The sequence below is a fragment of the Trichogramma pretiosum genome, unplaced genomic scaffold (assembly GCF_000599845.2).
Source record: "Trichogramma pretiosum strain Unisexual culture from Peru unplaced genomic scaffold, Tpre_2.0 scaffold6, whole genome shotgun sequence".
NCBI classification, from domain to species: domain Eukaryota; kingdom Metazoa; phylum Arthropoda; class Insecta; order Hymenoptera; family Trichogrammatidae; genus Trichogramma; species Trichogramma pretiosum.
The window spans coordinates 1,541,576-1,602,523 of NW_019641678.1; the positions used below are offsets into that span (position 1 = coordinate 1,541,576).

Sequence of the window (60,948 nt, forward strand, 5' to 3'; positions counted from 1 at the left end):
GGGGGATGATGCGGAGGTTGAGGATGACTTCGCCACTTGTGTCCAATTAAGCATTAAGAAAAGACAAAAGGGGCTTTCTCGTGCAAGCTCGAACCGACGCATACGACGATCGAGCTGTGTGAGTCGAGGCTCTCCACTAGCGAGAGAAAGAGAAAAAGCCGCAAAGCGAGCCCAGCACTGAAAATCAATAATATGGAGCCGGAACGTATGTATAGCGGAGCAGTGCATCCTTCTGCAGAGACGCTTTTATCTCTCGCACTTGCAACTCTGGGTCAGCGTGTCCTTCCCTATCGACCCACCAAGCCAAGCCAAAAACATTTCCGATGCTCTTTCGTGCGAACCGGCAGCGGAGATTCGATTTTTGAGGGCTACCCCAACGAGTCCTGCTTTGAAAACACAATCGCGAGAACCACAATCTCGAGCCTCGTAGTGACTTGAAAATTTTTAACAAATACATAAGCAGTAACAAATATCAAGATGTATTTCTCGCAATAAGCTCCTTTTTGCCTAAACATTCGCCCTTTTGGTTGCATAAGATATTTAACTGTAGCGCTCAAGCAAGCAAAGTTTCCATCTACATGAAATACATGTATACCCGTTTTCAAACTGTAAAGTTTTCCGACAAGGGGCACTCCAATAAAACGGGATGCTAAAGTAACTTTTGGAGGAGACCTGAAAAATTGACCGCACAAAACTTTGAAAAACAACAACTCTTGATTTTTGATACACCTGTAAAACTACCTATCATGACATTACAAAAATCACCTAAAATCTGATATAGACAAGTGTATAGAGGAAATTTTATTTTTCCTATAATAAAATGTAGGTTTTTTATTCCTAACGCCATTAGATGGCTAATAATCGATACTTTGCCAAGCTCAAAAGTCCTAGACTACTGGAAAATGACAGTTATTTTTCAAAAAATACCTGCATTTTTTAAATAAAAAACAATTTGGAAGGTTAAAAAACTTATTAAGTTTTATAAAACACTTTTTGTATTTGAATATTGATTCGCAATAAATGCAAAAATTTCGTATAAGAATATTATGGAAAAAAAGTTAGAGCCGTATCGCGAGATACTATTAAAAAATAAATCGAGTACAATTTATCCGTTATATACTTCTCAATCTCGAGAATTGAGCATAAAGTTTTCTATTTCATCTTTTTGAAAATAGTTAACTAGCAAAACTATAAATAAAATTTATGATAAAGTTAATTTTATTTACTCTAAGAATGGAGAAAATGACGCAAGTCTCACTAAAAAAAGATAAATTATAATAAAACATTATAATTCAGCACTTATGCACACTATCAATTTTACCCGTACATGCTTGCAGTTGAAACCTCCGTCAACAATTTAAAAAAAGCCTCGAATCATGGGACTTGCGTCGTTGCGTCTTTTCAGCACAGATAAATACACTACTTCTTTATAGTCACTACCTAGGGACGCAAAGGAAGCTTAATACGCATGAGACGCGACCCGAACGAAAGCGAACTAGTCTCATTAAAGTTGGGCAGCAGTTCAAATATATCAGAGGAGTGAGGATGAAGATGAAGAAACGTCAATTGCGTTACTGCTACATAAAAACTTGCCTTGTCTTCCGTAACTGGGTTAAAATTCAATGACGTTTTACAGATCATAAGACTTTTAACGCATTTTGACTTATTCAACGCACTGTAGAGAAATAGGTGGCTTGGTGGGCAAGCATCAATAATTGAAATTATATAGCAATAGAAAATTAGATCAATTTTGATGTTTATTTTACGTGACAATATTATGTAGTCTAGTCCAAGGGCGTTGAATTGCCACACTTGTGTTACGTAGAAAAAGTATGCCTCACCACGCGACAAAAATTAATTATAAAATATTCAAGCTCTGCGGCTTGGTATAATGCATAATTATCATATACGCAACTGAGTGCAGCTAAGTACATTTTTTGTTGATATAAAGTTCAAAAAATATTTTATAACAACCAAGAACAAAATAAGTTTAAAAACCCGCTCAAAAATCAAACGCAGCAACTTTCATATATTTGCAACAAAACAATGAAATACCAAAAAACTCTGTGTGAAACGTCCCTTTTTTTTACTAACACAGTTTGTTCAAGCACGTAAAACGTATTTATATAATCATCGATTTTTATTATTTTTTCCGTAAGCGACATAATACAACAAATACGCAACGACAAAGACAAGCGTATCAATTATTTATCAGAATAAATTTTTAAAAAATAGAAAAAACGAAAAGTATCCACTGAAACGTGATTCTCAATTTTAGAATTTTTGCCAGCAAATTTTTGAATAAAAATTCAAAAGATGTTATTGAATATTATCGAGTTGTGACTTGTTAAGGTGACTTGAACTTTTGAAAATTAATCTTCAAATACAATAATTTTTCTTTTCCCTAAAATTTATTCAATTTTTAACACATTCGACACTTGTTTAGCTGAAATTTTAAATGCTTATAATTTTAATTTTTATGTAAATGCATTATGAAGAATAAGTACATTTATTCTGCTTGAAAATTAAATGATTCAGATTCTTTTATGTCGATACATTCGAAAATTACATCTCTCTCGTTCTGAAAATATTATTATTAAATTTGTTTAGCGATCTTAATGTTATTGAAATAAAGTTATTGAAACTGCAATAATATCTTTTCGTACTTTGCGTATTCTTGTAAAATCAAACCGGCAATTGAAAATTGAAACTTGAAGATTTATTAGAATTCACAGCGACGCATTAAATATGCGACAATTAAATATGCGGTAATAAAATTTAATAATAATTAGTGAATTAGTCTTACGGCAGAATTTGACTTTAACCAAAGGTGCACGAATCGTTTTGAACATTGAAAAAGCTCAACTGCCTGCATAAATAATTAAGCGACATTTCTCGATCGCTTCAAACGCCCGAGCCCTAACCTAGTTCGCTCTTTACTTTAGAAGAAGCTGTGTAAACATATGTGTTTCATGGCATGCGCATTGCCGATCTTATACATTTTCAACAAAGAAAATTGAACTAAAAAATTACATTATCAAGGGAAGCAAGCCAGAATAAAACGAGCTGTGGCAAAAAAAGACTGAAAAACGCAGCACGAAATTCGCCCTTCTAGCTCTTGTAGTTGGCTGTGTGGTAGCGGCACAGCAGTAGTATAAGTAGCAGTAGTATAGCGCGGCGCGTGGTGAGAGCGAACAAATACATGTATACACATATAAGGCAGAGTGAGTAGCCGCCGTTATTGATCTAGCCACACTCACACACGTAAACGGCTAGGCGGCCGAGGGGTGAGGAGGAGAGCGGCCAGAGATGGAGCGCCATTGCCCCCTCTGGCTTTTCATGCACACACATAGACTCTCTGCCATACCTGCGTAACTCTTTCTTTTTCACTTTTACGCCTCCAGCCGATGCACATGTAGCTACGTGCATACGTGCGTGTCATAGCACTCGCACGCAATATAGAATAAACCGCGAGCCCAGCTCGAAAATACTAGGCTTCTATGTATAGCTGCATGCAGATCTACGAGCGCATGTGTGCATGGTTTTGTATGACGATCGCGACACGATGGGTGTGGTGTGTGTGTGTGGGTGAGCGAGCACAAGCACACGGATCCACACGAGGATTTTTCACGGTTTTCAATTTTCTGGCGAATAATTTTTCCACTGATATTCCCTGCCAATATCTGATTGGAAAGTAAGAAAAATGGAATTTTGAGTTTTTTTGTGATTGCTTCAGTGTTATAAGTGACAACGGCAAAAGCCCTCGCGACCAGAACAGCAAAACGGATCCATAAAATCAATTACAGAGATTTTACTGCACGACAAAAGATAAAACACAAAGTTGCGTAACTTTTGGCCCTTGGCTTGTCACAAAAAATTTTAATTTGTTTTGTGCCATCGATGCTTTTTAGAGAATTTTAATGTAGAACCCTAACGTTATATCGGAAGCACGAACGACGAACATTTTGAGAATACACCAACTTATCAACCAATTAAAAAGCCATAAACACAAAGCTTTCAGCTAGTTTAACCTGTATCGATCTTGCTTTTTACTAGACGCAAAGAAAAATAAATATCAAAGTAACTGTATTGCAAAAGCCTCGAGGAAGAAGCTTTGCTAACGTTGGAATAAAAGAAAATTAATTAAAAAAAAGAAAATCATAAAGGGGGAGAGCTTGAGAGGTCCGATCACCTGTTTCCAGCGTGGTGGAATGCTCCATGCCAACGGCAACAGCAGAAGCAGAACGCGCACGTCAAAAGCTCGCTAGGCAGCAATAAAACAGAGTTCTACTTTAACATTGTGGGAGATTCATGAAATTTTCCCTCATTGCAAAAATAAAAAGAAGGAAAAAAAGGCTCGATGGAAAGAGTACCTTTTAAATGTTCCAGGCAACCGACATAATGAGAGTAACTTACCTGATTTACGAATCACGACTGATTGCTCATGATCATTAGCTTGCAGATCTTCTGCTTCGCATGTCGCTGAGACTGCTCGCAATCTTCTTTCTCTTTCTCTCTCTCTCTCTATCTCTTGCTGTCACCAATTTTGCACTGTACTCGATCCAATTCTTTTTTATCCCTCTTGCCCGTCGCCGTATTTCACTTAGAACACCAGAGCTTGCGATGATCTATATGCATGCGCACTGATTGATTTTTCTGCTATACGCACGCAAGATGTATATAAGTATAAACTAATGCTGGCCGCTCGCAGGAGCCCGTGTCTACACACTAAGTTAGAAAAAAAAAAGATTGAAAAAAATGAATGTCGCGCTCCAGCCTCGTTCACAACAATAATAACATCAACGGTTCACACAAACAATCTCTAGGTGACTGCTGCAAGCGAACTGTCGCAAGACTCCGAGATGGAGTGAACGAAAAGAAGAGAGACTAAGGGAGAGAAAGAGACAGACAAAGTCACCCTTTCGCTTGAGCTTACTGATGCCAACTGAAAGCTCTATACGTGGCTGATGCGCTTATAAGTGTATCTTTTCGCATGTCGTATATATACAGGAGTTTGCGTGAGCAGCGAATTTGTGTGTGTGTGTGCGAGTGTGTGGCTGTTCGCAAGGGCAATAACAGCAGTAGCAACTGGCAGCATAAGACAGAAAGAGTAAAAGAGAGAGAGAGAGAGAGAGAGACTGGCTCGCACACATGCATGCACACGTAGACTCGGGCCGCCACCTGCAACAGCACTACAGGAACTACGGGCACCAGCAGCAGTAGAGTAGAGCAGGAGCGATCGCGCAAACTCGCAGCGGCTGCGCGTTGGAGCGCCCTTACTTGCGCTCGCTGCTGCCTGCCCGACTGCGATTTCGCTGCTACCACTTGGCTGCCTCTATATGCACCTACATACCTTATCCTACGTATATAATACAGCGTTTTTGTCCGTGTACAAGGTGTGTATATCCCGCGCACCCGCCACCTTCTTTCGCGCTACTGCTACTGCTGCTGCTGCTGCTCCATCAACGTACCTGCATGACTATATTTATAGGATTACGCGCGTCTACGCGTGCTGGTCTTTTAAACATTATATATTGTGTAATTTACTCACTTGGCAACCTCGAGCGTCGAATGACGATCCTGCTACGCATAAGCGAGCTTCTATGCCATGTCATATTTTTGCGATCGAGAGGGAAAGTCTCCAGTGTCCGAAGTAAGCGGCGAAAGTAAGCGGCGCGCACAAAAAACACGTACATCGGTGCTCTGCGATAAATTTTATAGCACTTTTCAAACTCCATAGCACGTAGTGCAGCTTTTTTGTGGATCGAGCTACGTCCGAGAAACACTGAGCTTTTTAGCTGAAAGCTTCCCAGATGCACGCTCGAGATATGATATTGGACAAAGTGATGAGCTTTGGCCAGGGCATTAAGATAACAACAGAAAAGAAATCATATCTTATTGGTCGCCGATTGGCCTACTTTCTTTCCGCGAGCCAGTGCAATTATCTCCGTAGGACATGATTCATCTCGAGCTTAATTTTATGTGCGCTCGTGCATGAAACGAAGTCAAAATTAAAAAGACAAAACGGGCAAATAATCACATCCAATCGATCTCGTAAACAATAAGGACAATGGCGAAGGTATTATTTTTTCGACGTCTCGGTCACGTCTGCCATGTCACTTACATATGGGTAAGGCTCAGAATTTTTTAAATAAACCTGCGCTCGTATGTCACCGATCTTGACGCGCTTTTGGTATGTTATAGTACATGATAAAAAAGACCCAAAACCAAAATTTTAGACCCCCTTCCCCCTCCTACTCCCCACTTCCGGTATAAACTTCCATTTTCTATCTATATTTTTTTTGACGGCCTGAAGCAATTAAAAAATCTGAAAAAATTCACAAAAATACTTTTCAACAATCCAAACAATCTTGAATTTTTTCAGATTTTTTGAGTGCTTCAGGCCTTCAGAAAAAATTATTGAAAATTTTGAAAATTCATATACGGCGCTACGATGCAATACAAAGCCCGATCTTTTTTTCCACTTATTTTTGACATCAAAATACATAACCTCAAATTTTTTCAGATTTTTTCAGACAGAGCGCTGGCGGTTTTTAGCCGAAAAACGCCCTTTTTTTACGAAAATAATTTTTTTAGGGCGATATGAAGCTTTAAAAAATCTGGAAAAATTTTTTTCTTGTTTTTCAGGTCAAAATACATAACCTTGAATTTTTTCAAATTTTTTAATTGAAGGCGATAGCATCTATGGCTAAAAAACGCTATTTTTATGAAAAACGGTTCCTGGAACCCAGAGGTTCCGGTAAAAAAATTTGAAAAAATTTTTTTCGAATTCCTTGTCAAATTTTAATAAATTTTGACCGTCGCAAAATTTCGATTGGAGCTTCCTAGCTCATTCTAGAGCATAACAAAGATTCGAGCGAAATTCTGAAGACATTCATCACAATTACATTATTTTTCAAATTTCTTCAGAATTTCGCTCGAATCTTTGTTATGCTCTAGAATGAGCTAGGAAGCTCCAATCGAAATTTTGCGACGGTCAAAATTTATTAAAATTTGACAAGGAATTCGAAAAAAATTTTTTCAAATTTTTTTACCGGAACCTCTGGGTTCCAGGAACCGTTTTTCATAAAAATAGCGTTTTTTAGCCATAGATGCTATCGCCTTCAATTAAAAAATTTGAAAAAATTCAAGGTTATGTATTTTGACCTGAAAAACAAGAAAAAAATTTTTCCAGATTTTTTAAAGCTTCATATCGCCCTAAAAAAATTATTTTCGTAAAAAAAGGGCGTTTTTCGGCTAAAAACCGCCAGCGCTCTGTCTGAAAAAATCTGAAAAAATTTGAGGTTATGTATTTTGATGTCAAAAATAAGTGGAAAAAAAGATCGGGCTTTGTATTGCATCGTAGCGCCGTATATGAATTTTCAAAATTTTCAATAATTTTTTCTGAAGGCCTGAAGCACTCAAAAAATCTGAAAAAATTCAAGGTTGTTTGGATTGTTGAAAAGTATTTTTGTGAATTTTTTCAGATTTTTTAATTGCTTCAGGCCTTCAGAAAAAATATAGATAGAAAATGGACGTTTATACCGGAAGTGGGGGGTAGGAGGGGGGAGGGGGTCTAAAATTTTGGTTTTGGGTCTTTTTTACCATGTACTATAACATACCAAAAGCGCGTCAAGATCGGTGACATACGAGCGCAGGTTTATTTAAAAAATTCTGAGCCTTACCCATATACATAAAGCAGTCACGTCATCATAGTTGCGTATATAGACAGGTAATCCCTTCGAGCAGGCAGCCGTCGTCGAGATCGAAAATTGACCGGATCCCAAGCCAATATATCTTGATATACGCGCGGGCTGCATATAATACGCGCGGCAAAGTACATCATAGCTTGGCGCTCGTAACTTTTGCATTACCAATATTACATAAAACATAAGAGGAAGAAGTAGCAAAAGAAAAAGAAGAAGAGGCTAGACGTATAGGCGACGTTATACACTCGGCTGGGTGAGCAATCCTCTTGGCTGCCTCTAAGCAAGACCGAATAGCGAGTCATGCGACGAATGCAGTATGAAGTACGCGCGATGAATAAGTAGCGTAATACAGTGGCATAGCCCGAGCGGCGGCGAATGAAAGATGCTCCATACGCGCACGACGAGGGTGTCGGCTGACAACTGCAGCTCCGAGACAAATCGCTGAAAAGTCACTTTTCTCGGCACTCGGCCGACAAACCAAATGCACTCTTTCGCTTCGGGCCCGGCTCGTGTGATGTACGAGAAGGCGCGAATACATCTCGCATGCCGCGCATCGCGCGATTCCCTCACCCGCGGATACAGTCTACGACAGGCTTGCGAGCAAAGATTTGCGTACTTTTCCGATACGCGTGTCGAAATACGTGAGCGGGGGGCAGCCACGCAATTGCCTCTGGGCTCTTGGCGAAAATAAGTGCGTGTGTAACTGAGGCAATTCGATTTGCGATGAAAATTGAAAGAAAACTCCTGCCAACTCGACGCCGAGACGCCGTTCTTCGAGGAATAAGTAGATAAATTAAGCAAGTCCCTCGAGCCTCGGTATATCAACTCGAAATAATTCGATGCACACACCTCGCTGAGACTTAATGAAATTTAGCCCCGTAGGCAGCGAGTAATTTATCACGACGGATACGCGTTGAGCTGTACGATACTGTCTTTGTCGAGGACGCATCGCGAAAGAGGCATCGACACGCCCTCAGCCGCAATTACCAACGAAACTATCTGACTTTTGTACTTTATTCCATTGAATTTATTTTGACGGGCTTAATTCGCAATCGAGACATTTTAGAAAAACATTTTTTCTCGAAATTTCCACCAACTTTTATGTTGCCCACGGTGCACCAAAGAGTAAAAAAGGATCTACACAAAACGGATCTCTATGACTGCTGCACTCTCTTTCTCTCTTAAATTTTTTCTCGTTCCGCTTGAAAAAATCTCGATACTTTACTCGCTTACGCATGAAAAAGCAATAAACTTTTTTTTTGCCTGTCTCGGCTATTAGAATATCGGAAGGCTTTACAATTGTTACGCTGTATCGTGTGTGGGCGAAATCGATTCTCTGTATACCTCGCGCGCACGTTTATTGTTCAAAATTTTTTTTTAGAGATCGATACACGAGTTTTCATCATTGTCACCGTCGCGATCACAAGCTCATTTTTCTTCTCTCTAGCTGGAGAAAATCCCCAGTAAGTTTTTCCACCCACGCATACGGGAGAATAATAAAAAAAAACGGCTTGAGCGCAAAAAGTGAATCAAAAGGAAATCTTAAATTCGAGAGCTTTTATGCGTGTATTTGTCATTTTTTACGGATAAGATGAAGGCGGATAAAGGTATAAATATTCCCGCGTGGCCGAGCTTCTGCGCACGACTGCGTGTCTGTATAAAGGTAAAAAATAAGAGAGAATTCCTCTATGAGTAGAAAAGAAAAATGACTGCGTGTGCAACGAACTTTTCGCTTTATGAGAATAATAAGTAACGAAGCTCGAACTTTTCCAAATACTTTCTCAGTCTCGCATATAATATACACTTCCTACGCGCTGCGTATAATAATTCGCTTTTCCATATATATATATATTTTTTTTTAAGTGCACAAGCGGGATGTATTGGTTGTAAAAATTTCATGCGATTTTCTCTCTCTTGCTCACGTGGAAAAAGCTAACTTTCTTCAAGTATGCATAGATACACACTGAAACTTGTATCTTTTACGTCAAACTACTTCGACTTGGCATTTTTTCCACCTTATTTTCCCTCTCAATTTTTCATCCGCTCATGAGTAAATTTCATTCGCTAGCTGCAAAAGTCTTGTTCTGTATGCGCTCCGGCTTTCCGACGCTCTCAGCTTCTTTGATACATGTAAAGCTATTTATTTATGTGCTCAAGTCAAACTACTCGCGATACGAAGAGAATTCGCCGCGTCACATATTTCAATGGTGGCTTTAATTTACAAGGAAAATTGAGTATGTCCTCCAGCTTACTTGAATACCGTTGAACGGAATTCAGAATGCTAGAGCAAAACTTTCTGGATGATCTTAGATTAACGTTTGTTCGATTCATTTAGTTTTTCAGTGCTTGAACATAAAACGATAGATGCATAGCAAAAAATTCTTTTTAACCACTACAAATTATATAAAAATCATTCCAAAAAATTGTATATTTTTTGTGATGAAATTTCTTGTTCATAAGTGAAAATATAATTAGAAAGCTCATTAAAGGGACATTCGCATTGCAAATTGTAAAAAAAATCACTTTTTAAATTTTTTTTTTTTTTAACTATAATTTTTATTCATTCCGGACCTTTTGGGTATTGTTCCTTACATATTAAACTACAAAAAAAAATTTTTTATAGGACTTAAGACCCATTCCGTTGCTCAGCTCTTGCCAGCGATTGAGAAAAAACTACTGGTCCGATCTTTACGTTTAATATCTCGTTTCAATCGTTAAAAATTTCTCTAGAAGACAAACCTCTTTTTCGTAGTTTAATATGTAAGGAACAATACCCAAAAGGTCCAGAATGAATAAAAATTATAGTTTTCAAAAAACAAAAATATTTAAAAAGTGATTTCTTTACAATTTGCAATGGGAATGTCCCCTTAAAGTTGTTCGAAAATTTCAATACTAAAAACATTTAATCATACCGAGGGCGGACCTTTAAAAGCTAAGAGTTAAAAAAGGTTTTAAAGGATTCAGCCATTCACTTGAAAGTTAAAAAATGTCTACCAGTCAACCGAATCTAACGAAGCAAACTTTTTGCAAACGCTCGATTCTTAATTATAGTTTACGTTCGCACAAATCTGGTGTTTTCACTTACTATTTGGAATAATAACATTCTGTAACGAGACGGTTTTGAATAACTTTTTCGAAAGGTTTTTATTAATTTCTTTGCTGAAATTATGATTATTTATCTCTTCAAAATTTTAAAGAGGTAACGACGAAAAAAACACGAGCAACCTCGTAAAACTCCACAAAATATAATACTATGAAAAATTACTTTAATCATCAATTAACTATTATCTCTATCAAGCCATTTCAAAATCGGCAAGTTCGCATTTTATCAAAAAATCCGATGCACCACGAGAAAGCTGAGAACAAAACGCATAAAAATCGTATTTTTATTTATTTTTCTAGTTGAATTACATTGTCATTTGTGCGAGTTGCGATTACAGCGAGCCGCGATTCGCGCATCCGGAGGGCCGGACGGCCGAGCGCCTACCATGTTTGCTCGTATCTCTCATAGAAATTAGGAATAATACACTTTGAAAACAACTGTTTTTCATGTAAAAAGACCTCAGCTTTCCATTGAAATAATAAAAAAAGGAAAAAAATGACGCATTTTGAGATATTCGAGTTTGAAAGTTTACTTACATTTTCCGAGGTGAAAATGGAAAACTCCGGAAAATCGGACCTCACCGGCAAACAACTGAGAAAATTTCCTATCGAAATCAATGGTTGGTTATTTTTATCAGGTTCGTTTAGGTACTTTTTGAGCAAGTTAGAAATTGAGCAATTTCGCTCAAAAACGCTGTTGCGCGAGGCGCTAGGAGTTTTGAGAAATTTCGCCCCATAAATATGCTCTAATATGCCGAAAATATTTAAAAATGTAAATATCTTGTTTACAAGCCGTACGCAATAAGACTGCAAATTGACAAAGTATCGCTTTGGCGAAAATCGTTGACGTGTATTGAAGTTTTTATCAATATTACGTGTAAGCTAGTTTGTTTGTGTGCATGTTCTAACCTTAGCATGATAGTCGATAAATGCATTGAAAAGGCCCAGCGTGACTATTATAATAATGTCGGACTCGCAGCGAATAGAAACCTTGAAACGTGACGTAAATCTCTTCATGGGGATTGTCAAAGTTGCGGCTTTTCAGCGATCTACACATTGAATTACTTTATGACGTTGACTATGAAAGGATTTTGAAGCGCGTGCACGTGCGACAATTTACACGTGGATCGATGGATGAATTTTATTCCGCATCGTGTCTGGAATTTAATGAAGTTTTCGTTGCACAAGAATTAAAACCTTTTAGGCGAATCAAAAAGTTGATAAAACCACAAAAATAGTGTAGCTAAAAGTATATTTATACCCGTGCAAGTGAGTTGCAGAGATGGTGTAGCACGCGGCAATGTTTTAAATTACCTTTAAAACTCAAACAAATCAAATATTAGCCGAGCTTGCAGGAAAGAAAAAGTCGAAGGAAACATCGTTTAACTTTTTTGCTGTACTCGATCGATCTCCGAGCGAATCGTTTACCGAAGAAGTAAGAATAAGAATCTTGTCGGATCGCAGCACTCGATATGAATCGCAACAAACCCAAGATATTTCTCCTTTCAGCTTGTGTACGTCGAGAAATGAAAAAGAGAAAAGAAATAAAGGCAGCAGCTTGTAATACGTGTGTACAAAGTAAGTGTTGTAGGCTTTTTCTCTTTTAACACTTGGATCTATAACCGCACAAACAGACGTAAAAAGTAGAGCAAACAGTTAATCAGGCTTTGCTCTTAAATCTTAAAAGCTCCTTTTCGTCGGGCACGACGATACATACATGCCAAAGCAATATAATAGACATTATGAATCGAGGCAAAGATTTTTCCATTACCAGCAACGTGGCAGCGTCAATCAATAGTGAATAGAAAAAAATTACGCACAATAGGATAAGATCACAAATGTAAATATTTATGATATTTTTGACTCGTTCAGTCGATTGTAACGTAGACATCGTTGAAAATGTTCCTTTTCTTGGTACACTTTTAAAATTGCACCAATTTTGGATACTCATGCCGGCGCACTAGACATTAATTAAACTTGCGGTAATGAAAAGCCTATATATATTTTCCTTGATATACTTGATTGAGACGCGCTATGAATAGCTGAGACGACAAATTGAAACTGCACATGTATGAAATGCTTATGGCCAAGATTCGCGAGTAGCGCGTCATGAATTGACCATTGAAAAAGTGCGTACAGCGCGTAACGTACAAAATTGAAATAGATCGGTCGGTTCGCTTATCTGCATTACGAGTGGACGATAAAAGGAGCCTATAATAGAAGTATAATCGATGGCCCCATCCTCCTTCTCCCACTGCCGAAAAAGCGTAAAGCAACGGACTGTATATGTGTACATTACATGCATGGGCTGTACGGCTGGATACGACGAAATGGCGTGGTTATACATATGGGTCAGCAGGAACTGCGTGTGATATACATGTATATACTCATAGTACGTGTTCCCGTATACAGCACGAGCTCGTGGCACACATAGCCGAGAGAGTCGGTAATACGAATGGGGTTGTAAATGTAGGCGCGAAACAGCCTAGGCAGTCCGGTACAGGCTGCTATATGGAGCAGCGCGCACACAGGCCTCCTGGCGGAATATCGATCCGCGACGCACTAGAGCAGTCGCAGCTGAGAGAGCAACTGCTGCTGCCACTGTTGCTACTGTTTCTTCCTTCGTTTCTCTCGGGAAAGAGAGAAAAAATTAACCCTACGTGTTTAACCCAGCGTGTATCGAATTTCTTTTTCATCTCTTGTTTTTTTTCTTTTTTTTTTTTTTTACAAGCTACGAACATATCCATTTTTTGTCCCTTTCTCTACGTAGCTCATACCTGTCTGTTCCGCTTTAAATTATGACTAATTGCTTACTTCTAATTGGGGCATTCAATTATATGAAGCTAGTTTTGAGCTTGTAACACGTTTGTTGTCCTTTGTAAAAATGTGTGAAGCTCAATCAACGTTCGACGGAAAACGACTTACTCACGACGACGTAACTGCGCTATATACTCGGACGTCAGCTGATGAGTTTGCATCATCTTGCTGTACGTCGTCATTTGCCGCTGCGCGCATTATAACGCCGCCGCCGCCGCATCGTGGCGTGGGGTAGGAATAGAAAGAAGGAGCTGGCTGCTACTCGCATCGCCGAGGGATGGGGAAAAGGTCAAGAATGCACGCCAGTCGTACACGCGTATCGCACAATTTTCAGGCTCGAAGCGTATTTACGCACACGCATCATTCTGAGCGCTGCTTCATAATATATATGCTGTATAATAGAGGCGTCTGTTGCTGCTACTGCTGCTGATCGTGACGTAAGCCACTTGCGTATTTTACGCAGCTACGCGTGTGTATATATGGGGGTCGGAGCGTCGACGCCTACTCTCGTCGATTGTACGCCTGCACAAAGCCAGCTTTTCCCTCCTTTTCCTCGTAGAGTACGTAATCATGGCAAGATCTCTTTACGACCATCATAATAATGCACGTATATCGCGCAAACTGAGCTGAAAAATCGTTTCAGCTGCAAAGCCAATGTTCATTAGCGCAAATACAGACCTTGTGCATACGCGCAATGACGAATGCCTAAACGTCCGAGTCGTGATTTCCATTTGAAAATCCGATGAACAGCGTAGGATGTGGCAAACTCGACCTATGTGTTTTCACGCGTTTTGCGGTTCGGCAGATTCAATTTCGTGCATGCGCGTATATTTCGGTGTATGGGTGTGTGTGTGTGTGTATGTGCACTGTGCGCCATATAAATGTGACTGGGTCAAGCGGTGCGACCAGGTTCATTGCGTAAAAAGCTGTTTGCCCGATTCGGAAGTACTCATGAGACTCGATACACTGTTATGTTTGTTCAACATTGTCAAACGCATTTGAAATATCAAATTATAAATCTGCGCATAAATCGGGAAAATGTAACTTTATTTTTTAATAATCGTCTATACCAATAGGTATAATATATCTCATCGTTCTACTGACCGAACAATCTAATTTTTCGAAAAATGTTGTATTTCTTTGTCTGCTAATCCCAGCCGCAACGAGAATACGATTGTCCAAAGTTCCAAGTGCGCATTGATTTTATTTTGACTTTAGAATATGCTCAAGAGGAATTTACAAATACTTGTCACATTCTCTCATTTAGTTTTTCATTTTCTTCTTTTTCGCAATCGAGCGCGTATTCTTTTCTAAATAAGCGTCATCTTGCCCAGATAACAAGTATACAGACATAAAGAGTAAGTAGAATTTGCACGTGCATGCATTATTTTTGACCGAGAGGTTTACAAGAAGAGAGCCCAATCGATCGATTGACCCAGAGTCGTCATCACTTCGATATGTCTCCTCTTCAGCTATTGTTCGTTATTGGATCCAATGTGTCACAGCTCGAGCTCTTTTCTCGGCTCGCTTTTTTGTGTTCGCGATTCTACTCAAGTACCTTACAAGCTAGAAACATTTTCAATTGCTTATCTAGCTCTGAAATATCCGAGCATTACTTTGTGTACAAAAAAAAGGGGCAAAGTAAAACATTTTTTATAACGTTGACTCATAAAACTAGATCAAAAGGTACATTCTATTATTTTATTTATTTATTTTATTCAAATTTTTGTTTCTTAATGACATTGGAAACAGAGTTCATTCGTTTATATTAAGGGGACCTCAATGGGGAAGGTCAATAAAGTATGTATGAAAAGTTTCATTAAAATATGTCGTTTTATTCTATTACAAATAAATCTTTGAAAAAATATTTTTTCTTTTTAATTGGGAGGAGGGAGGTCCCCTTAAGATTATCTTAGACAAAACTTGAATATCTTTTACTCTAACCACTGAGAGGCTATAGCCACCGTCATACCAGTTCATATTTATTGGCGCCGCATTGTTCAAAACACCAAAACATATAGTATTAGATACCTAAACCCAAAAAAAAGTCACATTGCACGTATGATAAGCTTAATACATCAAATCTGACCTTGGATTCAAATGTAAAAAGTACATTATATTGAACAAGATCTGATTATTTATTGCAATTCATTTTGAGTTGTCATCAACTGCTTCCAGGGTGAATTAATTACTCTTTTTGACTATTAATGAGTGATAGACACATTGTAAGCGAAAAAGTCAATGAGAAAATATAATTGATGAAATGAAAGAAAAATACAAGAGGGTAAAAACATGTACAGCTAAAGTTGCTGGGGAGAAAATGATATATTACATTAAACGAAAAATATGTTTTTATTACGACTTGCCCAAGAAAATCTCGAAAAGCATTTTCACTTATGTTACAGTGAAAGAAAGAAAAATTGCTCAAATAATGGACAACAGGAGTCCTTATGTAAGGTAAGTTTTGTATATAGGCGATGATAAATCAAGTGACGAGTCCAGCTGATGTTTTTTGCACGGAGCGCTTGTACTGCACATAGAAAAAGAACTTATCGATCAAGCTTTGAGACTTTCAAAGTTAATATCATTGACACTCTGCTAGGTTATTGCATTAGAGAAAATTATTACTTGAGAAAATTAGATTTATGGATATTTTAGCAAAGCCATTGGATGACTGCACGTGCATAATGAGTTTAGGGCTTTAACAGGACGAAATCATTCGACTAAAATTCAAACTTATAATTATATTAATGGCGAGCTTTAAAAAAATAGAAAACTACATTAAAAATTCTTTATTATGCGTGATTGAATTTCTTGATAAATCAAGTGTGACCTATTTTCGACGTATATGATGTAAAAATGATGGCCTAATGTATACCAAGAACAATTCGAAAACTTAAAAATTGACAAATTAATTTTTGGATTTTAAAGCTTATCAAAGCTGAGTATACCTTATATGCTTCAATAATTAAGCTCTTTTCGCCCGTGTCATCTAATTCTTGATATAACTTTATGCTTTGATTTATGTACGTAATAATTTATCTAGAGCACAGTAATGACTTATTCGTCAAATATGAGTGATCAAGTAGAATGAGCATAACATTTTATTACTTTTTCAACGATCGAAGACATCGATCTACAATACTAATATCTAAAATAGTAAAAATAAATTTTATCGTTGCCACCGGAAGTAATAAAGTCGTGGTAAAATATTACTAGACTTGTCAATCTTGTACGCAGCCTACGAAACTCATTATATTACAGTTTTTTACTAATAAAACGTTTCTGTTTGCAAGAATTACGAATTTCTAGTTGTTTTCAGGAATCTTACGAACTTCATACAATGATTTTTAAATTCTTTCCTTCCTGTAGATGTGATATTAGATGAGATCGAAGAAAAAAATGGAAATTGAAAAAAAATATGACGAAAGTAGGTCATCGTCGCCTGGTTTCTGCTAACTGTTAATAATCTTTAACTTTTTTTCACCCTTGCTATATTTGAAATGCTTGATCTTATTCATCCAAGAAAAATATTTTTTAATAATTTAACAATTTATTTTCAGTTCCGATATCTAAAACACTTTTCATTAAATAAGCCTTTACTTGGCTCAAATATGATTATATCTCCCACTACATTATGAATGTCACACCATAAATACAAGAGAAAACGCATTTAGGGGCAAATAACACCAGAAAATCCGATGAGAAACAAGATTACGTTTACAGAAAAGCATGGGAAAAAATGTTTCCCGCAGTTCAAGTTTTTGCTTTATTTGGCAGAATGAATTTTCGTTTTTATGCGAAGACAAAGCATGAACGGAAATATTATATATTTATCTGACAACGCAATTGAATCAAAATGGGATGCGAATTAATGAACAAAGAGTCATTATCAAAACAAAAAACGTAAGCATCTTTGTCGGGATTATCAGGGTATTACATAATTTTTCAACTCTGACATTTTTTATACATTGAAATATACCAAATCTACGCATATCTTTTAATTTTCTTCCATTCAAATCTTGTCAAATTAACATGATCAATTTTTAACATCTCTTTCTTATATTTCATTGTGAATCACTCACTACTGGAATCCTATAGGACTCCTGTAGGAATTTTGCGGGATCCTGTAAGAAATTTTTGCAAGGGCAATAACACTGTTGCGTGAATTTTGTATTAATTGCCAGAATACATACGCGTAAATAGACGTGTAAAATAAAGCACTACTGCCACCTGTACCTACTTTACGAAAGTGTAGAGTCATTCGCTTTTACCGATTCAGTAACGCATACCTGTTGGGAAAACGTGTTAACAATGTATCTGATATATATACGAAAAGTAGCGCAGAATTATCGGGAACACGTGTATTTAGTATGTTGATTTATTTTAAACATGATTTTCGACAATAGTATAAAAATGTTGTTATATTTTAACGTAGCCGCAGTAAATGAGTAAATGGTAAGGCAGACATCGACTGGTTGCTAATGCTCAGTATAGGAAGGAGTGGCGCCACTGCAGCTTGAAACCCTTTAATTAATTTGCCGCTCGCTTGCAAGTTCAAAGAAACGCTTGCGTGTCTTAAGCACTTAATTCACAGCTGGACTTTCTTGAGGGGAATATCTTAAAGTCGAGTTAATTAATAATTTGTGTGCTCAGTCGGAGTCAAAATAGTAATTTAGAGAACGGAAAAAACGTAAGAGTTTCTGCTTTATCTCAAAGTTGCGACGTCATTTCTTTTTCGCGATACAGTGTTTATTTTCAGTAATCGGAAATCAATAGAAAAAAGTAATCATTTTCGCGGTGTAGGCGATGACGCTTTGCGATTAGTCGTTAAGGAAGAAAAAAAATCATTTTCTCAGAGAACACGTGTTTCTTTTTGTATAAACAGCATCCAAGCAATAAATAGTTGTAAAAGGTGCAAAGAAAATGTTTAAACGTATCCAAAGCGTGGAGAGGCGCGCGCGTGCACTGTCAAGTTTCGTAATAGCGCGAAGCTCTCACGTACGAAGGCGCGCTAACACACGGTCAACTTGTCTCTCTAAATTTATTTATAAACTCGTTGTCCACCTTATGAGCGAGGTATTTAGGTATCGGTGCGCTAACGCGTGTAAACAGAGGCACCGAGACACGGCTATAAAGGCTCATCGATCGAAAGCTACAAAAAAACTCGACGAATGCGCCGCGCTCTCTACGCGATGCCTAGCCGAGGTTGGCCGCGTGCATTCAAAACTGTTTATCGCTCGATGATTACACGCTTATAAAAGGATATAAGAACAGGTGGATGACTAAGTATCGCTACGCGCTTGGAATGAAAAATAAAACTGATCGCATCATCGCGTAGCCGTTGTCAGCCTCTCGCCAGCGAGTCGTTCTCGTTGTTTATTATAGCTGCAGCTAATAAGATGAAAAAAAAGGCACTACTGATAGCGGCCAAAGTAGCTGGCGTGGATGCGGATTACGGACTTTGGGTATAGCGCGATGAAAATGCTCTCAACCTGATGGAATCGTTTATTTTTCTGCACTAACGTCGCTATAAATATTTATATGGATAAGACGCCAGATTAGAGAGAAAACGTGAACGCGAACGATGCGGCGCCAGAGCAGCGAGTGTAAAGAATGGCATAGCAACGTAACAAGGGAATTCCAACAGACATGACTAGGCCGCGGCTCTCCCGTTGCAGCTCGAGATTTTCCGTGAAATGTCGTTCATGTTATCGCGCCGAGCGAATCGAATTAAATATATCATCCATCCGTATAATGACTGGCGCGCAACCTGTATAATAGCAACGCGTATTATACGGCATCGTAAATATAAGTGAAAAATCTCGGCGTTACGCTGACAGCAGCTGCTGTGTTTGTATTTAACATCAGGCTCGTATCAGTGTCCGATGTGGCTATAGTTTCGTAATTACTAGTATATATACCAATCGGGAAACTCTATTGACTTACGAAGGTATCGTATGAATCGGTATTCGATGGCGAACCGGCTCGACGTTATAATCGCTGCGTCAATTTCTCTCAAACACGGATATGAGAGATCATGTAGCAGGTAGTAGGTATACACACGGATGAATAGAAAATCAAACGGAAAACATGACTCCGTACAATAGGTAAGGACGTTACAAGTATGGCATGGATACACAAAGACACCTGCCGCACTCTGCTCTCCGCGAGCCTCGGCCAATGATAATGATAACGATGACGGCATTAGGCCCCAAAGAAAAACACGCGGACGGACTCGAATCTCGCGAGTTACGAAGTTTGCTTTCTCGCTTCTTGCGGAGCGTGCAGTCGTGCAGCAGTGGTGTGTGTAAACGTCCCTACCCGCTCTTCGTCCGTTGCCCCTTCTCTTTTCTTCACAATCATCCATTTCTCTTTCTCCCTGTATTCTCTCTCTCTCTCTCCGCAAGCGTTTGAAAATACACAATTCGTTGAACGAGCAAACGCGCGCGCACGCTCAGGCAGGCCGAGCTATAGCGAGGCACTGGCAGCCAAGCAGCAGCAGCAGCAGTCGAGTGTGTGTATAAGTTTATACACTCGCCCACGGTCCGCTTCAGTACATGCGCGGCGGGCGCCTCGAAAGGTGACGTCGCCCGAGCCGACACAGAACAGTCGTGTAAGCGCATACAGAAAACGCTTCGTCGTTTTCATTGAGCCACATTTTCCCTCGTCAGCTGCTTTCCTATACACGTTACAAGTGCGCAAGTGATACATGTACGACGAGTGCGCGAGTGTATGTGTGTAATATATCATATACGTGTGTATAGCAGCATTCGGGAGTTTGTTCATCCCTCAGTTGCTGCTGCTACTGCTGCTGCTCTCGTGCAGTCCGCTCGCACACACACACACGTACAGTGACTCGACGGATGATGCGCGAAAGCAGAAAATATTGATAAAACGTAAAAGCGAGATATCCGAGAGTCCACTCGATGGAAGATGGCTCGCACGCGAGTGTCGAAACTTGTGCATCACCAAAAGTACTACAGTGTCGGTGACGATGGGTAATCGTCGTCGTCGTCGTCGTTCTCGAAAGTGGCGCATTAAAAACACACATGTTGTTTCCAATTTAGTGCAGTTTATTGTTTAGTTATTATTTTTTGTTGTTTTATTCTTTTTTTACTTTTTTTTTGTAAAAAAAAAAATAATAATAAAATTAAAGAAAAAGAAGGAGAAAAAACACCCCCAACCAGTTATCAACGACCAAGATCGAAGGAATCATTTTGTTGAAGCCAGGAGCTGCTGTTGCATATAAGTAAATATAATCGCTGCATAAAAATGGGCATCCTGAGCCTGCGCAGCCGCGTCGTGCAGAGCCTGGTGCTTTGCCTCGTCGGCTTGACCTTCTACACGTATTATCGGACCACCGCCGGCGAAATGCAACGAGAGTTCGGTTACATCCGAACCGTGCCCGACAACAGTAAGTCTCGTAACTTGCAGCATTACTTTAGTTATACTCCCTCGCGTTCTCTCATTCTTTCTGCAATCGTTGTCACTTCTGGCGGGTTCTCTGGGACGAAGCTGTTGATATAGGTGGTGCGGCTATATGCATGGCTAGAAGCGCGCATGCATGCGTGTGTTCTAAAAAATACTCAATTGCTCGGCGACGATTCCGCTAACGTAACACGTAGGATACGGTGAAAGTCGCATGGGTGCACGTTGTGTCCGAGTACGCTTATTGATAAATCGTTGACCGGAGAAGCTAGTAATATAGCTTTACATAGTCGCTTATCGCCAGCCTCGGAAACGCGTCCCTGCATAGCTCTATATATATTGTGTGTAATGTATCCTATATGGTAGCGTGCATGTGTGCGTGCAGAACGCGGGACGGAAAAACGACGTGTCTCGCCTCGGCTTTACTTTCCGAGGGCTTTCTAACCTCCTTTTTAAATTGCGCGAGAAAGCCGTTCGATTCACACGCGTATATATCATATGCATGTGGGCCACATCGAAGAAGAAATTTGTCTCTGTCTAATTCTCCTTCTTTCTCGCAATCACGTGGATTTTTTGCTTACTTTTTTTTTGACGTTACATTGATTCATTTCACACATACACGAATACAGTCATATGTACGCACATGAGTCAGTATAGTCACTAGTATACATACAAAGCACGCTCCAAGTGCTTATTACACACAAACTCGAGTGTCATTTGGCTTCGAGCAGAGTTAAAGTCCAGCAAGTGAGCTTTCGTTGTTTATACGCACTTTTTTCCAACATTTTTTCCCTGCGTATCCGCTGCGCCGCCTGCATTTTGCTCGTATTTCATACGCTTTTTGCGGGCGCTGCTGTAAACGTCGCACGTGCATAGACCGGCCAAAACTAGATTGATCTCGTTTTTGAAATTTTGCTCAACAAAACTATTATGTAGGCGCTATTTTTGCGACACTGCGCGATGCTCTCGGACTATGCCGTTGCCGTGGCAACGTTGCGGCCTGTTCGATTTAACGAATCGTTTCCTTCTTTTTTTCTCTCCTCTCATTTTTTCAATGCTGTATAAAACGTTCAACCTTCTGGTAGATTTCGAAAAGTGTGCCACTATGCGCATACCAAATGGAAACTGTAACGATCGGATCTGCTCCGCCCACGCGGCCACACACACTTTACACTCGACAGAGATTTTTCTATGAGAAATTATGTCTTACGGTGCCTCTCTCGATAAAGCAAGTGCATCGACGCTCCACTTTACACATACACAGATAATGAGTTTCTAAATAATCTTTTCAAAAAGAACTCAACTCTTAAATGATATATCTGCTACGATGGGATGACATGCTGGATATCGCTCGCTTATCGCTTATATTTATATGTGTTGACGTACATTACGGAACTAATGAAAATTTGAGAGCAGATATCAAAACTTTCGCTTCCCATATCCCAAAACGAATGCGTTCGCTCGTGCACACGTGTTTCTGTGTATGTGTGCGCGCGCATGTCTGTGTATGTGTGTAATCCTGTAACATTTTTTGTTCTCGATTCGAATTCACAATAAAGTATGCCGAAGCATCTCGAATCACTCGTTCCTAGTAAACAAACGATGGGCCTTTCGTTTCCGATTATCGTAACGTCGCGTGAGATAGACGTTTCTGCGCGCTACGACGACCGTCCGTTTTTCTCTTATCGCAGAAGAAAAAAATCTATCGTTACTGCTTCCCAACATGTATTCGCATTTCCTCGAAACTTCATGTGCCGCACAACGCACAGCTAACAACGCACCAAGAGACCATAAGAAATAATGTCCAGTCATTCGCGAATCTTATCATTTTTTTACTCACCCTCCCACTCTTTTGCTACGCTTTTTAATAGTCTGGAAAACGTCCCATGCGAGTCTCGGCGCTGCACAATCTTCTAATGCTTTTATAACGATAATGATCCGAGCGCTCGCATCTATATATCGTTTGTGTATTTGTACTACCTTGCTTTAATAGTATCGATATTACACCGTCATTAAATCATTACACCTGTGCGGCCATCACAAGCTCGCCGCATGGATCTCGTTCATCCAACTTTTCTTGAGAGCGCGTCGTAAAATTTTCGATAAATCAAACCAAAAGAAATACGTACAATTGCCTATTTGTATTGTTTTGTTGCGCCGATAAATCACTGATTAGTTTTCTGTTACGTTTTATTTTTCTCATTCTTACGCTGGCGCGAGCACTTATTGCACAGATGAAGCAAAAAAAAACTATATCGCTTGCGAGAAAATGTCGAAGCTGAAAATGCAAATGCATAATCCTCGGCTCAGCGCGCTCTATTATTATGCTTCGGAGCTCGTCCGGGATGTTATTGCACGTACACAAGTATAGCGTCGCCGCCGCCGATCGATCCTCAGAGCGGCAGAGATGAAAATCAAAAGGCAATTTCATCTCCTGTGTTACACAGCGCTACCTAGTTTAGTTAAACATTCGGAATATACATATTTTTTATGAAACCATCGACTAACCTAAGGTCATTCGAACTTCCAAGGACGTGCAAATACTTTTTACCGTAAAAATTACGAGAATTCCGGTATATATTTGACGTATAACGTAATTCGTCGACAAGGCCGATTTCACGCAGTCGCGTCCGCTTTATCATTGGTATAATTCTTTTTTCTTTAACATTTTTAACATCGATTCCTTGGCAACGCACCGGATATATTATGCAAATTGTTCCCTAAGACATTAGAAAGTTCGGAGCACGCAGGTGAATTGCAGCGGCAGCAGCACGCGATGCTTTGTTCTGGCACGCACACTAAGCACACACACACACACACACACGCACAGTCGCTCAAGCACATGGAGCGGCTAGTCTATCAATGCGTCTTTAGGCTCTCTGTCACAGCGTCGATTGATTTTTCACAAACAGTTAACGCCGTTATAATAAGTATTCGCTGCGTGACAAATGGCGATCGCTAAATTTTATATAATCCTACACGACTGACGTAATTATGAATGGAAATCAATTAATAACCGCTTCTCGAGCTTGTCTCTGCCTATGCTACTTGTTTCAGTAATTGTTGTAGTAGACTTGACAAGATCTTCTCAAACACTCAGGCACTTATGAACTCGGATGTAGAGGAACAAATCACTTGATCCGTAATCGATAGAGTCGAGTCATGGCGTTTTGCCTACCTACATTATATCGAAAGGAAAAAAACGTCCATCGAGAACTTTGTACAGTTAATGTATTAATTTCGAAGGCCCAATAAACTCTCTAAGCGGCACGTGTTTGTGTGTGTGGTGTACATGCATCGTTTCACGCTCAAAGAAATACCAGCGACTCGCGAGCAGCAAGAAAGCGCAACGCTCAAAAAGACACATGAAACACACATGCCATGTGTGGCATACAAGGACGGAGACGATAGGGTTTCACTCGCGAAGATATCAAAAACGTGGAACGGTGAAAACGTTCTTTTTTCGCTCATTGTATCGTTGCGTAAGTATATAAAGTTCGCCTCACCTCGAGCACGAGTAAAGAGAGGCGCAGTGAAAGCAAGCGATGTACCAAAAGCAGCCAGAGACAGAGACAAAAACGTGCCAAACCGATCGTTAATCATCGAACGATGATGTACTTGCATGCGTCGCGATTTTGTTTTTGCGCGTGATTCTCTCTATTCATGATTATTTCATTGTCGTTACTCAATAGGCACACAGAATGATGATTGTTCTTTGTGAAGCGGCACGCACGCGTGTGTACATAAAATGATGGCTTTTGTGTAAGCTTTCGATTTTTTGCGGAATCTCTTGGGCTTATTATCCAATTTTCGGACTACCGGCAGTTGCGCGGGAAAATCGTTCGAGTTGTACGGACCGACTGACGTATGATTGATGCGTCGCAGTGCGCGCGCTTTTTTCCCTTCTCTTTCAATGCCGACACAATCATAATTGTCATAAAAAAAGTGCCGAGTAAAAAAATGAATGTTTATAGCGCGCTCGGGATCAGAGACAAAGCCTCGATTTTTCAAATAAAGTTGGAAACGCGCAATTAATGGCAATCGTCGTGCAGCGCGTTACGCGCGAAAATAAAAGTTTTTGATTGAAAAAGTTTTTTAACGAGATCCTTATTGCGAAACCGAAAGCACCAAATAGGCAGAAGCTGCGTAGGATGAATGAGAATTTAATTCGCGCAATTTTGCAAGTGCTTATACCTCGACAGTCCCTCCAAAAGTGGCAATATATATTCAGAGATTTCATCTTACGCAAAGCACATAGCGCATATATATTTAGCCAAGCAAACGACAACTCATCTCTACTGTTTCGTTTTTTGTTTCTTTATTTGCAGATCGAACGCCGTACTACAACGAGTTGGCGTCTCCGCCGGTGCAGCAACCGCACGCGAGTCACTTGAACGGTGGCAACAGCAGCAGTCCGGAGATCCCGTCTACGCCCATGCTGGCCGTCCGTAGCCCGGCCAATGTCACCGACAGCTCCTCGACGATATTCGTTCCGAACAACGTCACGTCGGTCATCACGGTCATATCCATGTCGTCGTCGCAGTCGTCCTCGTCTTCCGTGGGATCGATGGTGCGGCTACTGCCCAGCAACAATACGCAAACGGGTATGGTGAGCTCGAGCACGACGACGTCAACGACCAGCACGACGTCGACCACAACGACGACCACGACGACTCCGGAGCCGCCGGTGCCAACTACGCCAGCCGTGAAGAAAGACGCCGCGCGACTCTCCTACCCGAGCGGACACACCGTCTCGGTGCCCGACAGATGCCCCGATTTCGGCAAATTCATGGAGCTCATGATCATCATCATGTCGGCGCCGACGCACTTCGAGGCGAGGACGGCCATTAGGCAGACCTGGGCGCACTTCGCCGCGCGACGAGACATCGGCATTGTCTTTTTGCTCGGCGCAACGAGCGACGCCAAATTCGAGGCCCATCTGGACAAGGAGCAAGACATGTACGGCGACATAATTCGCGGTCGCTTCTTCGACTCCTACAACAACCTCACTCTCAAGACCATCTCGATGCTCGAGTGGGTGGACAACTACTGCTCGGAGGTGAGGTACATCCTCAAGACCGACGACGACATGTTCATCAACGTGCCGCGCCTCATGTCCTTCATTGGCAAGCACAGGCGCGACAGGAACGTCATTTTCGGCAAGGTGGCCAAGAAATGGAAGCCTGTGCGCAACAAGTCCAGCAAGTACTACGTGTCGCCGCAAAAGTACCGCAGCCCCTTCTATCCGGACTTTTGCACGGGTCCGGCCTATCTCATGTCCAACGACGTCATCAACAAGCTCTACGAGGGTGCGCTCAACGAGACTTTCCTCAAGCTCGAGGACGTCTTCGTGACGGGCATAGTGGCCAGCAAACTCGGAGTGCGACGAGTGCACGCCAACGAATTTCTCAATCGCAAGATTTCCTACAGCCCGTGCAACGTGCAACGAGGCATCAGCATACACATGGTCAAATACGGCGAGCAGTTCGACCTCTGGAAGAAGTTACTCGACGGCAAGACCAAGTGCAAGTAGTGATTTTACCTGACCCCCGATCGCGTCTTGATCCTCTTTTAACGAGGATCGCGCGAATCGCGAGAACTATTATCTTTTAAAAATATTCGCCGACCGTTCCACTTTTTTGCGCAACGCGGTGGATTCATATACATATTATATATAAGCATGTAATGTTTAAAAATCGAGATATTCTCGGTTTATATTTATCTGTGAGTCTGCGTGTGCGTGAGTATGTGCGTCTGAATATGTAACTTTAAGAATTCAGCGAGTTAAGGCGGGACACATGATGACACTTATGAAGATGCCGCGAGTAGTCAGCGGCAATAACTATAGTGATCGGAATTTCCAGCCTGGTGCAATTCGTATTATAAATTGTAAGTTTTTAAATCAATTGAAAGCGAGACTCCGTTCGAGTTTGATGTTATCGGTGTAGATAGTTATCTCCCCTCTTATTTTTACTTTTCTATGTATTATAATTTGGTACTTTTGATGTAAAATAGCTCGACTAATGATTTCGTTGTTATTGTTGGTAACGGCTTTACACACGAAAATTAAAAGAATACTTACGATACGTTTTGTAAATATATATTATGTATGTGCGTAAGATAAAGAACGCACTTGAACCGAGTCTCGCTCTGTGTAACAGGGCACAAAAAAAAAGAAAATGCATCGTGTATTGTTGCGGCATAAGCAGCGACGGCTAATTCATTGAAATCGACTTGTGGAAAGGAAAAAACGAGGCGCTGCAGCAAAGAGAGATTATGGTAAATAATGATGGTTAATTAATGACGGACGCGACATCATTGCTAATCACAGACGCAATGATCGAAGTATTAGACCCTGATCTCCTTCGCCTTTGTTTCATGACTGACGTTAAAAATGAAATAGAAAAAAAAATATTCTCGGCAAGATTTACAGAAAATGGCCCTTGTTCCAAGCTCTTAAGTCCATTATAATCGAACTCTTATTTAATACGAGTTGAAAGCCATTTCAGTGCTTAAATGTTTGGAGTATCTCATATGCCGCAAGCCTAAGTCGATTCGTTTTTATCTCGTGCATGTTACGAGCAACGTCTGTGTGACATTTTTTTTACTATTAATTATATTATAAAACGATGGCGAGTGCTGTGAACTTGCGAAATGTGATGAAAAGACATGTGTGGTATTTTGCCTATGATAAAGAAATCATGCTCAAGCATCACTGACGATGATGAGATATACTGGGTTTTTTATTGTGTGGACGAATGAGAAAAAACAACTTAATTATAAGATTATTAAATTTTGTATATTTTTGACGAGACTTACACAGGTTATAAATTTATTATATTGTACTTAAATGATACGTATGTATGAGTGTACGATGCTCGAATTTTTTTAAAACTTCAAACATGTGTTATTGCTCATTTTATTTTTTATTGTTCCTGTGCGTATCATATACATGAAACACGATATTATAAACATCACGCTTTTAACTATTTTTATTTTAGAAATTTTATTGACCTTGTCTCAATTTTTCATTCGTATGATTTAATCATTATTATCTAGTCATTTTCTAGATAAATAATCATAAAAAAAAAACATAATTTGGTGGCTAAAATACTCGCACATTAAAAAAAGATATGGTAAGAAGGCAAGTGGATTTTCTTTTTCGCCAAATTTTGAAGCGATTGCCTCAAGTGAAAATGTAGTATCTTAAGTGCCATATACGAAATTCTTTTATCGAGAAAAAAAATGAACGGATAATCGAGTAACAGTTTTTGACCACGTAATTGGCATCAACTGCCTTCCTACATTCGTACTATTTATAAAACGAAAGATAAAGATTTTCTATTCTCTAATATCGTATAGTCGCCGCCTTAAAAATATTAGTTCGCATAGTTTAGTCTTTAAGTATCATATATATTTTTTTTTAACAATCGAAACATTCCATCGTCACAGATTTCGTCTCTCGTACTATTCAGCACATGAACATGTGTTGATTATGTTATATCATGATAACTTGTCTTCAAGACATTTTAAACTTGAATTTCTCTCGAAGATGTTTTTATTTTAAATGAACAATAAATAAATTTTTCTTTTTTTCCTACAAAAGTGAAACATTGATTTATTTTATTACACTTGCTTATTAATCCTATTTCCATCCCTTTACACTTTTGTTTAGTAGAAACAAAGACAAATTACGACATATCAGTAAAGTAATAAAAGCACAAAGATGTAAAGAAAAATGTAAAAGTTCAATTTTTGTACAAATATTATTGAGATGTATACAGTATGGGACCAAGGACCCTATGTTAATCAAGTTAAATTCGATCTTATATAGAAAAAAATATGAACACTCACACCGTTGGTGATAAATTGTAGAGGTGATTATTGTGACACGTGCTGTATTTATAAATGTTCGTGAATTAAATCAAGGAATTTACTGCCCGTGGCAATTTTCGCAAACTTTCAAATAGTTGAATGTATTTCAAACTAAATAATGCATATTACAACGTTCGAGTAAATCTATAAATACAAGCTTAGAGATGTACAAGATGTAATAAATCATGGATTTTCCAATAAAACTGATAATTGCACACATATATTATTGAGTGTTAGTTCTAAATGTCCCAACGACCTGACGCAGCTGTAAGATAATAGAGCTAAACTTTTTGATTTGCATGTTTGCGTTTGTCAACTAGTTAATATTGGCCAGTTTGCACTCGAAACAATGGCTTTCGAAAAAGAGATTCGCAACGAGTTGATTATTATTTGGTCGTTTTCACGCCTGCTGCTAATTAAGACATCAAAAGCGGCCTCGCGAGCTCGCTAATAACTAGCCAATCGACCTTTCACTCGTCTTTGTACTTTCTTGCATAGCAATTGGCGATGTAAAAAAATCCACCTCAAAAAGTACAAGCTCGAATGACATTGATAATAAGAAAAAAAGAAGGGAAAGAAGAGAGGAGGCGGTTGCGGCATAGGCGTCCGCTCACGCTATGCTTTTTCAATTCGAGCGATAAAAAAGACCGAGTCAGGCCGAGATTAATGTGGCTGTTTACAGAAAACATTTAGCCGAGTATCACTGGAAGCAGCTCGGTAACGAGTACAAAAAAATATTTTCATAGTTACACATAGACTACTCGATTACGCGCGTAGTGCGTTTATAAAACCACGCGAAACGAGAGTACATTTTCACTTTCGTTTACGCGGTAAGTGTACTTTCTTTGCATGTGTATCATAAATGATCGTAATTGCTTTACGGACCGACGCACCGATTAATTGCGGTACTTGCGAGTAATCGAATATGTCATCTTTGCTGATTGATTTATAAACATATCGCGAGCTTTGCATACAGAGCACTCGAATGACGACAAAAAAAATGTTGAGAGGAAAACTCACGATTCGCGATTTAAAAGGCTGCTGTTTAGTAATAAATTCCTGGCGATGTCTGTGCTTGTAAAAAAATCGAGCTTGAATCAAACAAGCTGATACGTTATAGTAGGCATTCCGAGCGCCAAAAAAACCAACTTGAAAAAATAATTCGAAATTAAAATTTTTTCAAAATATAAATCAGGTCTTTTGAAGTTGGATCTTTGGCGTTGGACTTGGGCGACTCAAAACTAAAACGACTCATCAGTCTTATACATGGTCCAAGCCTTGACTGCTCAAGTTGTATGCACATACATGGCATTGGCAAGGAAACGCGTGACATAATCGAACGTGTAAGGATAGCCGAGTATTTTTTTAGTAGTAGGTTGCATCGAAAGCCATTGCCAGGCAGTATTAAGTTAAAAATGGCCAGAAAAAGAGACTTGGGTATCTGGCAGAGTCCCGAAACACCTGCTACCGATCTCACAGTGTCCCTGCCGCCTGCAGACTGTAGACTGCAAACGCGTGCGAGCGAGAAAGTATCTTTTTATTATTCACATATAATATCACTTTCGCTAGCTCGGCTGATATATATCTTATATATGAGCGCGTACACATATGGGATCGTTGTAACAGCAGCAGCAGCAACCATGAAAACAGGGTCGATTCGAGAGTGTAATTTTATATCTGTATAGGCGTTCGCGAGTGCACTGCGTGTTTGTGCGCGTCGACGCAGACTTGGGCGACTGCGAAAAAGAAAACTGGTTTATCGGGCCTCTCTTTTGCGAGCTGCATACCGTACGAAATCATGTGCATATGTATGCGTGTGCAACTCCAACTCGAGGGAACTTTTTTCCTTCGACTTGGGGATTTTCGATGAAATATTGAGAAATTTTATCCATCGCTACTCCACGCGTACCCATACAGGAGTGTTATTTTAATCAACACAGACGACTGGCTTCGATTCTACTACTCAATATATGTGCGTGAGGTACAGTTTCGAGCGCGACTACTGAACTATATAAGATCCGCTCTCCAGATCAAACAGTAAATTTCATAATGTGTCAGCTAACTCGTTGGCAAAAATTCCGTTAAGCAAATTCCTTCAAATGTTAGTGAAACCGAGTGCGCGCAGCTGTCTCAATGGAAATTTGTCGCTCGAGAGGCTCCCCGAGAGACACACGAGATATTTCATTATATAATTATAATCTACCGTTTTACAATGGTTTTCGCGACTCGGTACAAAGGAGCGTTGGAAAATGTACGCGCCATCTCTTTTTGCGCAAGTCGTCGTTGAGCATACGATTTTTACTACATTCTCATCGATGATTATGAAAAAAAATTGTTCGCATTATTATTTATTTGTGCAACTTCATTGCCCGCGACGAGTGGTGTAATTGCGCGTATAATGTACAAAATATCTATTGTCCGATCGCGCCTCATCGCAAACACTTTCCGGCCTTGTGCGATTTTTCAGCAGCAGCAGCAGCAGCAGCAGCAGAAGAGGAAAGAATTAATTATTATGTAAGAGTCGAACGGTAAAACACCTACTTACAGAGCCCGAATATATTATTCTCAAGTTGGACAGTTAGTCGGCGATGCTGCTGCGAGCATATATTTCCGTCCTATCATCTTGTATCTTGTGTGGCTACGTAAATATATGTATGGTACACGGCCAGCCAGGCTTACAAGTATACGTTTGTCCACATTGCGACATTTTTTGTATCGATCGGGTCCTCCTCGTTTTTGCGCACGTGCCGATTACTCGCAAGCCCCTCGCCTAACTATGTAATACATGCGGGCAAGGCAAGAGGTAATTTCTCCCTGGTCGCAACTCGTACTCGACGAATTTCGGCGACGGACAAAAAATGATGCGGCCAGTCGCCGTTAAGTTGACTCGCAATTTCATTCGGTAATAACGAGTGCGCTCCTGTCGCTTGGATTCGATCGGCACAACGAAGGCGGCAAACGAAACGTCAGACGGATGCGAAATAATTCGTCGCAGAGAGCAGGATCGATCTTTACGAGGCTCTTTCCCCGTTACGTATAGGTGCAAGTGCGCGCCACGTCGTCGTTCGCGCCTCCTCTAACAATGCGCGCGAGTTCAACCTCGTCTCTCAGCTGCGGCGCGATGCAATTCATATACGACTATATAATACATTCGCGTAAATGAAAAATGTCAACGTCTCGCCGATGACGAGGCGCGATTTTACCGTTCTCCTCGTGTATCTGCGTCTGTTTGCCAGCATACTTGCTACAGACACACGCGCGCGTTCTACAGCTCGCGGATAGTTCTTTAAAGCTCGTGGCTGCGGATAAATAATGCCCTCTCGTGCTGTAGGTGGTACATTGCGAGTCAAGCGCGTTTATTTCTTCATAATGCACATATATATATTGCGAGTGTGTGCAGTGACGAATGCCCGTACAATATATACATAAGGCGACATCGTTCGTCGTTATTCAAACGATCGCGAGTCTTAACTTTCCGTTGCAGTTTTTGGCACTACCCTGCAGTTTCTGGCTTACCCACTCGAGCTTTTGTTGCGCTTCACAAGCAGCGCGTCGAGACATATGTTGCGTGTATTCGCCAGCTAAAAGTTACTTGCCAAAATACACATCAGATCTCTGTGGCTGTCTCCATTGTACGGATAACAATCATTTTTGTGATTATTCATTGACTCGCTTGGTGTTTATTCGATAACACAATTATACTGGCCCGAGTATGCTATGTAAACGACTCGGACGTGGAAATACCAAAAAAAAAAAAAATAAAAATATGTCTGTTTACGAATTGTAATCGTACGTTGAACCCACGTGCTTTGCGAGATATAGAGAATCTCTTTTGGTACGCATATGAATAAACGTATAGACGTTCGCGCGCCGAGCTGCGAATGTGCCGCTGCGCGACTGCCTGAATGTGCGCGCGCGCGTACACGTGTGCGTTTACCCGCTAATGAGGCAGGGATTTAGCGACGCGCGCGTCAAACGGCTCCGGGTCAATGTATTCATGTAGCATATTTACAAAAAATAGGCAAAAAGTAATTTTAAACGTAACTATGCGATTAAATTCGTATTTGAGAGGCATTTTTTTGGAAGAAAAACATCGAGTATTAACAAAGCCGGGAGGTACAGAGCAGCCGCCAGTAGTGCGCGTGGCGAATCAAAAAGTCTGTGTATGTATGTGCGTATTCGAACGAGAGAGATTGAGAGAAAGAGAGAGAGCATATGTAGTAATGGCAGCGGCATGACTTCTTCGAGGCAAAAACAGCAGCTCGACTCTGTCCCGAGTCCAAAGAAAACTGGTTTTTCGAGCGTTAGCCTTATACTGTTATTGAACTGGTCTCTCTCTCTCTCTCTCTCTCTCTCTCTCTCTCTCTCTCTCTCTCTCTCTCTTTAACTCTTCGCTCCCATCTCTGTACGTATGCCACACATACATGTATAGGGAGGCAAAAAGTCCTCACGTACGTTTAAGTGTCCGTGCGCAGTGCATACATATTACACGTGCACAGCAATCGGATGGAAAAGCGACCCATTCTGCAATAGACCAATGGCTAAAGATTCTCTCTTCAATAATGCGGATATTTACGCACACAAACACATCTATATATCCTCGTTCGTTCAATGACATGGATTTTTCGCACTATATTGTTTTGTAGGTTAAAAGCACTGCGTCGATTTTTCGCGATCGGTACCGTACCGCTCGTAAAATATCCATTAAATACCTATGAGACACTTCTCGAACATTCTTCGAACCATTTTTAATGGTACAAAGTGCTAATGGGGCAGAAGATTGTCTTGCATGCAAGTCAGTGTTTGCAGTATGAGCATAGTAAAAGTTGCAATCGATTCAAAGTTGCATAAACTTCACAGCCACGCCAGTTGCGTATAGTACTTTTTATCGTGGAAAATCCTAAAATTGTCTTTCCAACTCTCACTCACAAGGAGAGCCCTTCATGTCTGGGTGACCGAATTCCCTGAAAATTTTTTTTCCAAGACTTTTTCAAGTCTTGAATACTTGTTCAAAAAATAAACACTCTAGCTCAATTAGTATACTGTGCAAGTCTCAAAGAGTTAACCAATTTGAGCTAAAATTAATAAGTACTTCACAATAAGTATTGATGCAAAAGATTAAAAAAATTGTTTTTGTAATCTGACACTCAAAACGTGGAAATCACTTCAATTGAGGGTCAGAAATGAGTGAAAAAGAAGAAACAGTGAGTTTATTAATATAACAATTTTTTCCCTATACTTTGTATCAGTATTTATAGTAAAATACGGTAGTTTTAGCTCAAATTGGTTCGCTTTATAAGACTCTCGCAGTAAACCAATTGGGCTAAAGTATTTACTTTTTGAAAAAGTGTTCCAGATATGAAAAGGTCAAAATACGAAACCTTTTCAGTCAGTTGGACTTGACTGTTTTAGCCTGATACCACGATACACCTTTATATGGTATTTATTAACATTTAATAATATTAAAAATTTCATCGTGCTTAAAAATGTTGTTAAAAGGCCCATTGGATCAAACGAACTGTAGGGGGCTTCATCTTTGGGTACCAACTGACCATAAAAAAATGTTCAGGATACTTGGTCACCCGGATATGAAGGGCTCTCCTGGTCAGTGCAAAGACTCTATGCAACCCTTCCCAGGCTCGAGTTGCAAACTAACTCTGGTGCAAGATGACAACCTCACGACTCCATTATGTAAGGTACTACTTTATCACAGAGTACGAGGAAAGTCGATTTTAAGATGGTCAGCCGTGCAGAAAGTAGCACTTCCCGCATGATCAGTGATAAAATACTAATTTCAAACGTTTCTTTTTTCATGTGTTTTATTTCATTGTTGTTCAATTGGCTTCGAACGAATTATAAGTCGATTTCATTGACGCAACATCATACGATGGTCGACAATAATGCGCACGAGCTCCGGCAGCGATAATTGCGCGATCGGTGAAAAGCGCGATATGAATAAAAAAAAACACTGTAAAACAAATCGTCCACGAGTATTTATTCGATGCAGTCATCGTCGACGACAACGACATCGGGCAAAAATCATTACGAAAATTTATCCAACGTCTGTTATTACGCGCGCGAGTGTAATTCAAGAAGTCGGTAATTACCAGCTCTTTTATAACACAATAATATTGCGTCGCGAGCTCAAAGGAGTCGTGTCAACGCCAAGAGTCGAGACCGCCTGAATTAAAAAGCGACAAAGTACGCTTACTTCATATATATATCCTTAATAAGTGTGACTAAACATTCGCCGAGTCAAGAAAAGAAGATCGCTAAGAAGACGTTTTTTTTTCATTTACGCGCGCATAAGTTGGGTAATTTATACGAGCAAAAAAAGTGTTTGCACGTACGAGCTAAACTGTGCTTTAAACGTCGTTGATAATTATTGTTAAATAGCGGACAAGCACATAAAATAGTAAGTATACTTGAACTTGTGCTTATCGTTCAGATTGTATCGGGAGCGAATGTCGATATGAAATTTCAAAATAGTAGTTTGATAAACGATCAGCGACAAGGTCTAATTCGCTTTTTCTTTTTTTGATTTTTTTTTTTTTTTTGTAAAATACTCATGGCATCCGAGGTACTCAACTAAACTACTTTGAGAAGGACGGCAGACCAAAACCAAATGATGAGACGATTTGTTGCGGCTGCTCGTGCTCAAATAAACGTTCCTTTAATGGCAATATGACATCAGATTGAAAAAATGCAGATCGCACGTGGACTAAATTGATAATAATGTTACAATTAGAATGCGCAACGTTCATCCTCTTGTAAAAGGAAAAAAAAAGCAAAGAAGAAGTAGTTGGACTTTTTGTCGTGTCAATTTCACGCTGAAAGTATGCGCGTGCGTTGGAAATCCTATAAACATATTCATAATTGGCTTGCATATGCACATATACAAGCGAGTTTACAAGTTTCATTTTACATCGATGACGCGTGCAGTAAAAGTTCGAAAGCCAGTTCACGGCTAAAAAGACGCCGAGATATTTACGTGCATAAATCAGAACTCAGCTCGTTAAGCAAATGCACATTATGTGTACATATGTATGAATTTGATCTGCCATTTGTGCTTGCGTACGTTAAACAAGTATGTACGACCAAATGCGACTATAATCAAGCGCGTTATCGCTCGCAAAAACGAAAAGCAGGGGAAAAAAAGAGGATTCAAGAGGCGCCCATTTACTACGGATGAATTATATACAAACTAGGCGTGTATCTATATGCAAGTGGTGGAGGCGCGCAGAAATTGTCTTCTTTAGTTTTCAAGGTCGAGTACGCATAGTAGTGCGTATCATATATATATTATTATAATGCTACGAGCAGGAAGGTGAAGGGACCGGCAACAGATCGTACCTGCACATTACGCTCAAGACGTGTGCAGTGGCATGAGCAGCGCCAGCGAGAGAGCTGCTACGCGAGAAAGAGAAAGAGTACGTAAGATCGTTGTCTACATCTCTCAGCTGTATATGCGAAGCGCGCACATGTATATACGCGTACATGCAGCCTTGAGACCTTGAATGGAATGCGCAATGAATGAATTGATATTACATGCAGCTATACAAGCTGACGAAAGCACAGCAGCGTCGGTCATGTGCTGCGACTTTTTTTCTCTCTCGAGCTAGCGCCTCTCCATCATATTAATACATTTAATTGGACTATTAATAGCGGTGCCTGCGGAGGTGTCTCGCTAATTAATGCTCCAAAATGTACGCACAGTACAGAGTTCAGCGCTCGTTTAAACTTATTTTCGCCGAGTTGAATCGCCCGTTGAATTTACAAGCTTCGGATTTTATGATCTCGCGTTTGTCTCTCGGTATGGAAGAAAGGTACATTACGCTTTAAGAAATAAATCGTGGTAATTTCGATCTTTACGATATTGTTTTTTAAACTTGTAATATAGTCGCGATAAGATTCACTCGCAATATTTTGGTTTCTGGGAATTAGCAATTTATGGTATTAAAAAAGCAATTACTTTTGGAATTAGATAAAAAAAATAATAAAACAAAACATCGAACTTACGGAAAAGCACGCACGACAACAGCAGTAGCGCAGCAATGATAATGTTTCTCTTTCTAAATTGTTCGAGCGCGCAATATCGAATTGCGATACGGCGTAATATGTATTTTTAAGTCTAATTTAACATTTCGTCAATTCTCACTCGTGAAGGTATAGATGTTGTATATGGAATATGGCATTTCATCAAATTATGTGTGCAACGACTTGAAATCCGCCTCTGTGTATATATGCTTGGGATCCTCGAGAGCATGGAGCGCAAAGCGTATCGTCGCACAGTAAATGCGCTATTAGAAAATTCCAATTATAATCTTAACGAAATATAACCAACGATACGTGTATATAATTTAAGTGCTTCGCTATCATTATTATTATTACTATTATTATTATTGTATATTTATAACATATATAGCAAGTTGCGTAATTCAAACTGCAGAGTAATAAAAAAAAAACGGGCTTTCATTCATTTCGCATGAAAGCTCGGCCTTTTTTACGTAATTTTTCTTACCGATACATCACACACATCGATGCGTGTTACGTGATTTTTTTTTCAAAATATCAAATGCGAAAATCAAACTTTATGAGTACACAGCTATTCAAATAATTTTGCTGCTCATTTTAGAGATACGCGCCAAAAAATACAACAAAAAATCAGCCATAATCGCTCTCAATGTTGTGTAACCCCGGGCATACGCTCAAATTCCAAATAAACGATCATCGACGTTGAAAAATTTATCGAGCTCATTATATCGATTTCGTTGTTTACCCTAAAACCTCATTACAACCAGAATTGCAAAAGATAATGCATAATATACTTATAAAATTTTCAATTTTTTTCGAATAAATAAATATTTCATCTAATTTTACAGGCTTTTAATTTGAGGACGGCCATTACTGTAGCTGCTCTCTCGCTGCTGTACGCGGCCTCTATTTTACGCTTCGTTATGTACAAAGACGCGGATATATGATTAATCAGCGCGTTCAGCTAAATGACGATGAAAAATAAAGACAAAAAAGACATTTCATGAATGTGGAATGATGTTGAGGCTACCACTATCGCGACAATTATAACCTAATGGTATAATTTTGAGGCTAATTGTACGTTTGCACAGAGTTTAGATTTTATACGAATATCGACATATAATTTAATATAGACGCGACACGTTTATTACGACATTTTCGCTCGTCCACACGCCCATCGTGTATATAATAAAATAAAGTCTTACATATACACGTTTATCATACGTACGTGTATTTAGGCACATTTGCGTTTACGCACTCGTATTATGAGAACAGTCGCGCAGCATCATATCCGGCGCGTCGTCGACTGTCCGTGATGTATGTACGTATGTGTGAGTGTGTGTGTGTGTGTGCACGCGCAAAAAAGTTTGCGCGCGAGTCGAAGCTCGTTGCGGAATTTCTCGAAAGCGACTCTCTCGAGGCTCTGTCGGGGGGCGACGATCCCGACGAGCTCCGGCTCGGAAATTCGGTGCCTGCACTCGCTTACACACACACACAACAAACGTTGGGTAAAAAGAAGAACATATCCGTTTGCGCCGACGAGTGTATGCGCTGCATGCGTAGCGAAAGAGAAAAAAAGAGGAAGGAAAAAAGAGATTAAAAAGCGAGCTTATGAAGAACATAGTTTGAAAATGACTCGGCTGGCTGCGACTGTGTCTGGCTGGATTCAATCTACATGTTCGGCACGATGTTGATTTTTTTTAATTGACCAAGTTATCGGAAAGAGGCGTGAATCACGTGGATGGCTGCTCGATCTTCTGCGTATAATCTAAATACCAGCAGTGCAAAAATTATAAATCAAGAAAATGATATTGGGTATTAATGTAAAGACACGGTGACACTACGTGAGTGTTTATATAAAAATGTCTAATAAAACACTTCAAGGATTGATGATCCTTTCGGAGAACATGATCTCTCCAAGTACATCTTTTACGAGATGGTTTGTCCATCGAGTCCTCCGAATGGCTTTGAATTAATTATTCATCATGGAAGCACATCTCCCGCGGGTGCCCTCTCGCTCTTTTGGTTCTATACTTGAAGCTGAGTCGGATCTATTAATGAAAAAATTTATTTATCAGTTGAATTTTTATTTACATCAACGGTTATACTAAAAATTACTAGAATATTCTGTACTTGCCTCAAAAATCAGAAAATTCCAAACTATTTACTGAAATAATTCAATAAATGTTTCAAATGGACGTCTGGCGCGATAAAGTGAGCTTTTTTATTGGCACTAATAAATGAATAAATGATCGAATATATGATTGTAACTGATACGATGTTTTTAGCGAATCGCACGAAATTCCTTTTGAAACGCTAATTACATTGTGAGCATAATGTTTAATGTGCATTCTACAGTTATCCGGGACGAAAATATGAACATTTTTGTATTGGTAATGAACCAGGAAACAATCGTCAGATTTGCGCGTAGATTTACAGCAATGCGAGAAAAATAAGATCCCCCAGTTAATTATCGATATAATAGCGATACAAAAAACGAGAGAGTCGCTCCTCGCTCGCGTTCACGATGTACACTGACTCGCGCGGTATCGTTTTGTTTATTTTGTAGCATATCGTCCTCTTGAGGACGCCTTGTCTTGCCTTCGTACTCGTATTTTATAATAGCCACGTAATATTTCTTCGTCGTCGTTTGCTTCGGCTGAAATTCTGTATAGCAAGTGTACATCTCATCATCGTCAGCGTCGTTAACGACCAAATGATTGGAATACCGAATTTCTCGTGCTCCTCTCGCTCTTGCCGAGATGTACTGTTATAAACGCGATCGAGTAGCCGTTGTAATACGTAATATATACTCGGAAATCTCTGTTTTTTTTTCAACATTCATGCGTTACATTGTACACGAGTGCGCGAAAACGAGCCAAATGATAGGATGCGCTTACGCGATAAAAAAAGGGTGATCACGAGTGCCAACCACGAAATAACGATAAGCAATTTTTTGCTCGTTAAGCATTTTTGCGAGCTCGGTGTTTAATTACTTTTTCAACGCGTGGTATTACGAAATATACTTTGGATTAATTAGATCGAGAAATTGGCATTTGGCCATAATTCAAAAAAATGATGCGATTTCATCGGGTTCGATATTATATATTAACAGAAACCTCCTCCGATGCACACACACACGCACGCACGTACACATACATGCAGACACATAACTGTGGGTCTCTAACCATAGAGGAGCATCGCATATAAGCAGCGACTTAAGAAGCGGCAACGACAGCAGCAGCATCCGAAGAGGAGGCGAACGTGCATCGGTAGTCACGCATATCTTGGGAATAAAACCGGTTCCGGTTTAAGAATGCCCCATGCCAGTACGTGGCATCATCATCAGCCTCCGCACATGTATATCGAGAAAGAAAGAAAGAGAGAGAGAGACAAACTCGCATATATATAACGACACGGAGAGCGCGAAAGAAAGAAAGAAAGAAAAAAAAAAGAAAATGACGTCCCGCTCATCGATTTTTTGTCATTATTTTTCATTTAGCGTAGATCGTCGAAGCTCAGCTGCGTCGTCGGCTGTGCATAGTGCGGTGGTGCTGGTGCGGTTTTGAAAGAACTCGAGTAAGAAGTTATATTTATAGATTCTTCCGAGTATACCCTGCACCTCTTTCAGCTTCGCGCTAAGCCATATTTTTAAGATCAAAGCTATGTATTCGCATAATGCCTAGCAGCAACGACAGCTCGTTCGGACCTTATCGTCTAGAACGGAGCAGTCATACGTATAAGAGAGAAAATCGATAGCTGCATTTACGTAATAAAAAATCGAACTTGCTTTTTTCCTGATTTTTTTTTCTTTGCTTAATGCAAGTCATTTTACCGGGGAACGAAATCGCGAATGCCAATAAAAAAACATCCCGACGATCAAAATGATAGGCTTCCTTTTATTTATTTATTTATATCGTTTATGTTTACGCGCAAACACGCGGAGATGCTAAAAATAACGATGGCAAAAGATGCTGCTGCTATCTCAATGTCAATGCATAATTGTACGTTTAATCAAACGAACTCGCGTAACTCTCCTCGCTATGAGCGTATGTACCGGCGTATCGTCGTATTGTAAATTTTTCCTCGTGTCATAAAAGTCTCGGAGGATAGGTCTCATAATTCTCGAAAAAAGCCTCGGTCGCTACTAAAACTAGGTCAGCTCAAGCGCAAACGAATGCTTCGAGACTCCGACTCCGAGGAAATATACGCATACGTATTCACGAAATGAGGCGCGATCACCGTCGCCGCTACGAGATCGTTCGAGCTCTGCAGCGATTTTCGATTGGCCACATGTATACAAAGAAAGTATGTATATCGTAAATCCCAGTACATCGTGTAAGCACATGGTTCGTCTCGCTCATCGCAGATCTCTTCTTTCTTTCTTTGCTCGCCGAGTGGAGCACATGGCTATTATGTGCGTGCGCTACGCTACATATATGCGACATCGACGAATCTCCTACCGAACAGATCCGTACTCCCATATACTACCTGAAGGGAAATATAGTTTAAAAATATGCCCTCAAAGTAATGTAATCTTAGGAGGTAATCTCTTATTTTACGCTCAATTGTATACATTTTTTTATATTCATGAGCATACATTTTTTAATATTTAAGCATATAAATTTGCAATGGAATTTTGATATAAACTAGCTATACTCGAGCGTAAAAAATATAATAATTTGCGGCCAATTTTCCCGAGCCGTCATCAGAATTTTTAACATTACTCGACTGTCAGAGCGACGCATGCCTTGCAGTGTCGAACGATAATCCGCACTTCGATTTTTGCGTTTCGTTATTATTACCAGGTGTCCCCGCGGAATGTTTACTGCTCGTGTAACATACTTGACTTACTGAACTTTTTTTTGCATACTAGAAAGGAATCGAAGTGGTTTTGCATAGAGTTTTATTTTTTGGGCCGAAGAAAATAAGTTGATTTTTTGTCAGGATGTGTATATTTTTGCGATTGTATTTCATTGCTATGATAAACGTTGAATGATCTGCACTAATTTTGCGTCGTCGAGTATTGATAAAATTCTGCTAGTAGAAATATAAAATTTTATGCAAATAGAGGTAAAATTTGGCTCTACAGGAACAAAGTTCCAAGCTTACCTTTGTACTTTGAGAGTATACTTTATTATTTATATCTCTGTATATATAATTCACAAGCTGTTTTATAACTCATATCGGCCAAGTTGAGCTATACAACTACTACATGTGCAATCAAAGTCGTAGAAACGAAAGAGAGGAACGACTACGAGCGACGACGACGACGACCTTGTCCGCGGTCGTGAGCGAAGACCCACAAGAGCAGCTTCGTCATCGCATCCCTCCGCGCGAGCACAGATCCTCAATATATATAGATATATATATGTTTATTTAAATGTAATGACCGCCTCGGGCCATCCACGGCTCAACTACAGTATATAATACCCGCAGCAGCTCTGTGTACGTGTGCGTATTGCGCCTCTCTTGCTACTCGTGCACATATAAAGTTTTGACTCTTCTTCGTCGTCGTCGTCGTCGTCGCGCCGTCGCTGCAGCGGAGGAATGCTGTACCGCTCGCAAATGCACACAGCTAGTATGTACGTATAAAAGAGCTGAAGGCATTTCTACGACCGATCCCGATGATAATGACTTCTATATACTCGTTGCCATTTTATGTGTACACATGCAAAGACTTTTAGATGCAGCCAAGACCAGCAAGATATAAACCAGTGAAAAAACCATCCACTCGAGTCAATAATTAAGCAACGATCGCCGTAAATATCATGACAACATCATCAATCGATCGCCGATAAATTTAAAGTTTGGTCGAACAACAACGATTAATAATTTTAGTGTCTCGTAAATTCAGTCGTTGCAGCGTCTATGCCATACATTCACCAGTTGGTCATTGTTTTTCAGACCAAACGTTAAATACCAATCAATTTCTCATTTGCTTGATTATAATCGTGTTTTTAGGGCAACCGAAAATAATGATCACCGTCGAAATTGTGTTTACACGTTTTTACTTATGGATGGATTGTTGTTTTTAACATCCCGAAACGTCGTATGCAATCCGCAACAGACGGATCAATCAGTCTGGAGGAATTTTCAAGCGAAAGTTTATACCTACCGCGTAAATTATATTTCGAGCCTAAAAAAGACATTAAATGCGTGTACGAAACGGCATCTATGTCTATCGGCTGTCGTGTTATTTTTTATTCGATCGTTCACTTTTACGACTGTGCTTCATTAGATAAGTATAGAAATTTCTTCATATAGTATTGAATGTTTTGATAAGTACAAGATATCATTAATATATTTGCCGGTTGAAAATTATCGTAAAAAAGTCGAATTAAATTGTGTACGCTCACCTGTGGTAAGAAGTAAATTTAACTCTTCAAGCATGTTTTATTTCTTTTCTTTTCGTTACTTGATGTGGACAATGTTGCGGTTCATGGATATTTTTATCCTAAATTTCTAAAGAAAAATGTAAATTTATCTCTTTGCCATCATATAATATAATGTAAAAACTTTACACAGAATCTTTATATGCGTCATTTTCTACAGATTTTACACACCTGAGACGGCGTATTTTGGACAAATCATAATAAATGAGGATTTAAAGTTCTCGCGTTATGAACATTCTCAACCCAAAGAGGACCAGTAATTAAATAACAAGGCAATCTTTTTATTATTATTTTTTTTTTCAAGCGGGAAGTAAGGATGATAAATTAACATTTTTTCCAAGCCAATAATGCATATTTTTCTTATGCCACATATCAAAAATATCTTCAACACACATTTCTCGATGCAAGAATTAACTTGTATTAAATCATACTTCATGAATTTGCATATTTTTGATGAACAATACTGATGCCATTGACCTTGATCATGATCTTCTATATGTAACCTTATTATGAGACGTTCCTTTTTTCATAATACAAATTGATTGAAAGCTCAATTGGCAGATTTTAATCACACAGGTGCTAATAAGGATAAAGTACAAAACAACAACAAAATAACATTTCAGCGCATAAATGAGACAAATTTCTGCTGTAAAAGTTGAAAGTGTATTCAACTTATTCCGCTCGTAGCCTGGCACGCATTAACATTTTCAATGTATCATTTGCCTGCCGATCGCGCATTCTTCTCTCGATTATAAATACGTTTTTGTGAATTTAAAGAAAATAATTAGCTCCGTTCGTAACTCTCCATTGCGTTGAGTGACCTATAAATAGTAAATTTTTAAAAGGTCTAATAGGTGACCGAGTATTGAAAAGCCGCATCGTAAAAATCAGACGCTTATTCTTTGCCTTCTCATAAACATCACAGCATACTTATCTGGATCTGAAATTTTTAATTTGAATGGGTATTATTTAATTACGTTTCATATTAAATCTATTCAAATAAAGATATTCAGTGCACGTAGAAAACATTTTCGGGAGAAAGTAATGCTTTCCCAAAATTCCTGTTTGCCCGATGCGTTTAAAAAATTTGAAAATAACATCAAATAATCCATGAAAAATATTCATTCAATGTTAGACACTCGAAGCAATTTGCGTCTATGCTCACGTCTGGCCTGAGCTAACTCAACGTACAAAACGAACGATGCAATTGCTACACCTATGCCGGCAAATTTTAACCAAAAATTTATATTCAAAGGAACGTCTTTCAATTTTTCATCTTCATCATTTGCATTCAAATATCTATCATGAAGTATAAAATTCATCATATTGAGCTGGGATATTTTCTCTGGTATTCCAGTCTCGATGAAGTTTTTTAATAAATTGTTAACGGGTCGCAGGTACATGGAGCCTTTTTTTAACATCAATCTCGAGGTAAACGTACGGGGACAGCCATCCATGATTTTCGCTACTTTTTTTCCACTCTTCATATTGTTGTTGAATACGCTGAGCCTAGCTTTGACTAGACTCATGTAACAGCCGACATTTTGCAATCTAACCAGAGATTTTAAACAAAACTTGCGCTTATCCCAATGCTCGAATATAACTTTGTGCTCTTTTCCCAAAGTATCCGTTATAATAAGGTACTTGGACGATCCTATGAGATCGTAACGATTAGCCTGCGATCGGAAGTAAAACGTAAATCATCCATTAGTCATTGCGATTTTAAGTTTTACCTACCTGAAGCTTAATTTTGTGCTCCAAAAGCTCGTACAGCGCAGAAAACTTCACCTCTTTCTCGTAATCCATCTGCATATAAGACAAGGCGTTGTAAACGAAGACCGAAGCCACGATCGCGAAAAACAGCAGGCCGGCCAAGACGAGCCGCTCGATCGATTTTTTCGGATGTCCATGGACTGCGAGGCCCAAAAGCATCTGAGTCAATATAGTCATTTTCCAAAATCGACGATCAAATTTTAACGCTAGCGTCACGAAGAATTTCAATAAAACAATAGTCCCAAGGCAGATCATTGGAAATGCAATATTACTTGCTATTCCGTAGGATCGTTTTTTGATGACTGGCACAACAATGCAATACTCTTCATGAAAAATCGGAGCGCTGATTTCGTGGGAAGCGTTGACCTCGGCTTGCTTCAACAACGTCCTATCGTTCACCCTGAGATCTTCATCGTGCTCGGGAAAATTGTCCTCCAACATTGTATCGTCGTCAAGCTCCAATCTTGAATGAAAATTCGTCATCGTGTTTTGCTTCGGACACAAGGAGACTTTCTTACCTGACATTTTCGATGCGGGTCTCACCGAGCCTTGGCAGAATTTCACTTTCGAACTTTAGGCCCCTTTCTAGGTAATTAAAAATTTCCACGGACGTTCCGTTCTTCGATACTACGTGTCCGCTTTCGTTTCTTAATATATTCACAAACGGTGGATTGTTCAAGATGTCGATTTTCAAGCGATGTCCAATTAACGTCTTCATTTTTTGCGGAAACCATACAACGACGTTGTTGCATTGTACTCGGCGGCAGCCGTGCTGCTTGAAATCAAAGTAATTTACAGATGCGGCGTCGATAGGGTTCGGTAAAAATAGAAACTTGGGCCGATTCGTCTTGATTTGAAACAACGTAACATCAACAAAATTTTTCGACCAAGCGTAAGGTAAGATTTTCTCTTCGCACAGGTCGCTTATGCATACGAGTAATATTTTCTGACGATGCGCAGACCACATGTTCACATTCAAACTGTCAATTACGTCTTCGAAAAATGACGCGTTGTCAGAATCGATTAAAAACAATGTGTCTGGTCGAGGATTTACGATCGATGGGAGTTGAAAAAATTTACTGTTTGACGAATTGTCGATACTTGTAGTCGCAGCATTAGAGATGATGCATTTAATAATTTCATACTCGATCAATGAATTTTCTTTTTCGTGGTCGAAAATTGAGACTGCTTGATAAAGCGTTCTATGAAACTTTATATAATTAGTCAAACTTTTCAGGCAGCTCCTTTGAAAATCTTGCGATAAAATAGAAGAGAACATTTTAACACTCAATAGGACTAAAAAAAGTAGCCTTCTGCTCTCCATCACAACCCACCACTGATCAGCGGGCAAAAATGACTGACTTTATTTTTCAAGAGAGAAATGTTTTTTTTAAATTTAAGTTTACGCGATAACTCATTTTGTGAAGTTTTATTTTTATTTTCTACAATTAACGTACCTGTTTTACCTTCTATTTATGAGTTTAACAGTCAAATTATTTTTTTCCCTCAGACCGAGTATTATTTCGAAAGTAAAAACAGTCGCCGCTAAAGTGAGACCGCCCAAGCCGATATAAATCGGCACTACGATATTGAACTGAACGTAAGAATCAATAATCGGCTCTTTTTCTGATTTTTCCATTATCTTCACCGTCATCACGTCGATCTTGAACAAATTGTTTCTTATCCCTGACGATTGCAACAATCTGATTAATTTATTAACTCCCGTCAAATAAGGCGAATCGTTTTGAAATGGGAAGCGCGTCGTTCTCGAGGTTATACAATTTCTCATCATTTTCATTTTTCGCTGGTTTAATTTTTTCATGTGATGTAGAACTCTCATCTTCGCGAAAAGTCGCGACATGAGGCACGACACGTTTTTGTGTGTCAGTAACATGTATATACAATGATTTCTGCTAATCCAATTTTGAACGGGGATTTTTGATGTGATGTTGTATTCGATGCTTCTTTCGTCGGGCGCTAATTCATCGTAATTTGCCTAAAAATCAAAATATAAATGAAATATCTATAAAAACTTGATCGGTATATACTATTCATAATGGTATTGGCTTCACCTGTATTGAAATGTTAAATTTGACGAGGTCACTCAATACGTCTATATCAATTTGCTGCCTGCTACCTAACTTGATATTCTGAATCTCAGAAAAAATGTAGCCCAAATTGTAGATGGAAAATATGATGATACACATCATAAAAATTCGCTCAGACGAGTTGTGCGGATTCTTGTGTACCGATATGCCCAAGAATATTTGCAAGGTGACGAGCCACCTCCAATTGCGTTGATCGAAATTCGGCAAGTAGGCGGTGCCAATTTTGAACATCGCCAGCACCAAGACGCTCAAAAACGGATGCAACAAGTGCCTCAAGACGTCGTATCGCGGCGACTCGAGCACAGGCACAACCAAGCAATGCTTGTCGAAGCCGATCTGGTGACTGTAGTCGAATTCTCCCCGTTCCAAGCCGTCCATCGGATGGGTCCGGTCGTTGGCGATGAACTCGGCTCGTCCTTTGCGCAATTCAGAAAAATAATCCTCGTAAGACGCCTCCGTCCAGACGTCGTTGCTAAAAAATGCAAAATCCACGTCATTACTTTCATCCCTGTCATCTTGGGATGATTACAGGTTTCGTTCTAGAGATAGCCTACTTCATTTCGACAACGCGTGGAACTATGTCGGGCGTGAAGTTGATACCTTGAGCGATAAAGTCCAAGATTTTGGCTGCTGAGCCGTCCGTTGCCAGTACGTGACCCGTAGCATTTCTCTTTACGTAGGCAAACGGAGGATCATCCGAGAGGTCGACTTTCAACGAGTGACCTCTCAAATCGTCCAATTTATTTGGATGCCAGAGCGTGTTTGAATCGCAATTTCTGCTCGAATTAATCACGTCTTCGAACGGATCGTAATTGTGAACGATGACTCTCCAAGTCGATGATTTTCGCACGCTATCAAGAGTTCCGGACTCGATCAACTGTAAAATTGTTACGTCCGCAAAATTTCTCGACCAAGCATAACGTAACAGTTCAAGGTCGATCTTTGAACCGCGAAAGACCAGGAAGAATTTCGGTAAATGTCTCGGCCATTTGCGGTCGAGCAAGCGATCGAAAATAGCTCGCAGCCTGATCGAATCAACGGTAATGAAAATGAAGAGGATACTGGCGTGCTCGGCTTGCACATCGCTGACGTTGGCCAAGTTCACGTGAGCCAAATCGTTGAGCGCGAGGAACAACTGGTCGACGATGTCGCTGCCCGCGACATCCGTATTTTCCACAAAGATAATGGCTTGATAAAAATTCCCTCCCGAGCTCGAGTACTCTTTCAAGCTCGCCAAACAATCCTTCACGCTATGGCTGCTCTTTGCTCCTTCGGCTAACGAAATTACACATTTCAGCAACAAACAAACGATCGGGACGCTGAGTTTCATATTTGCCTTATTAATGGCTGTATTGCTAGACTGATTAGAGTACACTAGGCTGCGCCATGCGTATTGAGAAATATCGATAATACTTTTTTTTCTTTTACAACTTAAAACAAGGTCGTTACACAGTCGAGTGGCTGCAATTAGCAGTACATGTTTTTTTCTCTCTCTCTCTCTATTTTTCCATAGTTGCTTGAGTGAAAGTGTCGATTATAACGTATGTGCAACGCCCGTCTATTCTTTGAATAACGCGAAAAATCATTTTCTATGATACTCTCGAGTGTGATCTTGGCAAAATAATCAAGTATGCTTTGCGCAGCTAGATATTGTCTTTTTTTCAAATGAAATTGGCACGCTGCTTAAGATACTCCATACAAGGAGCAAGCTTCACATCGTATTATCTCGTTTGCGAATATTGAGCTGGACTCATTGGCTAGAACCAATATAGAGCTATTGCGCTCCAAGGATGCTACTTAACTAGTTTCGACACTTCGCCATGAACATCTCGTATGCTTGGATAAGGATAAATCTATCGTTGAAATCGTTCGTAGAACAAATAATGATTTCATTCAACTAATGCTTTGCATGAGCATCTACATAGACTTTTAAGGTCTTGACTAATTACATAATATAAATGAACTTCAAATTATCAACTAACTTAAAGTGGTAAGTATATCTATGAAGAAAATAATGAAGATTGTATAGTAAGCGAAAAACAAATGAATGCTGTTTCAATCTCACTTTATGTTGTAATGCCGGAACTGGCATTATCTGTTGGGCCGCCCTGACGAACCATCGTCGACTTGCCGAGTGTATAGTTAGTTATAAGAATCGTTATTAATAATTGTATTTTGAATATGATTTCATGTGAGCGCCAAGTGTGAAATAATAGAACGTAAACACGCGTATACGTTGAGATACTAGAGCGTACATATGAACGGAGAAAGGAGTCGAAGATTTGCTTTGAGAGCGAACGGAGCTCGAGTGTGAGAGTTGAGCGCGACATCCTGGGGGATGTCTACGTCGGATTGACGAGTACCGCGCGGGCTAGTAAGATCCTACGTCGCCCGAGTAAAGAGTGCGAGGGCCGGTACGAGTCGATCCGAGTGCGCGAGAGAGAACCAGCGAATCCAACGGCCGAGCAGACCACAAGGACAACCAAGGGTGGATCTGGACCAGGAGAAGATCTCGACATCGTGTGGTGAGTCGGGCGGCCCAGTTCTTAGTCGTTGTATATGTGAGCCGTACGCGCCGACGCGCCCACCAGGGCTACGATCGTCGCGTCTGCCGTCGACCGGGTATTCGGGTACTCTCTGAGGCCGTGTATATTGTTTATTTAATACGAATAAACCTGGTAATTGTTATTGGTAATATTGAGTGTTTGATTCTTGATGGATGTGTGAGTGTACAGAGCTTTCCTTTCACGTATTGCATGAATCTTACAGGTAGACCCCGGACGTGCAGAACGGATCCACAGAGCCAAGGGACACACGTAACCGACGAGGTGCGTCGGGGTGAGATAATAGGTTACAATGTACAAAACAATAAATTAAATATACTTTGTAAAATATTTATTATATAATAAATATTTATTATATTTTATTATATAAAAACTATTAGTCGTTGTAATTGAAACAACAAGAAACTATTAACTGACTCGTATTTGATGAGTGACTACAAATAAAATCGGTATTTCTTGAAATAGATTTCCTTTAAAAAAAATACTTCGGGAATGGTACCTTATAAATTATGCAAATTAGATTATAAATAAGATATGTAAATGAGATCCTAAGGCCTATATCTAGTTCCAGATTTTTATCTTGATATGCATCTTTGTGTATATTCGGCTGAGCTTTGAAGCAGCCTGCGATCTCCGCAACCAGTCCATCGAGTAAGAACGCCGTGGTAGTTTTGTGAGGGCGATCCAAGCTTCAACCGAAAATTTTATACGTATATGAACATTAATTATCATAATTATTATAATAAACAATCAATAAAACTTTCGATTTTGAATATAATTTAATTCAATAAAAATGATTTAACGTTTGAAAAAAGGACTAAATTTTTTACACAATTTTGAAACTCTCCTCAATTTGTATTATTTTCATATTATGACTTAACGTTTGAAAAAAAGACACCACATGTGCTTCCACTGACAATTCCTGGTGTCTATGACTAAAAGTCATGACGTGACCTTTCATGTTAGTACCAGCTCATTTATACTGCTATGTATTGTACTGTGTCAATGAATTTTCAATAACCTTCGAATTTTATGATAATATACAGAAGGAATGTTCCGAAGAAGTGCGCGTTTGTTTACATCGTAAAAGTTCGGAGTAGTAACGTAGTTTTGCTTGTAGGACTTGAGACTTCTGCTAAAATAGTTGCTATACACCATTTTTCACAGTCACCACGAAACGTGAACGCCACGAAAGTGCTATAATACCGAAATACTGTATATTGCAACTTGATTAATATAATCGAGTTGGTTTGTCTCTACTACTTTCTTTCTATAATTTTTATAAGTGTTTTAACTTGAGTGAATTTTTTTTAATAAACTGGAAAAAGTGGAAAATAGTTTACGTGCTATTTACAAAATTACGTTAAACTAATTTTGAAGAAGAGGATGTTTTATTGACAGTTTTATTTGACAGTTCAGTTCTATTTGACAGTTTAAACGATGAAATAGTAGTCGAATTCGTGTGAATATGTCCAGCTAGTAAATAATGTTTTTACGCCATTTACTAGTGAACTTATAACTCGGTCTAACAAAATAGTAAAAAATAATCTCGAGACTGAAATAATTATTAAAAAAAAAAAAAACCTATCGTTGGAGAGGACTATGGGTAAGAAAATGGATGCAAGATTTTACATCAAAAATGATTCAAATACAAATAAACCTCAGGGTGACATGCTTGAAACTTATAATAATTATTTTCAGAATATGAATAATGAAATGAAAATGGTCAAAGAATTAATACTTGTAATAAAGAAAGGATATAATTATGATAGTAATAAAGTGTTCGACAAACACCGTTATTCCCACATTGATAAAATCCAAGATAGTGACACGAATAAAATTGAAAATAAGCACAAGTGCACAATATGCGAAAAAACGTTCCGAAGAAGTTGGTCCGTCAAAGTTCACGTCGATGGAGTGCATAAAAAACTTAGGCTTCACGTGTGCCGCATATGTCAATTCGCTTTTGGACGTAAAGAACATCTCCAAAGACACGTCAAAAATGTACATGATAAAATGCGATCGGATAAAATGCAAAATCTGATCGAATGCGAAATATGTTTAAAAAACTTTAAACTAATTGAAAATTTTGAAAAGCACATGATTACAATTCATAACGGCCCGATGAAACACAACTGTAAGGTATGTTTCAAGACATTTATTCACAAACGACAACTTAATTATCACATTAGTACAGAACATGAATATAACTTGAGTCGACAAAAGGGTGAAATAGGTCAATAGGCATTCAGTTAACGAGCAGACGTTATAGACAACATTAAGAAGACAACGTTGTAGAATCGGACAAATGCAAGAAAATTCAAGTGTAAATTTTGTCGTAGTTACAGTCTTGAAATGCACAACAACATCGTACATTACCAACGCAAACTTTTTAATAATTCGAGTTTTCTGAAAAATCGAATGGACGCAAATATCATCTTCAGAGGCACCTACCAAATATTCATATAAACTGAAAAAATTTCAGACTATGTAAAAAATCATTTCATGGACAACACATTGCAAAATTAATCTTAAATTTAGATTATGTCATAACGCATTAACTTGCCGAAGCTATCTCAAAAAAATATTGCTTATATACACGATCGATTTGCCATATAAGTGTAACAAATGCTAATGTAAGTTTCGATTGTTTGAACTTTTAAAAAAAATTTACGTCTGTACATTTCATTCTGGCAAATACATATTATTAATCTAAATTATATTGTAATTAACAACTTTGTAGTCAAAGTTCATTTTAAATAAATCTTGTTCATCGAATAATAACTTTTTGCAAATTATTCATTTATGTTTTAAACTATCAAAAATATTTCTTTTATATCTTTAATTTACTAACTTCGCAGCACTGAAACAAATAATAACAAACTGTTGATCAAATACACATGGAGGAATTGAGAATAAAAGTTATTAAATCATTCAATGAAAATCGGGTATAATAAATATGAATTTAGATATCAAAATTGATCGTTATGGATTTCTCACGATTCCGAATCGAAGAAAACAATTTACCGCGTGTTATACTGACGAAGTCAATTTCACGCCGAATTGTTCGTTTTTTACTAGCTTTTGCAAGGACAATTCCGATGGGCTAACGCAATCACTAATTCTACAAGGCGGAAAAGTTGAAGAGAAATTAGGGTTAGACACAATCAATCGCATTTATTTTTAAAAATCTATGTTTGAAAATTAGTAACATAAGAGTGAAAACGTTTCGTAATAGGCGGCGCTTGAAGGACTGGGACTTTCCTCGCTTAATACTTTTTCTAGCAAAAAATAAAAATGTCACTAATTTGTGTTTAGCCAATAATGAAATCACGAGTACCGGTCTCATGAACTTGATTGACCACTTGACATTGATCGATAGTAATCACATAATTGAACTAGACCTTCGTAATAACGAAATCAGTAACTTGCCACCATTCAATTACCTGGTTCACAAAGCAAGCCGATTGTTGAATTTACAAATCTTCAGATTAAGTGGAAATAATGTCGGGATCGATGTAAGTAAAATTCCTAAAAAATCTATTCACTTGCTCAATTAAAATTTTTTATACTCAGAATTCTAAGAGGATAGCTCAAATGTTAAGCCAAAACAGATCGATTCAGCGACTTGATTTGGCCCAGATTGGACAAGATGAATCGAGCTTGGTTGCATTTTTTCTCATGCTCAGCAACAATCGAAAGAATCCCAATACCACAATAAAAATATTGGATCTGAGTCGACCGGTACCACGAAGTAGTATCTGGGTGCTTGATACTTCATTCATTTCCGTTGAGTTAGGTCTTATGCTTCGAGTAATTTTCTTTTATATTAATTTAAATTTTTTCGGTCCAAATTTACCTACTGATTATTTTTTCAAAGTATAATCAAACTTTAGAAGAACTTCGTTTACAAAAGTTTAATTTTTATTGTCACGATATCGACGAGATGCTTGAGAATGCATCGTACAACAAGACCCTGAAATTACTCGATTTAAACTGCAATAATATCGGCGATTTTGGGTTAGAAGTACTATCTAAATGGTTGAAAAAAGGATCAGCTCTCGAATCTCTCTCACTCTCGTGCAACATTATCACCGATCATGGCTTAAGGTATTGAAAAATAATTCATATAGTCGTTACTAAAATTACAATGTGGGGATATTCAATTTTAGAGCACTGCATCACAATATTCCTTATTCGAAGTTACGCGAGTTAGACTTGTCTTACAACTGTATTGGTGATGAAACTGCTGTTGAATTAGTCAAATATTTAAGTCTTTCGTCAATCTTAAGAAAAGTACGCATCGCTGGAAACAAATTAGGACCTCAATTCAACAAGGTTAAATTTGGCTTTTACTCTCTTAAAAAAAATTAAATCCTTGATTGTATCCCTTCGATTTCAGGTTCTACAATATATGTATTCAGAAAAACTACTTACTACCGATAATATCGATGTCATTCCTCGTGATTTTGACGATGATTTCTAACAAAATAGGGCGATGTAAATGATTTCATGATGCATCTAACTATTACATGCAAGTTATAACAATGCGGTGTAACTAAAAATTTTCAGTTATGTACAATATGAATATGCAAGTTCTCGTTAAAAAATATACGCATCTAAATTCATGATCAAGTAAGACCTTTATTCATTGTATTATAAAAGCATTCCTAAGATGAATAATTTTTTTATCCTGACAAGCCGGTGAGTGTTGCGTGTGCTTTAAGCCATTAGGTAATTAAAACTACTGTCAATTAACAATAATTGCGACTTTAAAAAATTCTAAAAACAACTAAACTTAAAAAAGTTCTAAATTTCTCAACGCTTAACTTGAATCTAACTTAACTGCAGTCTTGACCATTTCACAATTACATATTAAATCAAAGGCACTGTCGTAGTCTTTTAATTCTTTTCTTAATTTTTTCATCAAGTCGATGTGAGTTTTATGAATTTTGGTTGTTTTCTTTCTGTATCTGACTCCATTTATCATCTTATCTAGAGTGTAATCAAGCCACAAAATATTTGTATACGGATTAAACTGTTGCCAATCATTTCTAAAAAAAATAAAGTAGTTAGATATTTGTTAATGATAAAAATAGGCAGTAATTATTTTAAACTCACTGAACGCAATCTTTCATTAATCGATAAATTTCAAATTGATATTCTCCTTGAGCCGTGAATAAAGAAGGATCGCTGGCTAAGTCATTGAAAATCTTACAACCTTTGTACGACATTCGTGATAGTGTAAAATCAATTACTGAGACCTGATGAAATAAAATTAATATTCTTAGTAAAAATTATTGTAACTTACTTAATATTAAAATTTTTGAATATACCAACCTTTACACCTTTTGAATTCAAAGTCATGTCAACATTATCAAGTTTAAACGATGCAGTGGTATCTTCAGACTTTGACACCATTATATTACCCCAATGTAAATCTCTGTGTTCAAATTCAAGGGATTTTTCCGCAACGGCCAAACTTAATGCTGTCTGTAATCAAAAAATTGGGTATTAAAATTTTATCTAAAACTACATTAAAATACAAAACTTTGTTACAAACTTGAAGAAAGATGGAATAAGATTCTGCGGCATTTGCGAAAATGTATGCTTCAAGATCCTGACCACCGTGTTCTAATTCTAAGATTATATACAATTGATTTTCTTTAAACATTGTAGGGCAATCATTTTCTGAATTTTTTTGTTCATCGTAAGCATTCCAGAGTTCGACTAATTTGTTGGGATACTTCCCAACAACGCACATAATTTTGTTTACTCCGACAAAACCATTTGTTTGATTATCTGAGGTATTCCTCAGTTTATGCAATTCTCTAAAAAAAATGTACGTAATGTTTCGGTAAAAATTGTTCATTTCCTTCAATTGCATTTTTAACTACAACTCACTCAGAAATAATTATTTCAGACAGAATTTCATGAAACTTTTTCTGTGGCTCACAATTAACTAATTCATCTCCTTCTATCGGTATTATTTTAATTACCGATTTTTCGGCGCCATTATCATGCATGAATACTTCACCGTAAACTCCTTCACCAATTTTCCGGCATTGTTCTATATATCTAAAAAAAAAATTTATTGGTTAAAAAACAATCTTTTTGACTCGTGGAAATTAATTATTGAGTGTTTATTCACGTGTCAGGAAAGCGATCGCTGAAAGGTACGTAGTCAACTTGTTTGCATCGTTTAAGAATAATTTCTTTGGCTGATTTTATTAAATCTTCTTCAGATTCTATGATAGTGCTTCTTTTTATTTCTGATAATTTTCATCAAATGATTGTTAGTTAAATGTAATATATGTATATATATATATAAATAAATTTAATAAAAATACTATTAAAACTCACTTAAAGATGTTTTTCTAGTATTTCGCCTTCCATCTGTCACGTAATTGTTAGTCGATGTACTGGCTAAATCATCGCTCAACGTCGATCGTGTCTGGTCAGGAATAAATCGCATAGTTAAACGTCGAAAACTTGGTCTAACATGAGGAACAATCAATGAAGATCCAAGCGATGAAATAATTTCTGATCTTGTTGATGTATTAATACTGACATCTTTATTTTCTTGATAAGTTTGATTGCGAGCTAGAAGTAAAAATCAATAAATAACGATAATAAAAAAAGGTTATTTATAATTACCTTCTTGTTGCATATCCAAAATTTCCTTAACACTGTGTGTCCAGTTTTTGCCTCGTCCAACTGCTAATTCATCCAAATTTTGACTATTGCTAAAGTTATTTATTATGGACAAAGACCTTGCCCATGATTTACCTGGTTTTAAAAAAATAGGACAATTTGTTTCATCACTTGTAACATTGTCAATAATTCTTTCAAGATCTGAATCTTTCTTTTTTGCAACCTCTTTTTCAGAAAAACCTTGTTCTTCTAAACAAATAACATTATCTACACTCTTGTGTTCATTGCAAAAATTATCGTTAGCTTCTTCATGAATTTTTTTTGAAAATGCTGCCAAAGGCATATAGCCTCTCTTGGGAACATTTGTTTTTAATTCGGATTTATTTACATTATGCCTTGTTAGTAATATTCGTAAATCTCTACAATTGAAGCTTTTACTCATATCACTCTCTGAAGTTTGCTCGATGACAGTACTTAAATTTTTCATTTTTACATTTTTTTTTATATTCGATTTTAATTTTTTACCAGCAAGATATTTATTTTTTTGTTTGCTAATTGTTTTTGCTTTTTTTAAAGCGTGTAGTTTTTTAACATGTTGATGACTGCCATTTTCTTCAACTTTTTTACTGTTATTTTTAGCATTTGGAAAAACTTTATTGCTGCGTAATGAACTATGATTCATAAAATTTAAAAATTTTGGAGGATTACTTTGAATTTGATTAGAAATATTTTGCCTACTAGTTCTTGATACAGAGCCACAAATATCTTTTTCTTCTAATTTTTTCAGTTTTATCAACAATTGTGGTCCATTATTTATTCTCTCGATCAAATCTTTATTTCTGTTTTTAGTATTAGAAATTTCTGAATTATTGATCATAACTTTGATACTATCATCTTTGAGTGTGACTTCTTGGATTACATCATCATTATGTTTTGGTAACGTTCTTCTTGATTTTACAAGAACAGATGAATTTTGACTGCGTTTAGAAAGTTGATTTTTTGAATCATTTACTTTCAAATTTTTAAGTAAATCATTTTTCTCAGTTAAAGTTTGCTCAATACTTTCAGTTTGTTTACTAATTGAAGACCCCTTTTTGGAAACAGTTAGTAATAATGAATCTTCTATATCTTTAGAAGTATTAGAATCCGATGAAGTTTCAACATTTAGAGAAACAATTGCTTTTATACTTGACTTTTTAGCAATTTTAATTATACTTGGTTCCATTGGATTTTTTATTTCAGAAGTTACATCAAAAGAGTTTTCCTTTTCTTTTTGATTAGCAAATTCTTGTATGGCATTAATTTCTTCATTTGATTCTTCTTCACTATTCATGCTTCTCATACGTTTTAAAGTTCTGCCTGATTTTCCAGGTGAAATTCTATCAATGATAGAATGAATATCACTTCCCATAGTTTCCTGACCATTAATAATTGGAATAGATTGTAAAATACTTTTATTTTGAAGATTAGATAAATTTTGCAGACTACCCTCATCTGTGTTAACATCAGTGTCATCTTCATCAACATTGCTATGCATATTTTCAACATCAAGACTATTCTCACTGATATGCATTTGATTATTTTCATACAAGTTTACTTTCACAGGGATTTTTGATTCAATTGTTGAATGTAATTCACCGTGATTCAAACTTTGTTGATTTTCGCTAGAGTTAGGATGAACTAGACTATCACCAATATCATGAATTTCATCACGTATTGTTTTTCCACCTTTATTATCAGTATTTTGTGAAAGTTTATCATTACTTTTGTCATCAGGGTTTTTAACATTGTGAGAAAGACCAACAATGGTATTTTCTTGAGCACTATAATCATTGATAAAAAAGCTTTTGCTTGTTTTCTCATTATTTATTAAGTTAACATCTGAGGAAAGAATGTTTTTAACTCTGTCAGATTCCAAGTCATTTCTAGTACTAGAAAATTTAGAAATTGATGAATTAGTAAAAGTTGAATTTTTATAGTTTTTTGTCATAATAGAATCACTAGAAAATATTTCTTCAGAATTTTGATTGTTAGTTCTGTGAGAAGATACTTGTTCTGTATTTGAGTTTTCAGGAAATTCATAAGAAAAATCGTTATCATTAGTCCAGTCATGTGGATGAAATAAAGATGTGTCATCGGAATTTAATTTTGAATTTTTTTTACTCAATGCTTTTTCTTGAATATATGAATTTTCTGGTTCTTTTGAATCTGTAAATAATTTAATTTCTCTATTTGACTTTATTTTTGCTGATTTTTCATTCTCTATAGTATTATCAAGTAGTATAGATGATTCATTTCCATTTTGTAATTGTTGAATTCTTTCTGAAGGTAAATCTGAATTATTCTGATTGACTTCAGTTTCAGTTATAATATTTGGTTCTTTATGAGAATTTAATAATTCAGACATACTTGAATTATGATTGCTCTCACTATTTACATGTTCTCTTTTTTCATTATCCTCATTCAAATATTCAAATTCAGTACTTTTGGTTCCAGTTTTTAATGTGTCTATATTATCATTACTAGCTTTTTCATTATTTTTTATATTTGCTGATAAAGACATATTACTGGCCTTAATCATTGCATTATTTTCATTCAAAGCTATGGGCGATAAATTTTGTACATCTACAATCATTTTAATTCTATTATCTCTGGGTGTACTGGTAGGAAGAGAGTTTGATTTTATCAACTGTTGTGATAAATGGGATATATTCTTGGGTTTATTGAGATCTCTAGTTGCTAGGATAGTAGATGAAACATATTCTTGTTCAACAGGACTAGCATCAGCATTGCATCTTTCTAAAACTATAGAACATTTTTTTATAGGCGATACTTTCTTTTTTTTAAAAACTCTTTTCATTATCTGAGCATCACTTTCATCATCATTATTTTCAGTTGTGACTTTACGTTTTTTTCTCTTAATGCCAGTTTTTTTAATAGATGTTTTATTATTTTCTTTATTGACCTTAGTACTTCGCATCTTATTTTCCTTTAGAATTCGTACTGGTTTTTTAAAATCTATACTACTTTCATTAGCATTTGAAAGATTACTGTCCTCTCCACTGTTGCTAGGTACCGAAGGCTGGGGACTGTAAAATATATAAAAAATAACAAAATATTCATAACCAAGTCAAATTAAAAATAAGCATCAACCAACTTAACATCTCTGGCCATCTTATCGAAAGTGTCGTTTAGATCGTCTACGACGAGGGTTTTATCATTGAGACGTGATTCTCGAACGTTAACCGCATTTTCTGAGTGATTTGGAACCAATTTGCAAATTGGCTCGTACAAAACTTTTGGTCTTACTCTGCTGTAAGTTTTTACAATCGGCCAACTCATGATTGCGGTAATATTGCACTGGTAACACTGTGTATTAGATACCGCAAAATCAGTTATAAAAAATAACGAACGATGCACACAAATATTCGATTTTTGAACCCAGCAAACGCGTCTTTAGGTGCGCGAATCGCGATCACAAAGCGAGCGTATATAATAGTAAACAAGATGCACTGGCATTTGTTTTGAAAACAAGCTGACTTGGAGCGTCGATAGGCGGTTGAAAATTCAACGGACAAAACAGCGCGAATTTGTACTTTGACCGTGAGCGCCATCTAGAAGTTAACTCATGAATCATTATCATTATGACGCTCGTGCTTCGTGTGTGCAGTTCGAAGTCGAGATTCGAATCAAGACTTTCATTTACTACCAATACAAAGATTCAAAATTTTTTTGGGGATGATAAATCAATAATTACAATTGGTTGAAATAAAGTATCAACTATCGGATTCTTTGTACTTAAAGCGATGGGATAATTACCATAACAACTTTTTTGAAATAAATAAATATAAGGGAGAAAGAAACTAAAGATTATTATGAATAACAATCCCAAGTTTTCGTAAAAAAAATTCATTAGTTTATTTGTCTCGTCTAGTCGACATAATATTTATCCACATGAAAACGTGTATACAATAGACTTGCAATATGTGCATAGAGGGCAAATCGATAAGTCACTGTAATGATGCAATGCATCGTGCACAACGGCGCTTAATCTCGAGATTTGCAAATTTTTATTTATACGCAAGAGCATGGATCGAGCATTACTGCACCAAACGCTTTCATTTGCCTCTTAATCGCGTTTCATGATTTAATTTTAACAGAAATGTCATTAATTACAATTTCGGTTTCTCACGCGTGTCATTTTAGTACACAGTTAAGAGCACGGCGTTTGACTTTAAACAAAATGTTAAATGGTAGTAAAACTTTTAAGTAGATTTTGGTAATTTCATCTTTTGTTTCGATTGTCATTGAGAAAGTGGTTGGGCAGAGTAAATTTCCTCATTTCACCACTATTTTAACCATGATTGTGTATTTAGATCTGCCAAACAACAACTATGAAACACTCCAAAACGAAAACATGTAAAATGATTTGTTTTCTGCGCTCGATTCGGAAGGAAGTTGTTTGCGTGAAGTATAAATCAAATCA

The 60,948-nt window shown here is 38.1% G+C and overlaps 3 protein-coding genes across 3 annotated transcripts; 2 read left to right on the plus strand and 1 right to left on the minus strand.

Moving 5' to 3' along the window:
- Positions 1 to 20,106: 20,106 nt before the first annotated feature.
- LOC106657861 (beta-1,3-galactosyltransferase 5-like) lies at positions 20,107 to 27,099 on the plus strand. The gene is made up of 2 exons (XM_014379552.2): positions 20,107 to 21,045; positions 25,388 to 27,099. The coding sequence occupies exons 1-2, from the start codon at positions 20,904 to 20,906 to the stop codon at positions 26,590 to 26,592; spliced, it is 1,347 nt and encodes a 448-aa protein (XP_014235038.1). The 5' UTR covers positions 20,107 to 20,903; the 3' UTR covers positions 26,593 to 27,099.
- Positions 27,100 to 51,410: 24,311 nt separating this feature from the next.
- Positions 51,411 to 54,294, plus strand: LOC106657768 (leucine-rich repeat-containing protein 34-like). Its single transcript, XM_014379443.1, has 7 exons — positions 51,411 to 51,664; positions 52,890 to 52,964; positions 53,047 to 53,326; positions 53,385 to 53,621; positions 53,689 to 53,918; positions 53,981 to 54,146; positions 54,211 to 54,294. Exons 1-7 carry the CDS (start codon positions 51,411 to 51,413, stop codon positions 54,292 to 54,294), a joined length of 1,326 nt encoding a protein of 441 aa, XP_014234929.1.
- A 138-nt stretch (positions 54,295 to 54,432) lies between these two features.
- Positions 54,433 to 60,030, minus strand: LOC106657854 (putative uncharacterized protein DDB_G0282133). The gene is made up of 9 exons (XM_014379539.2): positions 59,620 to 60,030; positions 56,466 to 59,551; positions 56,172 to 56,411; positions 55,960 to 56,080; positions 55,713 to 55,886; positions 55,372 to 55,639; positions 55,149 to 55,301; positions 54,930 to 55,072; positions 54,433 to 54,862 (listed from the first exon to the last, which is right to left on the minus strand). The coding sequence occupies exons 1-9, from the start codon at positions 59,802 to 59,804 to the stop codon at positions 54,634 to 54,636; spliced, it is 4,599 nt and encodes a 1,532-aa protein (XP_014235025.1). The 5' UTR covers positions 59,805 to 60,030; the 3' UTR covers positions 54,433 to 54,633.
- Positions 60,031 to 60,948: the final 918 nt, after the last annotated feature.

Bases quoted from the DNA above. Each gene is read 5' to 3' on its own strand.
- LOC106657861 (XM_014379552.2), top strand. From the start codon at position 20,904: ATGGGCATCCTGAGCCTGCGCAGCCGCGTCGTGCAGAGCCTGGTGCTT. The intron at 21,046-25,387 runs GTAAGTCTCGTA...CTTTATTTGCAG, and splicing joins CCGAACCGTGCCCGACAACA to ATCGAACGCCGTACTACAAC.
- LOC106657768 (XM_014379443.1), top strand. From the start codon at position 51,411: ATGGGTAAGAAAATGGATGCAAGATTTTACATCAAAAATGATTCAAAT. The intron at 53,327-53,384 runs GTAAGTAAAATT...TTTTATACTCAG, and splicing joins GAAATAATGTCGGGATCGAT to AATTCTAAGAGGATAGCTCA. The intron at 53,919-53,980 runs GTATTGAAAAAT...ATTCAATTTTAG, and splicing joins ATCACCGATCATGGCTTAAG to AGCACTGCATCACAATATTC.
- LOC106657854 (XM_014379539.2), bottom strand. From the start codon at position 59,804: ATGAGTTGGCCGATTGTAAAAACTTACAGCAGAGTAAGACCAAAAGTT. The intron at 59,552-59,619 runs GTTGGTTGATGC...TATATTTTACAG, and splicing joins AAGATGGCCAGAGATGTTAA to TCCCCAGCCTTCGGTACCTA. The intron at 55,302-55,371 runs GTTTGTAACAAA...TTTTGATTACAG, and splicing joins CTTATTCCATCTTTCTTCAA to ACAGCATTAAGTTTGGCCGT.